The sequence below is a fragment of the Rutidosis leptorrhynchoides genome, chromosome 2, assembly GCF_046630445.1.
Source record: "Rutidosis leptorrhynchoides isolate AG116_Rl617_1_P2 chromosome 2, CSIRO_AGI_Rlap_v1, whole genome shotgun sequence".
In the NCBI taxonomy this organism is placed as follows: Eukaryota; Viridiplantae; Streptophyta; class Magnoliopsida; order Asterales; family Asteraceae; genus Rutidosis; species Rutidosis leptorrhynchoides.
Genome location: NC_092334.1, coordinates 17,107,616 through 17,179,704, shown reverse-complemented (window position 1 = coordinate 17,179,704; position 72,089 = coordinate 17,107,616). Strand labels below are relative to the sequence as shown.

The window sequence follows — 72,089 nt, the reverse complement described above, 5'->3', positions numbered from 1 at the left end:
GCTGTTGAATAAGATACCAGAAAAACTATCTGATCCAGGAAGTTTCACAATTCCATGTTTTCTGGGTAGTCTTAGTTCAATAGAAGCATTGGCAGACTTAGGTGCTAGTATAAATCTAATGCCGTATTCACTATACGCTAAACTAGACCTTGGAGAATTGAAACCAACAAGAATAAGCATACAACTAGCCGATAGATCAATAAAATATCCTAGAGGGATAATGGAGAACATGCTAGTTAAAGTTGGTACTTTAGTATTTCCAGTAGATTTTGTTGTTTTGGACATGGAAGAAGATTCTCAAGTTCCTCTCATATTAGGAAGACCATTCTTAAACACGGCTAAAGCAATGATAGACGTGTTCGGTAAGAAACTGACCCTAAGTATAGAGGATGAGAGTGTTACCTTTTCAGTTGATAGAGCAATGCAACAACCACAATCTGCAGATGATACATGTTATTATATTCAAACTATAGATGCACATGCAGAATTATTAGAAGAATTTCCAGAATTACAAGGAATGGGAGAATGTTCTTTAGGAGAAGGTAATGAACCAATTGATGAAGCTGAAATGTTAGCTACACTTATAGCCAATGGATATGAACCAACAACAGAAGAAATTCAAATGCTAAAAGAAGAAGACAGATATCGATATAAATCATCGATAGAAGAACCCCCGAAATTAGAGTTAAAGCCACTTCCAACCCATTTGGAATACGCTTATTTACATGGTGAATCTGAATTACCTGTAATAATATCGTCTTCTCTTACTGAAAATGAGAAATCACAACTCATTTCTGTGTTGAAAGCTCATAAACCAGCCATTGCATGGAAGATTCATGATATTAAAGGAATAAGTCCTTCGTATTGCACACATAAAATCCTTATGGAAGAAGGTCATAAAACGTATGTGCAACGCCAACGAAGACTAAATCCTAATATGCAAGATGTAGTTAAGAAAGAGATTATTAAACTGCTAGATGCAGGTTTGATATATCCAATTTCTGATAGTCCATGGGTAAGCCCAGTTCAATGCGTACCTAAGAAGGGTGGCATGACTGTCATTACAAATGAGAAAAATGAGCTTATTCCTACTAGGACTGTAACAGGATGGCGTGTATGTATTGATTATAGAAAATTAAATGACGCCACCAGAAAGGATCACTTTCCCTTACCTTTCATAGATCAAATGTTGGAAAGATTTGCCGGAAATAGCTACTATTGTTTTCTAGATGGATTTTCCGGATATTTTCAAATTCCAATAGCACCCGAGGATCAAGAGAAAACCACATTCACGTGCCCTTATGGTACTTTTGCTTACAAACGCATGCCATTTGGACTTTGTAACGCCCCTGCAACCTTTCAAAGGTGCATGATGGCGATTTTTCACGACATGATAGAAGAATGCATGGAAGTATTCATGGATGACTTTTCAGTCTTCGGTGATACATTTAAATCATGTCTAATTAATCTGGAACGAATGCTAATTAGATGCGAAAAATCAAATCTAGTACTTAATTGGGAGAAATGCCATTTCATGGTTAAAGAAGGCATCGTTCTTGGACATAAAATTTCAAAAGAAGGAATTGAAGTGGATAGAGCTAAAGTAGATGTAATTGCTAAACTTCCACATCCCACAAATGTTAGAGGAGTTAGGAGTTTTCTAGGGCATGCCGGTTTTTACCGACGTTTCATAAAAGATTTTTCTAAAATTGCCACTCCTATGAATAAACTCCTAGAAAAGGATGCGCCATTCATCTTTTCAGATGAGTGTATCAAATCTTTTAATATTCTTAAAGAGAAACTCACTAATGCACCGATCATGATAACACCAAATTGTAATCTACCATTTGAACTAATGTGCGATGCAAGTGATTTTGCAATGGGAGCCGTTTTAGGACAAAGGATTGAAAAACGATTTCAACCTATATATTATGCTAGTAAGACGTTACAAGGAGCACAAACGAACTATACAACTACTGAAAAAGAACTCCTTGCTATTGTCTTTGCTTTTGACAAATTTTGATCATATCTCGTTCTAGCAAAAACGGTGGTCTATACCGACCATTCTGCTCTTAGATACCTATTTTCAAAACAAGATGCTAAACCAAGATTAATCCGTTGGATCTTACTCTTACAAGAGTTTGATATTGAAATCCGAGATAAAAGAGGAGCAGAAAATCTCGCCGCTGATCATCTTTCTCGTCTTGAAAATCCCGAATTAGAAGTTCTAAATGAATCAGCCATACAAGACAACTTTCCTGATGAATATCTATTGAAGATAGATTATAAAGAAATCCCATGGTTTGCAGACTATGCAAATTACTTAGTTTGTGGATTCCTTGAAAAAGGATTATCGTACCAAAGACGAAAGAAATTCTTCAGTGATATAAAACACTATTTCTGAGAAGATCCACATCTGTTTAAAAGTTGTCCCGATGGAATAATACGTCGATGTGTATTTGGAGATGAAGCTAGTAAAATATTAAACCATTGTCACACAGGACCAACAGGAGGGCATTATGGGCCTCAACTAACAGCAAGAAAAGTTTATGAAGCTGGATTCTATTGGCCTACAATTTACAAAGACGCACACCTTCTTTGCAAATCCTGTGATGCATGTCAAAGGGCCGGAAAAATAAGTCAATGTGATGAAATGCCACAAAATGTCATCCAAGTATGTGAAGTATTTGACATTTGGGGTATTGACTTTATGGGTCCATTTCCAAAATCTCATAATAATCTATATATACTCGTAGCCATTGATTATGTATCTAAATGGGCGGAAGCACAAGCTCTCCCAACTAACGATGCACGAGTTGTAGTCAACTTTTTAAAACGTCTTTTTGCAAGGTTTGGAACACCGAAAGCTTTAATAAGTGATCGGGGTACTCATTTCTGTAATAATCAACTTGAGAAAGTTCTTAAAAGATATGGAGTAACTCATAAAATCTCCACCGCATATCATCCACAAACAAGTGGACAAGTTGAAAATACCAACCGAGCTTTAAAACGTATTCTAGAGAAAACCGTAGGATCAAATCCGAAGGAATGGTCCATTAAATTGGAGGATGCACTCTGGGCTTTTAGAACAGCCTACAAAAATCCAATTGGAACCACATCTTTTAGACTTGTTTATGGAAAAGCATGTCATCTTCCAGTAGAAATTGAACACAAAGCATTTTGGGCTTTGAAGACATGTAATCTTGATTTACATGAAGCCGGACGTCTACGATTAAGTCAACTAAATGAATTAGAAGAATTAAGACATGAAGCATACGAAAATTCGTTAATCTATAAAGAAAGAACGAAGAAATGGCATGATAAAAGAATCAGAAGTTCAAAAGAATTTAAAGAAGGAGACATAGTTCTTCTTTTCAATTCACGATTCAAGCTATTTCTTGGAAAATTGAAATCAAGATGGTCTGGACCATTCATAGTCAAAAGAGTTTTCCCATACGGAACGATAGAATTAATAAATTCAAATGGGATTGAATTTAAAGTTAATGGTCACAGAGTTAAACATTACATACATAGTCCGATGGAAGTCGACAACGAAGTTAATCACAATTTCGACACCACAGCTAACTAAGTGTGGGGAGAATCAAGTCTTTAAAGGATAATATGTATTTCTGTTAGAGTTAGATTGTCTGTTTTCGTATAGTTCTCGAAAATAGAACACGTATGGTCTTTCCCTAGCAGACCCTAAAGAACTAGTCTTCTCCCCCCATTCTGAATTTTTATTTTTTTAGGTTTTTACGAAATGAAGACTGCCTGTGAACTAAACCATGGTCTAATGCTACATGCTTTGATCACTAAAAGAAATAATGACATACTACCGAGTGAAATAGTATCAGTAATCAGAGAAAGAATGGACGGAGTTAGAAAAGAATCCAGATGCGGAGATAATAAGTTACAATTTGGTAAAGGAAAATCAAAATCCGCAGCGAAAAGAAGAGCACGACACCTAGAACGATGTCACAAATGCGGAAAATGGTCACATGGAGGTAAATGTTCAAATAATTAAACCTATTCAAATACCGAATTTGTTACTTTATGCAGAGACAGACCGTTCATATGTTTAGAAGAAAAGACACTGAATGCTCGAGGTTACGCCTATGTAGCCATGGAAAACCAATTAAACCGACTATCTTATGAATGGGATAGATCATATAACTAAGAAATCTATTTCACAGGTTTGTCTGTACAGTTTTTATTTTTAACCTTTTGATAATAAACGCTAATTTGTTCGCTAAAAAGTATTAAATTGGTATTAAATAAAATTAGGTTTGGCGACCGAAATTATTGATATCATTCAAAAATTTATTACATCACTGCGAAATTTACCGTTTATTCTTAAGGTATAAATATCTTTAATCAATCAACCCAAAATATTTCAAAAATTCGTCATGAGTTAAATTAGGTCTTGGAACCGAAATTACTTTACCGAAAAGAGGGGCGCATATTTTTGATAATATTTGATTGATTAAAGTGGGATAAAAAGACAAAAAGATTTTTAATTTTATTTTTACCATGTTTTTAAAATTAATATTTAAATCTTAAATTAATATTGTAAACTTTGTAAAAAACAATATATTTAAAATTGTAAATATTTGAAAAATTAATATAAGTTTGGTATGAATTTATAATATGAAATTTTAAATTAAGTTTGGTGTGAATTTTTAAAATATAAATTTTTAATTTTATGCATTTCAAATTTTAAGTTTGGTGTGAATTTTTAATAATAATTTTGAATTTTATATTTAAGTTGTGTGAATTTAAAAACAAAAATTTACTTTATCTCATTAAGTTAAGAATATGATTTTTAAAATTCGTCGTAAGTTGAAGACTAGGTCTTTGAACCGAAATTGCTTTACCCGAGGGAGGGACGAGAATTTTTATTATCATTATTTTTAACCTTATTGAATTAGAGTATGCCAAAAACATTGAAAAAACCCAAAAATCTTAGCTTTTAAAACAATCGCTACAAAAAGACAAATTTTAAAATTTTGTCGAGGGACGGACTAGGACATCGATCCGAAACGACCTCGTCCTAAATAACAAGGGAAACAAAATTTTAAAATTAAGTACTTAATTGTTTCAAAAGTTAATGATTATATAAAAAAAAAAAAAAAAAAAAAGCTCCGCGAGTCGCGGAGTTTGGAGAGTAAATCCCCGCGAGTCGCGGAGGAGCCGGATTACAGAAAAAAAAATATAAGAGCTGCAAACTGATCAGTTTCATACTCCTTAACCCAAAAATACAGCTCGAAAAACTGCACCCGAAAAACACGAAAAAAACCCCCAAAATCACAATTTTTAACCGTTAATCACCAAATCTTTTGCTAAAATCATGTTGAGAAGGATGCTATCTAAGAATTACTCAAGAAAAACGGTAAATTTCTACACCTAAACACCATTTAATTCGAAATTTGATGTTCTTGAGCTATTTTTTCCCCAATTTGATTTTGATGCTTTTTAGTGTAATTAGGCTTAAATTGTTTATGTATTATGCTTGTATAACCTAGATTGATGCTGTTTAACATGATTAGAAGCCTTAAACTTCAAATTTTGAATAATCTAGGGTTTGTGTTCTTGAGCAAATTTGGGGCTTTTTGATATAAACAGGTTATGGCCGATTTTTGTCATGAATTGTTGCTAAATTGAGTAGTGTAACATGTCTAGGTAGTTAAATGATCCAAACTTTGAGCCTAAACATGATTTTGAGAATTAAAGTGGACTTTTTCAAGTCTAAAATTCATGAACTTGATTTTTGAAAGATAATGCCATTTGAGACTTGTTTAATTGCTAGTAATGATTATTTTGACATGTTATTTGAGTTGAATGCTTATGAACTTGGCGAACATTTTCGTATATGCTTATTTGAAAAAGTGTAGATTTGATAAAAATGTGAAAATGAGCTTAAGTTTGATATAAATTGATAATGTCATTATAATTATTTTGATTGATGATTTTGCTGACGCTAATGCATATTTGGATGCACAAAAATTGTGTTTGATGTGTTTTGCAGAATGAAAGGGGTGAATCTTCATCCCAAGCCCGCAATGCTCCTGCTGAGAATTTGGAACAACAGGAGGTGGATAACTACTACAAGCAGGAGATACCTCATCCAGTCATGACCTTTTCCGATATGCACTTGGAAGAGTTGCACCCGAACCTGAGATTTGACAGACTTTGGATAGATTATCCAAAATATCAAAGGGGTTTGCATACTCTTCATTCTAAGGTTGTTGAGGTACCGAGGGTCATAGAATGGGGACCCTTAGAAGCTGTAGAATTGGCCGGGCCAATTAAGGAATTACTTGTACAGAGGTATGGTAATTCTTCTTTTAATGACTGGGTGCATTTATTCACCATACGTAGACCTGTATATAAAGTATGGTGTGAAGAATTGTTATGTAGTATAGAGTTGAATGATCGGGTAGCAAGTTTAACCGATCGTTCTTTTATTAGATTTTTGTTAGGCAGTTCGATGCGCCACATGTCTTTACTAGACATGGCTCAGGCTTTACGTATATATACGCCTGAGGAGTTAGCGTCTGCCGATTGTAGAGGATTGATACTAAACGGTAGAAAGATAGATGAAAATTTTGATACACACGGTGTGTGGAGTCAAATGACAAGCCATCACCGTTTCAAAGGGGTAAATTACTCTTATTTGGATATAGATAGAGCCGAATTAAGAGTATTACATAGGTTTTTAGCTAATTCGATTACACAAAGGGGTAAAAACAAAGAAAAGGTAAATGAACAAGATTTGTTTTACCATATGTGTATTCGAGACCCACAAAGCGCTGTAAGTATACCATATTGTGTGGGTTATTATTTATCAGCTATGGTTCGGGGGATGCGACCACATAGCATAATAGGAGGTGGTATTTTTATTACTTTGATTGGTGAATATCTCGGTGTGGATATAAGTCGGGGGGGATTATTACTAGAAGAGCCGGAACCCCGCGATACTATAGGTTTAAATGTATACCATGGTGCGAAAGTTTTGAAGAGGCGAAATAACGCCGCAGTACGATACCATGGTAGACATCCACAGGTGGAGAGAAACCAGCAGCAAGGTAATGTAGGAGGGGGGAATGAGATGCAAGAAATGCATAGGTTTATAGCTTCTCAGGAATACGAAAATGCTAGACAGAGAGCATTTGAAGATTGGCAAGTTCATCAGAACCAAATCATAGCTCATTGCCAACATATAGGTAGAAACTATATTCCTACACTGAAACCCATCTTCCCTCCTTGGTCTATAGAGATGCAGCCACCATATCCTACGTATGACCCTGCCGAAGCATTCTATAGCACTTATGGTTATGCCTGAAACCCCTATTGGTACCAATATCATCCTTAGTTTACTTATTTTTATTTTTATTTTGTAATTTGTAATTATTGATACGTTTAATACTTTTGTTAATATTGTAATCATTTTTATAATTATCTAACTTTTATTCTTAGATTTTAATAATTTTTGAATGTGGGGTAATATACCAAACTTCAAAAATATGTATATATGTTTGCAGTTTATCTTATGTACACAACAGGGTAAAACAACGCATTTTCAAAGACTGGCATTAAGTTCAGCAAAAGCAACTAATTTTGACGACAAGATGCAAAATATATGTGAAATAACAACAAGACGGAATGAACAAATGACGTGCACCATTTATCATTCAGCAAACAAACACCAATATATTTGGAAACTTTGGTAAAATTTAATCATTTTCACACAAATCACCCTCAATAATTTAAATTAGAGTCTGATTTCATGCAAATGAGGGCATTGCATGATCTCAAGTGTGGGGAAGGGTTATAAATTCTCTCGGGTGTATACTTGGTTTAGTTGCCAAATTTTATGAAAATTTGAAAAATTTTCAACTAAATGAATTTAAAATCATGTTTATATATATTTATGAACGATGAAAACTAGGTGTTAATACCGAAATTATCGTTACCTCGGAAAGGACATAAATTGAGAAACACCCTAAAACGATTGAATTCATTTAAAATGGAATAAAGGAGAATAAAAAGGCAAAGAAAGAAACTAAGTGTGGGGAGAATGTACCAAGTTATTCAATTAAAAACTATATATCACATGTTTCTGTAAAGTTATTGCAGGTGCTTTTGTTTTGGACTAAATTAACTGTTTTACCCGATTTACTGTAATATATTTGAAAGAAAAGATGGATCTACACGATGAATCAATTCCATCATTAAAATGAAGTAAAGTCTTCCGAAAAAGACACGCGCTTCTTGATTTAGGTCATGAAGTTGTCGTCCAGACCAGCTGTAGGTTGACGAAAAATCTAGAAAAGTCATCTCTAAAATCAGCAGGAAATCCACGGACCTCAGCATCAAACAGGGTCGCCAAGTGGTCAGATTTATCCTAACCATGAGAAGGATTTATCTTGTAAAATGGGGGGGCACCATGCAATTTAGCTGGATAAGACTAATGAATCAGATCCCCAGAAAGGATAATCTCCTTAAAGATTAAAAATCAGCTTTTAAGACTGATATTACTCAATCCTAGAGATTGACCTTAAAGATTGAGAATTACAAACTCATGGAATTCAATGATATCTAAACTCGAGCTTGAACGAGAAAATATTTTGATCAAAATTACAAACCAATTTGTTTTCTGAAAACCCTATTTTCAATGCGTTCATTACCATTGAACGTAAAATCCTAGGAATTCACCTGGAATTCATTAGGTCACCTGAACTAAATCAGATGTAAACCGTAAGAACGGTGGTTGCATAGCATGGTCGAAGACAGGACCTTGTGCCAGACCGAAAAATTATAAGGGTGAGCTTTACTATTGCTCCTACCAAGGATAGTAATTGCGTCCGACACGTTATAGACCATAATCAAAAGCATGTCACGGGACATTGCCTTAACAGTTGCTTGTTCAACGCTTTCCTTTACAACCGGACGGTAGTTTGCCGAAAGGTAATATACGGAACAAGTAAACTGGACGTGTTGCTTTCCTAATACAAGGTTAGCAAGTGGGTAACACAAAACCATAAGTGTTGAGCTAAAATTTTCAAATCTGAAACCCACCAAACCCACAAAATTATTTTGCAAACACCGGTAAAGGGTTATCCCGGAAAACTTATCTAGGGTAAAAACTAGATTTAATTTTCAAAAGATCAAATGTTTTCATAAAGATCCAATTTCCTTAATGGATCTAAATTTTTATAGTCATGTGGGACTGTAAACCATATCGTTACTACCATTGTTTATACCGCCGTATAGAAATCACTGATGTACAAAGTGTGAAGAATAAAGAAGTGATTCTAGTATTTCAAGACGATATTGCTTGAGGACAAGCAACGCTCAAGTGTGGGAATATTTGATAATGCTAAAAACGAACATATATTTCATAGCATTATTCCTCAAGAAAGACAAGCTTTTAGTTGCAATTGTTCTATTTACAAGTGATATTCGTTTAAATAATAAAAGGTGAAGACAAAAGACAGATTCGACGAATTGAAGACGCAAACGACCAAAAAGCTCAAAAGTACAAAAGACAATAAAAAAGGTTCCAATTATTGATAAGAAACGTCTCGAAATTACAAGAGTACAAGATTAAAAACGCAAAGTACAAGATATTAAATTGTACGCAAGGACGTTCGAAAATCCGGAACCGGGACCAGAGTCAACTCTCAACACTCGACGCAACGGACTAAAAATTACAAGTTAACTATGTATATAAATATAATATAATATATAATTAATTATATTAATTATATATATATTATATTTATAAATAAAAACCGTCGGCAGAGAAAGACTCCAAAGTGTGAGCTATATTTTCATTCTCCGCGACTCGCGGAGTTTGAAGGCCAAAAGGGCCGCGAGTCGCGGAGCCCCAATTTCAGAAACTTCCTATAAAAGCAAACGAATTCTGATCGAAAAAACAACCTAATATCTATCTCTCTCTCAATATATACGATATATATATATATATAATTTATATTTTAATTTTAATTTTAATTTTAATTCTAATAATAAGGGTATGTTAGCGAATGTTGTAAGGGTGTAAGTCGAAATTCTGTCCGTGTAACGCTACGCTATTTTTAATCATTGTAAGTTATGTTCAACCTTTTTATATTAATGTCTCGTAGCTAAGTTATTATTATGCTTATTTAAAACGAAGTAATCATGATGTTGGGCTAATTACTAAAATTGGGTAATTGGGCTTTGTACCATAATTGGGGTTTGGACAAAAGAACGACACTTGTGGAAATTAGACTATGGGCTATTAATGGGCTTTATATTTTTTTAACTAAATGATAGTTTGTTAATGTTAATATAAAGATTTACAATTGGGCGTCCCTATAAATTACCATATACACTCAATCGGACACGATGGGCGGGGTATTTATATGTACGAATAATCGTTCATTTAACCGGACACGGGAATGGATTAATAGCCACTAGAATAATTAAAACAGGGGTGAAATTACATTCAAGGGTAATTGGTGTAATTGTTAACAAAGTAGTAAAACCTTGGTTTACACGCAGTCGATAACCTGGTGTATTCATTAAACAAAGTATTAAAACCTTGTTACAATTCGAATCCCCAATTAGTTGGAATATTTAACTTCGGGTATAATAATAATTTGACGAGGACACTCGCACTTTATATTTATGACTGATGGACTGTTATGGACAAAAACCAGACGGACATATTAAATAATCCAGGACAAAGGACAATTAACCCATGGGCATAAAACTAAAATCAACACGTCGAACATCATGATTACGGAAGTTTAAATAAGCATAATTCTTTTATTTCATATTTAATTTCCTTTATTTTATATTTAATTGCACTTCTAATTATCGCATTTTTATTGTTATTGTTATTTAATCGCACTTTTAATTATCGTACTTTTTAATTATCGCAAGTTTATTTTATCGCACTTTTATTATTCGCAATTTCATTATCGTTATTTACTTTACGCTTTAATTTAAGTCTTTTATTTATTTAATATTTTACATTAGGTTTTAACTGCGACTAAAGTTTTAAAATCGACAAACCGGTCATTAAACGGTAAAAAACCCCCCTTTATAATAATAATATTACTTATATATATAATTGTATTTTTATAAAAGTAAACTAATATAGCGTTGAGCTTTGTTTAAAGATTTCCCTGTGGAACGAACCGGACTTACTAAAAACTACACTACTGTACGATTAGGTACACTGCCTATAAGTGTTGTAGCAAGGTTTAAGTATATCCATTCTATAAATAAATAAATATCTTGTGTAAAATTGTATCGTATTTAATAGTATTTCCTAGTAAAATATAAGCTATTTTATATACACCTCGCATAACATCAGTTTAGATCCCTAAACTCTAAACCGTTAATGTTAAACGCTAAATCTAAATTCTAAATCTAAACCCTCGAACCCTAAATTGGTTCAAAAAAAAAGAATGAATTAGAAAGAAAAAAAAGGTGAATTATAACATTGTTGTTTGTGTTAGAATAACATTATGTTGTAGAACGAAAATTGTTCTAATACAACCAAAATTGTGTGCTCCCCTTTTTTGTGCGAACGTAGAAAAAAGTTGAATTATAACAAAAAAGGTGAATTAGAAAAATTTTATATGTGTTAAAACAATTTTTGTTGTAGAACGAAAATTGTTCTAATACATCTAAAATTATGTGTCGTTGTGCATATTATTACCATATATACTAATAGACAAAAGTTATGCACAGTACTATACACCGCGCAACAATGACTATACACCGGCAGAGATGCACCTATATTGTACACCGCGCAACAATGACTATACACCGGTCACTATTCACATGTACAGTACTATTCACGTGAACAGTGCTGTTCACGGTACTGTAGCAATATTTTTTTTTGTTTTTTTTTTTTTGTAACAGTTTTTTTTCCCATTTTTTCCGTTTTTGATTTCCTTTATATTTTTCTTCACCCGCAGCAAATATCTACTAGACAAAAAATACGAATAGTACCGATGGTTTCTTTATAATTAGCAGCAGCAAATATCTACTAGGCAAAAAATATGAATAGTACCGATTGTTTCCTTTATATTTTTCTTTACCCGTTGTAACAAATTTTTTTTATTTTTTATTTTTTGGGTTCCTTTATATTTTTCTCCACCCGCAGAGATGCACCTATATTGTTAATTTAAAATAACATTTAAATCTTTGACGGGTTATACCTTTTAGTTCGACTCGAGTTGCGCTTCAACGACATCATCGTTAAACTAAATGCAATAAAATACATTGAAAACCGAACCCCCGGCGTGAAGCGGGGGTAAACAACTAGTTTATTCTAATACGTAGTTTTCATAGTTCTCATCATGAGTCTCATTAGATCACTTCAGTATATATACACACACCACAAATACACTATAAACGTATCCAGTATATGAAGCCCGCATTCAACCACTTTGAAATCACAACCACTCTTCTAAGTTGAATGCATTGGGTACTTGTACTAAATCATGAAACATGCATTAGATGATTGTACGTTATACCAACCTTTGCATTGGCAGTATATATACAGTGTAACTAAGTTTACCCTTATCCTCCTTGTCTAAGATAATCCCTTCTGATCGCCCATAACTGCTCTCCAACTGTCTTCATATCTGGGCGGTCCACTCGATTTGGGGCAGCACATTGAAAAGCTAAAGCAAGCATCTTTGTAAATATTTCACTGTCTACGGCTTCCTTCATTTGAGGGTCGACTAAATCCATAATGTCACCATCTTTGTACTTCCCAAATGCCTGAAATCAACCACCAACATAGTAACCAACGTTAGACCTTGTGTATATAGTCAAAAACTTTTGGATTAAGAATACAGTTTGTGCCTAATCAAACCAAACCATATTGACTTGCACAAAAAGCTAGATTAGCCATTTTGACCACTTATCGTCACCTAATATGCATGAGCTGCTCATTGTGCTCTACCGCTAGTTCATGGAGAGAAAATATGAGTATCATCTTTGTACGAGGTGTTGGACCAATCTTGACATAAAGTAATAGTTAGAGGTTTATTTTGTGAAATTATATCTCAAATAGATTTGAGGAGGTGGAACGCGTGAACGGATAACAAGTGGGCTAGCCGTCATAGTTTTCAATTTTGCTTCTTCCTTGATTATTCTAATAGATTCTAGACTTGACTATTCTAATACATTCTAGACTTTATTATCCTAGATTATTCTAGACTAGACTTGATTAACTTAATGAACAAGGTTAATCAACTATAAATAGAGATGTAATATGATGAATGTAATAAGAGTTTTTCAATAATTGGAGAAGGATTTCCAATAAGTTCTTGTTCTTAAATTTTACTATTCTGTCTTCATAATCTGGTACCAAATTTCTTCAATTGGTATCTGAGCTAAGTTACAAAAGGGATCGTGTTGTTGATAAAAAGGACTAGATCAATCACCAGATTCTAAGACAGAAAAATACGAGCGTCGATCGAAGGCCAGATTCATGGGGGATATTATCAATACCTCGGATGCAATCAAGGATATCGGCCATCTTACGTTCCAGTGCCCTATCCTAACTGCGACCAATTATCCCATCTGGTCGTTTAGGATCAAAGCGATTTTTAAGGCACATAGAATCTGGGAATCAATTGAACCTGGAACTGATGTCGATCAGAAAAAGGATAATGCTGCAATCGCTTATCTGTATCAGTCTTTACCTAAAGACTTGATTCTTCAAGTTGCAGGTTGCACCCATGCAAAGGAAATCTGGGATGCAATCAAGACCCGTCACCTTGGAGTTGAACGAGTAATGGAGGCTAGGCTTCAAACTCTTAAAGCTGAATTTGAAGCAGCAAGGATGAAAGATAGCGAAAAAATTGATGCTTTTGCAGCAAAACTTTCTGGAATTGCCTCAAAATCATCTGCACTTGGAACTGTCATTGAGGAAACCACGTTGGTGAGAAAAATATTAACTGCCATACCAAAAAAATTCTTAAATATGGCAGCCACTATCGAACAACTGGTTGATCTCAAAACGGTGAAATTCCAAGAAGTTGTGGGTAGGCTAAAAGCTTACGAAGAACGAACCAGTCTAAAGACTACAAATAACAGCCATGACCAACTTCTGTTGTCCTATGAAGGATGGGACTCAAGAAAGAAAAGGAAAAACAGCTTTAGTCGAGGTCGAGGTCGAGGTCGAGGGAATGGCCAAGACACCCGGGGTAGGGGCCGAGGTCGTGGACAGTTTGGTGGTCGAGGAAGGGGTTCAGGCCGCGAACAAAACTTTTTTGATGGTAGACAAACAACTAAAAACTTAACTAAAGATCGATCCAAGCTGCAGTGTTTTCGATGTGATGCATTTGGACACTTCTCATCGGATTGTCCAACACGAAAGAAAAGAGAACAAGCAAATTTGACTCAAGCTAGATCAACTGAACTACCAGTGGCTAATGATGACAGACCTGCACTATTGATATCCGTAGCCAATCAAAGAAGCGATAAGGAAGTAATTCATCTAAGTGAAAAGAAGATTTTTCCAGTAAAGTATGAGTCACATGATAGTAGAGAAAACATGTGGTACTTAGATACTGGAGCAACAAACCATATGACAGGAAACAAAGGGTTGTTTTCAAAACTTGATACAGATATTGGTGGTACAGTGAGGTTTGGGGACAACTCATGTGTAAATATAGAAGGAAGAGGATCTATTCTTTTAACATGTAAGAATGGTGAACAACGTTTGTTGACCGACATACTTTATATCCCATACTTAAAGACTAACATATTTAGTCTTGGGCAAGCTGAAGAAGGGGGTTGTGTATTCTAGATCAAACATGGTTTCTTGCATATGTTTGAGGTAGATGGATCGCTGCTAATGAAGCTTCAAAGGTTCCCTAATCGGTTGTATAAAATTAATCTCGAGGTTGGGACACCAATCTGTTTACATGCCAAGATTGATGATCCAACATGGTTGTGGCATGCCCGTCTAGGTCATGTGAACTTTGATACAATAAGGCGGCTAGGGACCAACAATCTAGTTGATGAAGTGCCGGTTATTGATCACCCTACACAGATGTGCGAAGCATGTTTAGCAGGGAAACATTCACGACAAAGTTTTCCTGTTCAGACAACTTTTAGAGCCCAAAATCCAATGGAACAGGTTTATGCAGATATGTGCGGACCCATATCCCCTGCCACCCAATCTGGAAACAGGTACGTTCTGCTGATTGTTGATGATCACAGCAGGTTTATGTGGTCTTTCATGTTAAAAACCAAAGGAGAGGCATTTGTGCAATTCAAGAAATTCAAGGCGATTGCTGAAAATCAATATGGAAGGAAAATAAAGGTCCTTAGAACTGATCGGGGAGGATAATTTACATCCAACGAGTTCAATCAATATTGTGATTATGCTGGAATCACAAGACAGTTTACTGCACCTTACATGCCACAACAGAATGGTATCGTTTGTAGTGACCCGAACTTTTCCATGTTTATATATATATATTAAATGAAATTGTTATTTTACATGATTAAGTGTTTCCAACATGTTAAGCAATCAAACTTGTTAAGACTTGATTAATTGAAATAGGTTTCATATAGACAATTGACCACCCAAGTTGACCGGTGATTCACGAACGTTAAAACTTGTAAAAACTATATGATGACATATATATGGTTATATATATAGTTAACATGATATTATGATAAGTAAATATATCATTAAGTATATTAACAATGAACTACATATGTAAAAACAAGACTACTAACTTAACGATTTTGAAACGAGACATATATGTAACGATTATCGTTGTAACGACATTTAATGTATATATATATCATATTAAGAGATATTCGTACATCATAATATCATGATAATTTAATAATTTAAAATCTCTTTTGATATTATAAATATTGGGTTAACAACATTTAACAAGATCGTTAACCTAAAGGTTTCAAAACAACACTTACATGTAACGATTAACGATGACTTAACGACTCAGTTAAAATGTATATACATGTAGTGTTTTAATATGTATTCATACACTTTTGAAAGACTTCAAGACACTTATCAAAATACTTCTACTTAACAAAAATGCTTACAATTACATCCTCGTTCAGTTTCATCAACAATTCTACTCGTATGCACCCGTATTTGTACTCGTACAATACACAGCTTTTAGATGTATGTACTATTGGTATATACACTCCAATGATCAGCTCTTAGCAGCCCATGTGAGTCACCTAACACATGTGGGAACCATCATTTGGCAACTAGCATGAAATATCTCATAAAATTACAAAAATATGAGTAATCATTCATGACTTATTTACATGAAAACAAAATTACATATCCTTTATATCTAATCCATACACCAACGACCAAAAACACCTACAAACACTTTCATTCTTCAATTTTCTTCATCTAATTGATCTCTCTCAAGTTCTATCTTCAAGTTCTAAGTGTTCTTCATAAATTCCAAAAGTTCTAGTTTCATAAAATCAAGAATACTTCCAAGATTGCAAGAATACTTTCATAAAATCAAGATATCTTACTGTTTTTAAATCAAAGTTTATCATAGTTTTTAATTAACTGACCCAAAACAGCCCGCGGTGTTACTACGACAGCGTATGTCCGATTTTACAGTGTTCTTCGTGTTTCCAGGTTTTAAATCATTAAGTTAGCATATCATATAGATATAGAACATGTGTTTATTTGATTTTAAAATTCAAGTTAGAAGGATTAACTTTTGTTTGCGAACAAGTTTAGAATTAACTAAACTATGTTCTAGTGATTACAAGTTCAAACCTTCGAATAAGATAGCTTTATATGTATGAATCGAATGATGTTATGAACATCATTACTACCTCAAGTTTTCTGGATAAAGCTACTGGAAATGAGAAAAATGGATCTAGCTTCAAAGGATCCTTGGATGGCTTGAAAGTTCTTGAAGCAGAATCATGACACGAAAACAAGTTCAAGTAAGATTTTCACTCGAAATAAGATTGTTATAGTTATAGAAATTGAATCAAAGTTTGAATATGAGTATTACCTTGTATTAGAAAGATATCTTACTGTAAATAAGAAAGATTTCTTGAGGTTGGATGATCACTCTACAAGATTGGAAGTAAGCTAGCAAACTTGGAAGTATTCTTAGAACTTGAAGATTTCTTGATTTTATGAAACTAGAACTTGTAAAATTTATGAAGAACACTTAGAACTTGAAGATAGAACTTGAGAGAGATCAATTAGATGAATAAAATTGAAGAATGAAAGTGTTTGTAGGTGTTTTTGGTCGTTGGTGTATGGATTAGATATATAGGATATGTAATTTTGTTTTCATGTAAATAAGTCATGAATGATTACTCATATTTTTGTAATTTTATGAGATATTTCATGCTAGTTGCCAAATGATGGTTCCCACATGTGTTAGGTGACTCACATGGGCTGCTACGAGCAGATCATTAGAGTGTATATACCAATAGTACATACATCTAAAAGCTGTGTATTGTACGAGTACGAATACGGGTGCATACGAGTAGAATTGTTGATGAAACTGAACGAGGATGTAATTGTAAGCATTTTTGTTAAGTAGAAGTATTTTGATAAGTGTCTTGAAGTCTTTCAAAAGTGTATAAATACATATTAAAACACTACATGTATATACATTTTAACTGAGTCGTTAAGTCATCGTTAGTCGTTACATGTAAGTGTTGTTTTGAAACCTTTAGGTTAACGATCTTGTTAAATGTTGTTAACCCATTATTTATTAAATCAAATGAGATGTTAAATTATTACATTATCATGATATCATGATGTATTAATATATCTTAATATGATATATATACATTAAATGTCGTTACAACGATAATCGTTACATATATGTCTCGTTTCAAAATCATTAAGTTAGTAGTCTTGTTTTTACATACATAGTTCATTGCTAATATACTTAATGATATGTTTACTTATCATAATATCATGTTATATATATATATATATATATATATATATATATATATATATATATATATATATATATATATATATATATATATATATCCATATATATGTCATCATATAGTTTTTACAAGTTTTTAACGTTCGTGAATCGCCGGTCAACTTGGGTGGTCAATTGTCTATATGAAACCTATTTCAATTAATCAAGTCTTAACAAGTTTGATTGTTTAACATGTTGGAAACACTTAATCATGTAAATAACAATTTCATTTAATATATATATAAACATGGAAAAGTTCGGGTCACTACAGTACCTACCCGTTAAATAAATTTCGTCCCGAAATTTTAAGCAGTTGGAGGTATTGACGTTGTTGGGATTTAACAAGTTCATATATCTTAAAACCATTTAAGATTATAAGAAAATGGAAGCGTGTAATTACCAATTTACTTGTTTAATCTTTAAACCAATTAAAGCTAAATCCCACAAGGATCAAGTTATGAAATTATGCTTACAAATTAACAAGAAAGGAAAGAGTTTATACCTCCTTAAAACAAGTTTAAGGGCTGTCCAAAATGGTAGTAAGATGATGAACAAATGTGTAGAACTTCAAGCCTTTGATCCTCCAACACCACCCTTAAGTTAGCTAGACTTTATAACCTTAACACCCTTGTTAATCTAGCTTGAAACCCACTTCCTTTGAACCTAAAAATCTGGACAGCAAACTCTTCAAGAGATGATGTTGAATGCAAGTTTCAAAAGCATGAAACCTCAAGAGATTATACCCCAAACTATGCACCAACACCCTAGCTATTGGTTAGGATTTATTACACTTGAATTTCACTTGTTAATGAGCTTGAACAACCCTTTGTTTCAGCCCTTAACCACGTTTTTGGACAGCCACATGGGGCTGGAAAAACTGAGCAGTTTGCAAGCTTATTGATGTGTTTTAATGCATGTGTGTGTGTAGAACACTATGTCTTGGTCTTGGTTAAGCATGGGTGGTCACTAATAAACAATTGCATGCTTATTACAACTCCCATGTCACTCACATTACCATGTTATTATATAAAGTAGTTGTTAAAAGACTGATTTGTGAAATCAGTTTTTATAAAACTTAATTTTATAAAACTCATTTTATAAGCTTGCATATTTGTTATGTATATTTTACAAAACCAATTTATAAAATGTAACATAACTTAATTAATTATTTAACCTATAAATAATTAAATCCTTATATAAATTATTCCATAATTTATATATACATATCAAGTGTTAATAATTTAGAAACCATTTTCTAAAATTCAAGTGTCGCGTATTTAATCAACGAACCAATCGCTAAGATCAAATACGAATAAGGTGTCGGTAAGTTTGTTATTGGGTATGACCCGACTTGGATCATAACCTATTAGCCACATTAATTTAATATGTCTCTCGGGCATATGAAATACCTTCAATCTCCCACTTGCACGAGAAACATAAGAAATTAATGCAAGTGATGGATACAGCCTAACACACCATCCACCACCCCCAATATGTTATGACTTTGTGCCATTCAATAACATCATCCTTTTTGAGTACCCAACTCGAATTGATATATAGGTGAATCTTTTCATTATATCCTTTAATCCTAGATGTCATGTCAAATCCAAGAGATACAGAGTGACCACTCTCTTTTAGATTTAACTTTATCAGGCCTTAGACATCTGACTCTCAACGAATAAGAGGGACAAATTCCATCTTGACTACATACGTCCTAGATACACACTTTGCATTATACCTGAGCTCTTCCTTATGTACTACCATATTTCAGAATAGCGAAGGAAAGAATCAAGGCATAATACTCGGTGAATATTAGGACCCAATATGTATCTCAGGTCAGAGGATACTATGATATTCGCCTTTACTCAAGATTACATGTGATCAACCACAAAGGCTCCATATAGTAAGTCTTGAGAGCGGGTCTTCCAATATTTGTATCCCACAAATATCTATGAACCTTGGTAGCAACCTAGCCCTACATTCATTCCGTGAATGTATACCAATCCAAGTTCATAATAGTCTAAACCTCACACTCATTCCCATAAATGTGATCGACTACGGAATTTAGAATAATGTCTTATTCATGGATAAAATATGCAAAATGGGAACATAACTCAAAATAAACTAACCAATAATTATATTAATGAGTTTGAACCAATTCGTTCCGTTACAATACTTAAAACAGATCATGACCAATCACTAGAATATGGAAGCCCTAATGCACTAACATGCCCTTCATGTTTTGCTCCATGTAAGAGCTTCGTGAGTGGATCCGCTATATTAAGATCTGTGTGAACCTTGCGAATACATATCTTTCCTTTTTCAACTTCATCCCTTATGTAGTTGAATCTCCGCTCAATGTGACGGGTCTTTTGGTGAGCACGAGGTTCCTTGATTTGAGCAATCACACCCTCGTTATCACAAAAGATCTCAAGAGGGTCCTGAATGGAAGGGACCACTCCTAAGTCGTCGATGAATTTCTTCATCCATGCAGCTTCCTCAGCTGCCAATGGGACGGCGATGTATTCTGATTCTGTAGTGAATAAAGCAACAACATTCTATTTTTAACTCTTTCAAGGGACCGCACCTTCAGTTTGGAAGCTCGCGTCCACGTAACCTTTTACAGCGAGTTCCTCCTCACCAGACCCGTATATATGAAACATATCCTTAGTCCTTCTAAGGTATTTCAATATACTTTTAACCGCAGTCCCATGACTAATTCCCGGGTTATTCTGGTATCTACTTGTCATTCTAAGAGCGCATGACACATCCGTTCTAGTGCATATCATCGCATACATGATTGACCCAATAGCAGACGCATATGGGACATTCTTATGCTTTCTTGTTCATCTTTCGTGGTGGGGCACTGAGATGAACTGAGAAACGCCCCTCTTTGAAAAGGTACCAAACCTTTCTTAGAGTTTACTTCTTGAACCTTTTCAAGCCTTTTTAATGTATGCACTTTGATTCAAACCTATCAATTTCTTGGATCTATCCCTGTAGATCCTAATCCCAAAATGTATTGTGCTTCTCCAGTATCCTTAATGGAGAAGCAGCTACTTAGCCAAGTCTTAACTCCTCGCATTTGCGGAATAACATTCCCAAATAATAATATATCATCCACATATAGTACAAGGAACATGACAGTACTCCCACTAGCTTTCTTGTATACACAAGCGTCATCACCGTTATTAATGAAGCCAAATTTCTTGACTTCCTCATTAAAACGATGATTCCACATTATCGATGCTTGTTTCAATCCGTAGATTGATTTCTTTAACTTGTATACTTTATTCGGATATTTCAGATCAACAAAACCTTTAGGCTGAACCATATAGACATCTTCCTTAAGATATCCATTTAGTAAAGCAGTTTTGACATCTATTTGCCATATCATAAAATCATAATGAGAAGCAATGGCAAATAATATCCTAATAGACTTTAGCATCACCACGGGTTTAAAAGGTTTCATCATAGTCAATTCCTTGAGTTTGAGTGAAACCTCTTGCTATAAGTCTAGCCTTGTATGTATCCAAGTTTCCATGTATGTTGGTTTTCTCCTTGAGAAGCCATTTACAATCAACAAGCCTAGAGCCAGGAGGTTGCGTAACAAGTTCCCAAACTTGGTTGTCATACATGGATTGCATCTCAGATTTCATGGCTTCCTGCCATTTATCTTTATCAATCCTTGATAAAGCATCTTGGTAGTTTGTTGGTTCATCCAAATCAACCGTATAGCAACCATCTATGAGAAACCCATATCTCTCAGGAGGATTGCTAATCCTACCAGATCTACGAATGTCTTGTGTATTTTGATCATCCATTTGATCACTATCAACATTTTCATGTTGTGTGCTAGTGTTAACCAATTGTGTATCATCTACTTGATCTTGAACCTCTTCAAGATCTATTTTCCTTTCACTATTTCCTTCCATTAGGAACTTAGTTTCAAGGAATTCCGCCTTCCAAGCAACAAATACATTCTGCTCGGATGGATCATAGAAATAGTATCCCATATCATCCTTGGGATATCCTATGAAGATACACTTCGTGGATCGAGTATTCAACTTATTAGGGACGTAACGCTTAGGATAAGCTTCACATCCCCATACCTTTAAGTATGATAGAGATGGAGGTTTTCCAAACCACATCTCATGAGGAGTTCGTTCCACTTTCTTGGTTGGGGCTATATTTAAAATACGAGCCGCGGAGCTTAGACAATAACCCCAAAATGATAAAGGTAACGAGCTTCTTGCCATCATAGATCGAACCATATCCATTAGGGTTCGGTTCCTCCTTTCGGACACTCCATTAAGTTGGGGTGTTCCTGGTGGAGTAAGTTGTGAGATAATCCCACAACTCCTAAGATGATCTTGGAAGTCATCGCTTAGGTATTCACCTCCTCTATCGGTACGAAGTACCTTGATTGTCTTATTGAGTTGATTTTGTACTTCGTTTTGATATTCTTTGAATACTTCAAAAGTTTCGTCCTTGTGTCTTAATAAGTAGACATATCCGAAATGACTGAAGTCATCAATGAAAGTAACGAAGTATCTTCCACCATTCCTAGCTATGGGCTTAAAGGGTCCACATACATCCGAATGTATTAATTCCAATAAGTCCTTAGCCCTTTCATAGGTCCCTTTGAAAGGTGCTTTAGTCATTTTGCCTTGTAAACAAGATTCACATACATCAAATGAGTCAAGTTCATTTGATTTCAAAAGTCCATTCTTTTGAAGTGTATGTATTCGATTCTTGTTTATGTGACCAAGGCGACAATGCCATAAGTAGGAATCACTCAAATCCCTTTTGAGTTTCTTGGTGCTTGTATGGTATAGTGAGCTACTAGATAATGTGTCATCATGAACCAATTCATAAATTCCATTTGAAGGCGTAGCCTTAAAATAGAATACATTATCCAAAGAAACATGGATATCATCATTAATGAAATTAAGATTAAAACCATATTGTTTCAAATGGGAAACAGAAATAATGTTTCGTGTTAAATCAGGTGCATACAAAACATTTTTCAATATAAGCTCCAAACCACTTGGTAGCTTTAAAACAAAGTCTCCTTGAGCTTTTACGTGCACCTTTGCACCATTTCCCATGTAGAGACTTGTTGTTCCCGCATTTAGTTTACTTCTTATGAACCCTTGCAATGAATTGCAAATATGAGTTCCACATCCTGTGTCTAATACCCATGTATTAGAAGAAGTAATACTAAGCTCAACGTATATCTTGTATACATTACCTGAGGTTTGCCCTGCATCCCTCTTTGCATTCAACTCCTTTAGGTAGACCGGGCAGTTGCGTTTCCAGTGACCTATCACACTGCAACCATAGCACGGATCTTCCTTGGGGTTTGCTTGTCTGGCAACCTTTTGCCATTTAGTGTTGTTGGTTGGGGAAACCATCTTACCTTTTCCTTTGCCCTTGTAGGTGGGTCCTTTTTCTTATCCACCTTTGGCTTAGAAGAGGATTCATCCTTGGATCCACCTTCTTTGATCATGAGCATGGGTGAAGCCTTTTTACCCATGCTTGATTCATCCGTCCTTAGTATGACATGTAATTCGCCAATGCTCTTATCCCAATCATTCATGCTGTAATTCAACACGCATGTGTCAAACCTTTTTGACAAAGAGTTGAGGATAAGGTCCGTGGTTAATTCATTTGACACGGGACTGTTGAGACGGTGCAATCAATCAATAAGGCTTTTCATCTTTAGTATATAAGATGAAATGGATTGGGAGTTATTTTCTTTTCCGAGGATGGACCTCAATGATAGGTTATTAAAGTTGATTGGTGTGTTTGGAATGTTGTTGTTTGTTATTGGCGGCCATCTACAAAATTTGACAAAGTTTGTTTAAGAATTGATTTATAATTTAACAATCAATACCCTTTTAGTTTAATTGATCCATGTTAAATTTTAGAATCCAACGGTAAACCAAATTTCGGTTAGGTGACCTTTATCCCGTTATTTGATTTAGCTAGGTAGTCATTCCATGACAATTGCAATCCTTTTGCAACTTCTAAGGTATGGGATCATGCAATCCTTTTGCATGGCATATTTATCCCATCAACGCCTATTTGTTCCTCATGCTTCGGTGACCCTAAGTTCATGATTCCCAAATCAAGTTGTCCTACTTGTATAAACGTGTAAACTTAACGTACAGGTGGTTAGGTGACCTTTATCCCACAAGCATGTCAAATTCACCTTAACCACATTAGTTTGTTCATGACGGTTAGGTGACCTTTATCCCATCATGAGTTGCCTAACATGCTTAAGTGTCACACAAAAGGATGGCGTTAAACTTGTTTTCCTTGTTTGTAAAAGGGATTTTAAGTTTTCATTAATTCTAGTTTGAGAAAACTTTTATGCCATACACCAACATGCATTTAGTGTATGGTACATTTGAAAATCCATTTTTCATGTCATGTAATAAATCCAATTTTATTACTTTGATATAAACCATTTTATATGTGTAATCCTTTCTTGTTCTTAATAACCATTTATTAAGGTCTTTAGTTGCTTTTAATTTAACCAATTAAATTGTCGTTTTGCATGTCATTAATACGTCTAATTTAACCAATTAAATTTTAGTTTTGTTTGTTGTTAACTTGTGTGATTAACTTGTAGCATACAAACATACAATCCACAATCATACAAGAAATTAAAACAACCACGCATGCAAAACAAATGTTCACAATCAAGCCTTTTGGTAGACATTTTGTTTAGCCGAAAACAAAATGCCACCGGTCAATGGGTAAAACACAAAGTAAGAGGTTTTAACCTCCCACTTAACCTTGCATCCACATGCTTCTTGTGTTCTTCCTTGTGATCTTCATGCATCTTCATCTTGTTACAAAATATATCCTAATACATTTTGTCTAGAAAATGAAAATACAACCTAATCTATTTTACATGCCAAATATAAAATAAATTACATAACCAAAATTAATATTACATACCAAATGAATAATTAATTTTACAAACCAAATTGAATGAATATTACAACCATATTAAAATAATAAATCAACCAAGCAAATATCCATTCAAACACACATGCAAACATCATAAGGTCAAGGCATTGATTGTGAACTTAAACATACAACAAAATTGACCAATTTGCAAGTTCCAAACCCATTTGGAACTCTTCCTAAAATCGACCAACTATACCAACCCTCCCAAACCCGAAAATTTTTGCATTCCATATTCATGCATGTACTTAGAATGCAAATTTAGTGGGTTTAAAGACTACAATTCGAAGCATATTTCAACAACTTCGGCTCTAGATACCATTGTTGGGATTTAACAAGTTCATATATCTTAAAACCATTTAAGATTATAAGAAAACGGAAGCGTGTAATTACCAATTTACTTGTTTAATCTTTAAACCAATTAAAGCTAAATCCCACAAGGATCAAGTTATGAAATTATGCTTACAAATTAACAAGAAAGGAAAGAGTTTATACCTCCTTAAAACAAGTTTAAGGGCTGTCCAAAATGGTAGTAAGATGATGAACAAATGTGTAGAACTTCAAGCCTTTGATCCTCCAACACCACCCTTAAGTTAGCTAGACTTTATAACCTTAACACCCTTGTTAATCTAGCTTGAAACCCACTTCCTTTGAACCTAAAAATCTGGACAGCAAACTCTTCAAGAGATGATGTTGAATGCAAGTTTCAAAAGCATGAAACCTCAAGAGATTATACCCCAAACTATGCACCAACACCCTAGCTATTGGTTAGGATTTATTACACTTGAATTTCACTTGTTAATGAGCTTGAACAACCCTTTGTTTCAGCCCTTAACCACGTTTTTGGACAGCCACATGGGGCTGGAAAAACTGAGCAGTTTGCAAGCTTATTGATGTGTTTTAATGCATGTGTGTGTGTAGAACACTATGTCTTGGTCTTGGTTAAGCATGGGTGGTCACTAATAAACAATTGCATGCTTATTACAACTCCCATGTCACTCACATTACCATGTTATTATATAAAGTAGTTGTTAAAAGACTGATTTGTGAAATCAGTTTTTATAAAACTTAATTTTATAAAACTCATTTTATAAGCTTGCATATTTGTTATGTATATTTTACAAAACCAATTTATAAAATGTAACATAACTTAATTAATTATTTAACCTATAAATAATTAAATCCTTATATAAATTATTCCATAATTTATATATACATATCAAGTGTTAATAATTTAGAAACCATTTTCTAAAATTCAAGTGTCGCGTATTTAATCAACGAACCAATCGCTAAGATCAAATACGAATAAGGTGTCGGTAAGTTTGTTATTGGGTATGACCCGACTTGGATCATAACCTATTAGCCACATTAATTTAATATGTCTCTCGGGCATATGAAATACCTTCAGACGTATCTTCTGAAAATAAATGCGGGTAGTTCTTCTTCATCTGATCTTCTCATTCCCAGGTGAACTTGGGCCCTCTACGAGCATTCCATCGAACCTTAATAATTGGTATCTTGTTTTGCTTAAGTCTTTTAACCTCACGATCCATTATTTCGACGGGTTCTTCGATGAATTGAAGTTTTTAGTTGATTTGGATTTTATCTAATGGAATAGTGAGATCTTCTTTAGCAAAACATTTCTTCAAATTCGAGACGTGGAAAGTGTTATGTACAGCCGCGAGTTGTTGAGGTAACTCAAGTCGGTAAGCTACTGGTCCGACACGATCAATAATCTTGAATGGTCCAATATACCTTGGATTTAATTTCCCTCGTTTACCAAATCGAACAACACCTTTCCAAGGTGCAACCTTAAACATGGCCATCTCTCCAATTTCAAATTCTATATCTTTTCTTTTAATGTCGGCGTAGCTCTTTTGTCGACTTTGGGCAGTTTTCAACCGTTGTTGAATTTGGATGATCTTCTCAGTAGTTTCTTGTATTATCTCCGGACCCGTAATCTTTCTATCCCCCACTTCACTCCAACAAATCGGAGACCTGCACTTTCTACCATAAAGTGCTTCAAATGGCGCCATCTCAATGCTTGAATGATAGCTGTTGTTGTAGGAAAATTCTGCTAACGGTAGATGTCGATCCCAACTGTTTCCGAAATCAATAACACATGCTCGTAGCATGTCTTCAAGCGTTTGTATCGTCCTTTCGCTCTGCCCATCAGTTTGTGGATGATAGGCAGTACTCATGTCTAGACGAGTTCCTAATGCTTGCTGTAATGTCTGCCAGAATCTTGAAATAAATCTGCCATCCCTATCAGAGATAATAGAGATTGGTATTCCATGTCTGGAGACGACTTCCTTCAAATACAGTCGTGCTAACTTCTCCATCTTGTCATCTTCTCTTATTGGCAGAAAGTGTGCTGATTTGGTGAGACGATCAACTATTACCCAAATAGTATCAAAACCACTTGCAGTCCTTGGCAATTTAGTGATGAAATCCATGGTAATGTTTTCCCATTTCCATTCCGGGATTTCAGGTTGTTGTAGTAGACCTGATGGTTTTTGATGTTCAGCTTTGACCTTAGAACACGTCAAACATTCTCCTACATATTTAGCAATATCGGCTTTAATACCTGGCCACCAAAAATGTTTCTTAAGATCCTTGTACATCTTCCCCGTTCCAGGATGTATTGAGTATCTGGTTTTATGAGCTTCTCTAAGTACCATTTCTCTCATATCTCCAAATTTTGGTACCCAGATTCTTTCAGCCCTATACCAGGTTCCGTCTTCCCGAATATTAAGATGCTTCTCCGATCCTTTGGGTATTTCATCCTTTAAATTTCCTTCTTTTAAAACTCCTTGTTGCGCCTCCTTTATTTGAGTAGTAAGGTTAGTGTGAATCATTATATTCATAGATTTTACTCGAATGGGTTCTCTGTCCTTTCTGCTCAAGGCGTCGGCTACCACATTTGCCTTCCCCGGGTGGTAACGAATCTCAAAGTCGTAATCATTCAACAATTCAATCCACCTACGCTGCCTCATATTCAGTTGTTTCTGATTAAATATGTGTTGACGACTTTTGTGGTCGGTATATATAATACTTTTGACCCCATATAAGTAGTGCCTCCAAGTCTTTAATGCAAAAACAACCGCGCCTAATTCCAAATCATGCGTCGTATAATTTTGTTCGTGAATCTTCAATTGTCTAGACGCATAAGCAATCACCTTCGTTCGTTGCATTAATACACAACCGAGACCTTGCTTTGATGCGTCACAATAAATCACAAAATCATCATTCCCTTCAGGCAATGACAATATAGGTGCCGTAGTTAGCTTTTTCTTCAATAATTGAAACGCTTTCTCTTGTTCATCCTTCCATTCAAATTTCTTCCCTTTATGCGTTAATGCAGTCAAGGGTTTTGCTATTTTGGAGAAATCTTGGATGAATCTTCTGTAGTAACCAGCCAATCCTAAAAATTGACGTATATGCTTCGGAGTTTTTGGGGTTTCCCACTTTTCAACGGTTTCGATCTTTGCCGGGTCCACCTGGATACCTTCTTTGTTCACTATGTGACCGAGGAATTGAACTTCTTCCAACCAAAATGCACACTTTGAAAACTTAGCATACAGTTTTTCTTTCCTCAATACTTCTAGCACTTTTCTCAAATGTTCTTCGTGCTCTTGATCATTCTTTGAGTAAATAAGTATGTCATCGATGAAAATAATGACAAACTTGTCAAGATATCGCCCACACACTCGGTTCATAAGGTCCATGAACACAGCTGGTGCGTTAGTCAATCCAAACGGCATAACCATAAACTCGTAATGACCATAACGCGTCCTAAAAGCAGTTTTTGGAATATCATCCTCCTTTACTCGCATTTGATGATATCCAGAACGTAAATCGATCTTCGAATAACCGACGAGCCTTGTAGTTGATCAAATAAGTCATCAATTCTCGGCAGTGGATAACGGTTTTTGATGGTAAGTTTGTTCAACTCTCTGTAGTCAATACACAACCTATATGTACCATCCTTCTTCTTGACAAACAAAACAGGAGCTCCCCATGGTGATGTGCTTGGTCGAATGAAACCACGTTCTAATAGTTCTTGTAGTTGGCTTTGCAGTTCTTTCATCTCGCTGGGTGCGAGTCTATAAGGAGCACGAGCTATTGGTGCAGCTCCTGGTACAAGATCTATTTGAAATTCAACAGATCGATGTGGAGGTAGTCCCGGTAATTCTTTCGGAAATACATCGGGAAATTCTTTTGCGACGGGAACATCATTGATGCTCTTTTCTTCAGTTTGTACTTTCTCAAAGTGTGCTAGAACAGCATAGCAACCTTTTCTTATCAGTTTTTGTGCCTTCAAATTACTAATAAGATGTAGCTTCGTGTTGCCCTTTTCTCCGTACACCATTAAGGGTTCTCCTTCTTCTCGTACAATGCGAATTGCATTTTTATAACATACGATCTCTGCTTTCACCTTCTTCAGCCAGTCCATGCCAACTATTACATCAAAACTCCTTAACTCTACTGGTATCAAATCAATCTTAAATATTTCGCTACCCAGTTTAATTTCTCGATTCCGGCATATATAATCTGCTGAAATTAATTTACCGTTTGCTAATTCGAGTAAAAATTTACTATCCAACGGCGTCAATGGACAACTTAATTTAGCACAAAAATCTCTACTCATATAGCTTCTATCCGCACCCGAATCAAATAAAACGTAAGCAGATTTATTGTCAATAAGAAACGTACCCGTAACAAGCTCCGGGTCTTCCTGTGCCTCTGCTGCATTAATATTGAAAACTCTTCCGCGGCTTTGTCCATTCGTGTTCTCCTGGTTCGGGCAATTTCTAATAATGTGGCCCAGTTTTCCACATTTATAACAAACTACATTGGCATAACTTGCTCCGACACTACTTGCTCCGCTATTATTCGTTCCGACACCATTTGTTCCTTTCGTTCTGTTAACCCCTGGTCCGTAGACCTCACACTTCGCCGCGCTATGACCATTTCTTTTACACTTGTTGCAAAATTTAGTGCAGAATCCCGAGTGATACTTTTCACACCTTTGGCATAGCTGCTTCTGATTGTTGTTGTTGCGGTTGTTATTATTGTTGGGATGATTGTTGTAGTAGTAGTTGTTGTTGTTGTTGTTGTTGTTGTTGGACCGTTTGTTGTAGTTGCGATTGATGTTGCGATTGTTGGTATAGTTGTTGCGATTATTGTTGTAATTGCTGTTGTTGTTGTATTGGTGATTCTTATCACCGTTTTCCTCCCACTTTCTTTTTGACTTGCTTCACATTAGCCTCTTCAGCCACCTGTTCTTTAATTCTTTCCTCAATCTGGTTCACTAGTTTGTGAGCCATTCTACATGCCTGTTGTATGGAGGCGGGCTCGTGTGAACTTATATCTTCTTGGATTCTTTCCGGTAATCCTTTCTCAAATGCGTCGATCTTCTCTTCCTCATCTTCGAACGCTCTCGGACACAACAGGCACAATTTTGTGAATCGTCTTTCGTACGTGGTAATATCAAATCCTTGGGTTCGTAACCCTCTAAGTTTTGTCTTGAGCTTATTGACCTCGGTTCTGGGACGGTACTTCTCATTCATCAAGTGCTTGAATGCTGACCACGGTAGTGCGTAAGCATCATCTTGTCCCACTTGCTCTAGATAGGTTTTCCACCATGTTAACGCAGTACCTGTGAAGGTATGCGTAGCGTACTTCACTTTGTCCTCTTCAGTACACTTACTTATGGCAAACACCGATTCGACCTTCTCGGTCCACCGTTTCAATCCGATCGGTCCTTCGGTTCCATCAAATTCCAAAGGTTTGCAGGCAGTGAATTCTTTGTAGGTGCATCCTACACGAATTCTTGCGCCGTTAGCTGCATTGCTAGATTCGGAGTTATTGTTGGTATGTAGCGCAGCCTGTACTGCGGCTATGTTTGCAGCAAGAAAGGTACGAAATTTCTCTTCGCTCATATTCATGGTATGTCTAGTAGTCGGTGCCATTTCCTTCAAATAGTCAAATGAAACAAGTTAATCATACAGAATATTAAGAGTAGTCAATAGTATCTCGTAGCATAATATGAACTCATTTATAAAAGCTTTTTCTTCATATTAGCATTTTATAAGTTTAAATTTGGGTAGTACCTACCCGTTAAGTTCATACTTAGTAGCTAATATACAATTCAACTACTACAATTCTATATGAAAAACTGATTATAATAATATTTCGCGTTCAAGCTTTTACACAATATTTTACAAACTTACAATACCGCTTATTTTACATACAGCATGAAATATAGCACACAATAACTTTGATACAAGATAGTTGTGAAGATAATTCTAGCTAGTACACAAGTTGTTCAGCAAAGGAAATAAAGACACGTAATTCATACGTCCAAAAACAAGTCATGCATTCGAGTTTTACTAGGACTACTTCCCATCCTTGGTCTTGTGGAACATAACCGTTAAGGCCGTTGATAAGACAGCGTGTTGTAACGTCGTCAAAGGGACGAGGGTTACGTAATGTCCAACAGTCTCGTAACAATCTAAAAACCTCATTTCTTACCCCAATTATCGACTCCGTCACTTGTGGGAAAGTTTTGTTTAATAGTTGTAGCCCGATGTTCTTGTTCTCACTTTGGTGAGAAGCGAACATTACTAACCCGTAAGCATAACATGCTTCTTTATGTTGCATGTTAGCCGCTTTTTCTAAATCACGAAGTCCTATATTCGGATATATTGAGTCAAAATAATTTCTTAACCCGTTGCGTAAAATAGCATTTGGGTTCCTCGCAATATATGCGTCAAAGTAAACACATCGTAACTTATGGATTTCCCAATGTGATATCCCCCATCTTTCGAACGAAAGCCTTTTATAAACCAAGGCATTCTTGGAACGTTCTTCGAATGTCTTACAAACTGATCTCGCCTTAAATAGTTGTGCCGAGGAATTCTGACCGACTCTAGAAAAGATATCATCAATCATTTCTCCGGGTAGGTCTCTTAAAATATTGGGTTGTCTATCCATTTTGTGTTTTTAAACTGTAAAATAGACAAGAGTTAGATTCATAAAAAAATACTTATTAATACAAGCAATTTTTACATATATCATAAAGCATAAGCACACTATATTACATATATTACACCACACGAATACAACTATCTTATTCCGACTCGCTCGTTTCTTCTTCTTCGGTTTTGGTTCGTTTTTCCAAGTTTCTAGGGATATATGATGTTCTCCTAATACGAGCCGTCATTTTCCACATTGGTTTAGAAAAACCTGGTGGTTTAGAGGTTCCCGGGTTATTGTCACAACTTAAGAAATACGGGTGTTGATGATACATATAAAGTTCATCGGGTTTGAAATCAAATTTCTCTATTTTTATGCCCTTTCCCTTATTGTTCTCTTTTGCCTTATTAAATTGTGTTGGGGTAATTTCTATAACATCATCGGAATCCTTGTCGGGATCCGATTCATCGGAGAATTGGTAATCCTCCCAATACTTTGCTTCCTTGGCGGAAACACCATTGACCATAATTAACTTTGGTCAGTTGGTTGAGGATTTTCTTCTACTTAACCATTTTATTATTTCCCCCACTGGTTCTATTTCTTCTTTCGGTTTCGATTCTTCTTCCGATTCCGATTCTTCTTCCAGTTCCGACTCTTCTTCCGGTTCCTCTTCGGGAACTTGTGAATTAGTCCACGAATCATTCCAATTTACATTTGACTCTTCATTATTATTAGGTGAGTCAATGAGACTTGTTCTAGAGGTAGACATCTATCACATAATATCAAACAAATTAAGAGATTAATATATCACATAATATTCACATGTTAAAAATATATAGTTTCCAACAAAATTTGTTAAGCAATCATTTTTCAAGTAAACACGGTCGAAGTCCAGGCTCACTAATGCATCCTAACAAACTCGATAAGACACACTAATGCAAAATTCTGGTTCTCTAAGACCAACGCTCGGATACCAACAGAAATGTCCCGTTCATATTGAATATAAACGTTCCATATTAATTGATTTCGTTGCGAGGTTTTGACCTCTATATGAGACGTTTTTCAAAGACTGCATTCATTTTTAAAAAAACCATAACCTTTATTTTTATCAATAAAGGTTTCAAAAGCATTACGTAGATTATCAAATAATGATAATCTAAAATATACTGTTTACACACGACCATTACATAATGGTTTACAATAGAAATATATTACATCGACATATGTTTCTTAAATGCAATTTTTACACAATATCATACAAACATGGACTCCAAATCTTGTCCTTATTTTAGTATGCAATAGCGGAAGCTCTTAGTATTCACCTGAGAATAAACATGCTTTAAACGTCAACAAAAATGTTGGTGAGTTATAGGTTTAACCTATATATATATATATATATATCAAATCGTAACAATAGACCACAAGATTTCATATTTCAATACACATCCCATACATAGAGAAAAAAATCATTCATATGGTGAACACCTGGTAACCAACATTAACAAGATGCATATATAAGAATATCCCCATCATTCCGGGACACCCTTCGGATATGATATAAATTTCGAAGTACTAAAGCATCCGGTACTTTGGATGGGGTTTGTTAGGCCCAATAGATCTATCTTTAGGATTCGCGTCAATTAGGGTGTCTGTTCCCTAATTCTTAGATTACCAGACTTAATAAAAAGGGTCATATTCGATTTCGATAATTCAACCATAGAATGTAGTTTCACGTACTTGTGTCTATTTTTTAAATCATTTATAAAACCTGCATGTATTCTCATCCCAAAAATATTAGATTTTAAAAGTGAGACTATAACTCACTTTCACAGATTTTTACTTCGTCGGGAAGTAAGACTTGGCCACTGGTCGATTCACGAACCTATAACAAATATGTACATATATATCAAAGTATATCCAAAATATATTTACAACACTTTTAATACATTTTGATGTTTTAAGTTTATTAAGTCAGCTGTCCTCGTTAGTAACCTACAACTAGTTGTCCAACGTTAGATGTATAGAAAAAAATTGATATATATTATCTTGAATCAATCCACGACCCAGTGTATACACGTCTCAGGCTAGATCACAACTCAAAGTATATATATATTTGGAATTTACCTTAACCCTGTATAGCTAACTCCCACATTACTGCATATAGAGTGTATATGGTTGTTCCAAATAATATATACACATGGTTCGATATGATATGTCATAACATTTGTATACGTGTCTATGGTATCCCAAGATTACATAATATATTAGAATACATGTATGATACAATATAAGTTAGCTAGGATATGATTAATATAGATTTGTTACCAATTTTCACGTTGCTACAACAAGAAAAATTATCCAATCTTGTTTTACCCATAACTTCTTCATTTTAAATCCGTTTTGAGTGAATCAAATTGCTATGGTTTCATATTGAACTCTATTTTATGAATCTAAACAGAAAAAGTATAGGTTTATATTCGGAAATATAAGTTACAAGTCATTTTTGTAAAGGTAGTCATTTCAGTCGAAAGAACGACGTCTAGATGACCATTTTAGAAAACATACTTCCACTTTGAGTTTAATCATGATTTTTGGATATAGTTTCATGTTCATAAGAAAAATCATTTTCCCAGAAGAACAACTTTTAAATCAAAGTTTATCAAAGTTTTTAATTAACTAACCCAAAACAGCCCGCGGTGTTACTACGACGGCGTATGTCCGGTTTTACAGTGTTCTTCGTGTTTTCAGGTTTTAAATCATTAAGTTAGCATATAATATAGATATAGAACATGTGTTTAGTTGATTTTAAAAGTCATGTTAGAAGGATTAACTTTTGTTTGCGAACAAGTTTAGAATTAACTAAACTATGTTCTAGTGATTACAAGTTTAAACCTTCGAATAAGATAGCTTTATATGTATGAATCGAATGATGTTATGAACATCATTACTACCTCAAGTTTTCTGGATAAAGCTAATGGAAATGAGAAAAATGGATCTAGCTTCAAAGGATCCTTGGATGGCTTGAAAGTTCTTGAAGCAGAATCATGACACGAAAACAAGTTCAAGTAAGATTTCCACTCGAAATAAGATTGTTATAGTTATAGAAAATGAATCAAAGTTTGAATATGAGTATTACCTTGTATTAGAAAGATATATTACTGTAAATAAGAAATATTTCTTGAGGTTGGATGATCACTCTACAAGATTGGAAGTAAGCTAGCAAACTTGGAAGTATTCTTGATTTTATGAAACTAGAACTTGTAGAATTTATGAAGAACACTTAGAACTTGAAGATAGAACTTGAGAGAGATCAATTAGATGAAGAAAATTGAAGAATGAAAGTGTTTGTAGGTGTTTTTGTTCGTTGGTGTATGGATTAGATATATAGGATATGTAATTTTGTTTTCATGTAAATAAGTCATGAATGATTACTCATATTTTTGTAATTTTATGAGATATTTCATGCTAGTTGCCAAATGATGGTTCCCACATGTATTAGGTGACTCACATTGTCATAGCCCATCCTAATCCATCCGGACGAAGTCCATATCGATTATAAACGATTCACAACAGTTGATTACATCGCGAGGTACTTGACCTCTATATGATACATTTTACAAACATTGCATTAGTTTTTGAAAAGACAATCTTTCGTTACATCGAAAGTTGATGACATGCATACCATTTTATAATATATCTAACTATAATTGACTTAATAATAATCTTGATGAACTCAACGACTTGAATGCAACGTCTTTTGAAATATGTCATGAATGACTCCAAGTAATATCTTTAAAATGAGCAATTGCACAACGGAAGATTTCTTTCGTACCTGAGAATAAACATGCTTTCAAGTGTCAACCAAAAGGTTGGTGAGTTCATTAGTTATACATAAATAATCATTTCCATCATTTTAATAGACCACAAGATTTTCATTTTTCAGTTCTCATAAATATACGTCCCATGCATAGAGACAAAATATCATTCATATGGATTGAACACCTGGTAACCGACATTCACAATATACATATAAGAATATCCCCATCATTCTGGGATCCTCCTTCGGACATGATATAAATTTCGAAGTACAAAAGCATCAGGTACTTTGGATGGGGCTTGTTGGGCCCGATAGATCTATCTTTAGGATTCGCGTCAATTAGTAGATCGGTTTACTAATTCTTAGGCTACCAAGCAAAAGGGGCATATTCGGCTTCGATCATTCACCCATATAATGTAGTTTTAATTACTTGTGTCTATTTCGTAAAACATTTATAAAAATTGCGCATGTATTCTCAGCCCAAAAATATAAAGGGTAAAAAGGCAAATGAAACTCACCATACTGTATTTTGTAGTAAAAATACATATGACAACATTGAACAACTGAACAATGCAGGGTTGGCCTTGGATTCACGAACCTATATTATTCATATATATATTAACACATATAATGGTAATCGAACAAATTCGTATATTATTAGTGATATACTTTTTATATTAATAAATTTTATGTTTCATTACTTAATTAACTATATTTAGTTTATGTACTTAAATAAATACTTAATATTTATCATAAAAATATTAATATAGTTATGTTATATGTATTAATTATATTTTTAGATAACTATTGTTTATTTGATAAAATATAAATAATAAAAAGTTGTATTATAGTAATGATAATAATAATATTAGTAATTCATTAAATTGTAACTTAATTGTAATCTTAATCAATTTCATAATAATATTTGTAGCTATAATATTTATATTTGTAATCATAATAATAATAATAATAATAATAATAATAATAATAATAATAATAATAATTTTAATAATAATAATAATAATGATAGTAATATTAATAATAATAAAATAATAATATTAATAATGATACCAAAATAATCATAATTATAGTATTTATCATGATTATATGTTATCTTATACTTATTTCCATTTTCATCATTTTTACCATTAGCATTTAAATTATGTCAACTTAATTAATCATCTTTTATCATTTAATCATAACCATGATATTAATAATTATATTAATAACAATAACTAATAATAAAAAAAAAAAAAAAATACTACCTTAAAGTAGCAAGTGTTTAAAAAAAACAAATGCCCCAGCCCAGATTCGATCCTGCGACCCTCCGCTAGCATGACATCACACCAAACCATTCTATCCAGCTCGTTTATCTGATTATAAGGCCATACCCATTTTATTTAACCCGTCACCCACTCTATTAACTGGCCCAAATTTACTTCAGCCCACAGTAGCTTCATAAGCCCAACTAGAAAAGAATATATATATTACTGTCCAATCTTGAAACCGAAGCCCAACATATCTAAATAGAACCCACGTAAGGTTTCCTGTCGATTGGGAAAGACAAACGCAAGAAAAGATCAAAAAGGAAAACGCGTTTGTTACTTTAATCATCACTTATCCATTATCATTATCATTTAACCATATATCACTGTTATCATCTATCGTCTCCCTCATTCTCATCATCATTCCCATCTTCATAAAAAAATAATAATGAAAAGATACTGCAGTAGTAGCGAAAGAAAATAGCAGTAGCAGGTTTTGAAGATTGGAAGAAGAAGAAGAAGCTGAAAAGTGCAATAGGTACTATTCTTCGTCAACATAAAATCATATTCTTCATTCAAACCCTAACAAAACCATTGATTAATAATTGTAGTTGAAAGAGGTCTACGGTGGTGGTGAGTATGCGGTGATCGAACCAGAAAAACAGAAATAAAAGAGTTAGGAGAGAGATATATATATATGTGGGTGGTTTGGTGGACGTCTTGTTTGGTGTTCGACAAAGACAGACCCAGAAACAGAAGCATATATTAAAGCTCCAAATGATGATTTTTGATGGTGTGATTACGGCGAGAATAAAGGTATAACATCAGTAGGGATCGAGCTGTTTTAAAGGATGGTTTTAGATTGTTGGTTTTAGAATTCTAAAGGTAACAATAGCAAGTTTTGGTGTTTGGTTTATTTTCATTCTTGCAGCCAGAATAGTAGTAGAATCAAGTGGAGGTTTGAGATGATAGTAGTCTCAAAGTGATGTTTGGTTTGGTCTTTGCTCGGTAGGAGATAGGAACAGAAGCACAACAAGGCTTCAATGTGGTGGTTCATTATGGTGTTTGAAAATGAAAGTGGTGTTCTTGTGTGGGTTTCAATGGGTGTAGGTGTTTATGGTGTTCGTGACCGAAGAAAGTAAACGTTCAGAGACATTGGATGGGTTTTATGTTGTAAGTGGGAATTGAATTTATGAGTTTGTATTTGGTTTGTCATTGTTATTGTCATTTTAGTGATGATGAATTGGATTGGTTTTCAAAGAATGGAGAAAAGAGAAGATGAAAGAAATTGAAAAGCATGATAAGGAAGATAGTTCACGTTGGCTAGTGACCATGAAGAGTGAAAGGAGTTGAAGGTCAAGTATCTAAAACAATTTGCTTAAACTCTCATCCATCGACCTCAAATTACAAGAAGGGAAAAAAAATAAAGTTGATATTGATTGCTAACGAATTTTGTTTTCATTGTGAATTGATCGACAGAGTTGCTATCAGGGAGAAAAAGAAAAAAAAAATAGATAGATATGGGTAACGAATTTTGTCATATGTCTGTGTAATCTTCTCCTTTAATTGAAAAAGAAAAAAGGTTGAAAGTGAAGTGTAGCAAAGCAATTTCAATTTTGTATCTGGTATCTATAATTCGTAATATTCATAATTACTAACTATAAATACATTAATAATATCAATAATACAACTTAGTAATAATATTACTGATAATAATAATATTATTGATAAAGATACTAAAAATAATATTAAGTTCAATAACATTTAATAATAATGATAACTATGATAATAAAGATGATTTTTAATGATAATAGTTATAATAATTATAAAGGTAATAATAATAACAATGTAACAATTTACATTTATCAAACTTTATATCTATATATTATAATCTTAATAGTATTAATAATACTGATATTATTATTTATTTTAATGAAAGTAATAATAATATTACTATAACAACTATATTCTTAACTTGTAATTACATTTAATCTATTAATATTACATATTATTAATTTTGTAATATTTAATAATTATACTATATAACATATTTTAATATTTATATATTTAATATATGTTACAATGTACCTATCAATTATGTTTAGGAAAATTTATATATTCATAATTATTTACAGCAATTGTTCGTGAATCGTCGGGAATAGTCAAAGGTCAAATGATTACATGAATATAGTTTTCAAAGTTTTTGAGACTTAACATTACATATTTTGCTTATCGTGTCGGGACATATAAAAATTAAAGTTTAAATTTGGTCGAAAATTTCCGGGTCATCACACACATGGGCTGCTAAGAGCTGATCATTGGAGTGTATATACCAATAGTACATACATCTAAAAGCTGTGTATTGTACGAGTATGAATACGGGTGCATACGAGTAGAATTATTGATGAAACTGAACGAGGATGTAATTGTAAGCATTTTTGTTAACTAGAAGTATTTTGATAAGTGTCTTGAAGTCTTTCAAAAGTGTTTGAATACATATTAAAACACTACATGTATATACATTTTAACTGAGTCGTTAAGTCATCGTTAGTCGTTACATGTAAGTGTTGTTTTGAAACCTTTAGGTTAACGATCTTGTTAAATATTGTTAACCCATTATTTATTAAATCAAATGAGATGTTAAATTATTACATTATCATGATATCATTATGTATTAATATATCTTAATATGATGTATTATATCTCAAATGGATTTGAGGAGGTGGAACGTGTGAATGGATAACAAGTGGGCTAGCCGTCATAGTTTTCAATTTTGCTTCTTCCTTGATTATTCTAATAGATTCTAGACTTGACTATTCTAATACATTCTAGACTTTATTATCCTAGATTATTCTAGACTAGAGTTGATTAACTTAATGGACAAGGTTAATCAACTATAAATAGGGATGTAATAGGATGAATGTAATAAGAGTTTTTCAATAATTGGAGAAGGATTTCCAATAAGTTTTTGTTCTTAAATTTTACTATTCTGTCTTCATAATCTGGTACCAAATTTCTTCACGAGGTACATCTATGAATGCACACTGTCAACGTACAGCATAATGGTGTGCTACTCCTATCCGGTCTGAGCAGTTAAAATACTCCATAGTATGTTTTAAACATAATACAAACTAAATGCACAAGGTACAACTTCTGAATTCATGGATGGAAAGTGGGTTGAGTGAGTTAAAACCAACTGGGTCACACCAACTGATCTGGCAATGCTTTTCCATATGGTAGAATTACCAACGCACAAGGTATAACATGCTGTTGACTCTTAATTCTATCTAGTATAACGAGAAAAACAACATGCTTTTGGACCAGGTGTCTTAATACAACTATCAATATCCACAGACACAAAATGGTGTAAGAAGGTGAAGAGCCCAATAGTGTACAACTAGAAAACATGACATATAGGCCTAAGTCTCTTGCAATATATATATATATATATATATATATATATATATATATATATATATATATATATATATATATATATATATATATATATATATATATATATATATATATATATATATATATATAGTGGTAGGATCAAGAGGGAAGTAACCAATCGGGGGGAAGCGGGGGGAAGCAAAAACTTTTTTTTTTCGTTTTTTGAAAAAACTTTGTTCACGAACATTATAGATGGGATGAAAATATGAACATTTAGTAGAGACACTTTGTGATAAATGTTTTTATTTTGGCGGAAAAACGCTCGAAGAAGTAATATATAACAATTATCGTGTTTTTCGAGCGTATATTGAGGTTTTAGATATTAGGGTTTGGATATTAGGGTTTAGATATTAGGGTTTATAGGGTTTAGATATTAGGGTTTAGAAATTTAGGGTTTAGGGTTTAGATGTAGGATTTAGATTGAGTTTTTAACACGAACGGTTTAGAGTTTAGGGTTTAGGGTTTAGGGTTTGGTGTTTTGGGTTTATGGAATAAAACCAAAACACCAAACCCTAAACCCTAAACTCTAAATCGGGCTAAATTTTACTTCACAAAACATGGAAAAAAAAACGTTAACATTCTTCACGAATAATATTATCTTGAATGTTATTTTTGTCGATCGTTTTCCCGCCAAAATAATAACATTCATGTGATGACCCGGAAATTTCTGACCAAATTTAAACTTAATCTTTGTATGATTAACATTTTCGACACGATAAGCAAAGTCTGTAAAACTGAATCTCAAAATTTTTGAACTACTTTTATATATTTAAATACCATTCGGTTGTTTTCGACGATTCGCGAACAATTATATGTAAATAGATACATATATACTATAACTTGAAAAGGTAACAATGTATTAATTGTTTGATTCCGTACATTAAACTTATTGGTTTAAATATCTATTTGAATATATATGATAAGTTGAAATATTTATTATTAAAATTTATTTATAAATAACTTCCAATGTGTATTTAAAAACTGATTTATGTATATTAAAAAGATATATACATATATATAATTTCAAGTTATTTAGTAAACGATAGTAACATTCGTTTATTGATTCGATTGATATTTAGATAAGTTAACTAAAGCGTTTAAGATGAACCAGTAAAACACTAATTTGCTACAGTATTTTCAAATTGCTACAGTACCCAAAATGCTACAGTGTTTTCGAAAATCACTATTTGCTATTTTAAAATGTATTTTAACAAATAGCGAGACGATGATTTATAGAAGTAAATGACCAAAACACTCAAATGTATAAGTTATATTTCGAGTGATATAATTTAGGGATAATTTAAGGCTATATTTTGACTAAGGTACGTGTCCCAAAATGTAATGTACAAGTTTTCTCAGCGTACAAAAGGACATTCGAAAAACCGGAACCGGGACATAAGTCGAGTGATGACGTACGACATATCGGAACAAAAATTACAAGTCAACTATGCACGTGAATTTAATATAATATATAATTAATTATATAAATTATATATATTATATATTAATATAAAAATTATGTCGACAAACGTTTGGACAAAAGCTTTGTGAGCTGGAAAAGGACCTCATGCGATCGCATGGGAATCCTTCTACCAAGCCATGCGATCGCATGGCAGTGGATTTCAGGCCAAGTGCTATAAATTCGATCGAATTCTGTTTTTTGTTTGCTCATTCACTTCTCTCTTATATTCCTCCGTATAAATATATTATTATTATTATTATTATTATTATTATTATTATTATTATTATTATTATTATTATTATTATTATTATTATTTATCTTAATATTATTATTAGTAATATTAGTATTAGACATAAAATACTACAACGAGGTCATGAGAGTGTCACTTTCAAAATGAGTTTTGAACGGGTTAGAGCTAAGGAAACTATGGGTTATTGCCAAGGAGGTTATGGGTAATGTTCAAGGGTATTGTTCTCAAGTCAAACCTAGTGTTTATCATCTCTGTTGCGTCTACGTACTTTTCTAAAATATTAAATCACAATATTGATACGTTGAGATCTACGGTTATTTGGTAATCCGAGTTTCGGTCACATTTTGGTGAACGACTTTATATGCTGCTAAGGTGAGTTTCATATGATCCCTTTTACTCCCTACATTTTTGGGCTGAGAATACATGCAAATGCTTTATTAACCGATATACAATATTTATATGCGTGAGTTTCATTTGCTTCCTTTTTAATTGCTTTTGCAATCTATATTTTTGGGCTGAGAATACATGCACTTTATTTTAAAAATGGATACAAGTACACACTAAATTCTACACCGAGTTTGAACCGAAAATCCCTTAGCTTTGGTAACTAGTAACTGCCAGTTATAAGAACTGGTGGGCGCGAGTAGTAGTATATGGATCCATAGGGCTTGATATCCCCGTCCGAGCTAGAGCACTAGCCTTTTAACGGACGTATGCTATTTGAGAAGCGTATACGTTGGTTTGCGTGTATTATTAAGATGATTATACAAAGGGTACAAATTATATATACGTTAAGTTTAGTTACCAGGGTGCTCAATTTCGTAGAATATTTTGATAAATGTTTCTGGATGAAACAACTGAAATCTTGTGATCCATCTTTATATACAGATTATGCGAAACATACAAACTATGAACTCACCAACCTTTGTGTTGACACTTGTTAGCATGTTTATTCTCAGGTTCCCTAGAAGTCTTCCACTGTTTGCTTATATGATAGACAAGCTATGTGCATGGAGTCTTATATGACATATTTTTCAAGAAAACGTTGCATTCACCAATTCATCGTCATGTACCTTATTTTGACTGCATTGTCAACGGAAGTACTATTGTAAACTATTATACACGGTGATTGTCTATATGTAGAAATCATCAGATGTCGAAAACCTTTGATTTAAATATTCATTTATGGTGTGCCTTTTCAAAAGAATGCAATGTTTACAAAACGTATCATATAGAGGTCAAATACCTCGCAATGAAATCAATGAATGACGTGTTCGTCCATATGGATTTGGAGCGATCGTCACAATTCATCACGAAGTGTCTTTTCTAAATGTTCTTATTTTCATCCAATCTATAATGTTCGTGAACAAAGTTTTTTCAAAAAACAAAAAAAAAAAAACTTTGCCTATATAGGGGCAGGATCAATGGGGAAGCGGGGGGAAGCAAATTTTTTTTTTTTTCGTTTTTTCAAAAAACTTTGTTCACGAACATTATATATTGGATAAAAATATGAACATTTAGAAAAGACACTTCGTGATGAATGTTATTATTTTGGCAGGAAAACGATCGACAAAAATAACATTCAAGATGATATTGTTCGTGAAGAATGTTAACGTTTTTTTTTTTCATGTTTTGTGAAGTAAAATTTAGCCCGATTTAGAGTTTAGGGTTTAGGGTTTAGGGTTTGGTGTTTTGGGTTTATGGAATAAACCCAAAACACCAAACCCTTAACCCTAAACCCTAAATCCTAAACTCTAAACCGTTCGTGTTAAAAACTCAATCTAAATCCTAAATCTAAACCCTAAACCCTAAATTTCTAAACCCTAATATCTAAACCCTATAAACCCTAATATCTAAACCCTAATAACTAAAACCTCAACATACGCTCGAAAAACACGATAATTGTTATATATTACTTATTCGAGCGTTTTCCCGCCAAAATAAAAACATTTATCCCAAAGTGTCTGTATCAAATGTTCATATTTTCATCCAATCTATAATGTTCGTGAACAAAATTTTTTTAAAAAACGAAAAAAAAAAAATTTGCTTCCCCCCGATTAGTTACTACCCTCTTGATCCTACCACTATATATATATATATATATATATATATATATATATATATATATATATATATATATATACTAAAAGTTTTTCAGGTCAGCGTTACTCGACCGGTCGACCCTAGTGAAACTACACGTTTTGAGTTTTGACTTGTTACCCAATGCGTATATCTACTAGCATATTAAGAAAAAGAAACTTACCCATCTTATTGTCACCTTTTCCTCCGGAGACCTCTTTGACTCAATGGGTCGACGACCTGTGAGAATTTCAATAAGTAGAACCCCAAAAGAGTAAACGTCACTCTTCGGTGTGAGTTGGTATGTTCTCATATACTCGGGGTCAAGGTAACCAACTGTTCCCCTTTGGTCGCAACATGTGTTTTATCAGTGGGCAAATAGCCCAAAAAGATAACGTAAGTTACCAAATTTCCCAATAAAGGTAACATCGATAATTTTGTGCTCAAAAAGGATTACAAACTCAAAATTGATGCAATTAAGGGATTGAGTTACCTTTTAAGAAGGTAACCGGTAAAGATGCTTAGGTGGACTGCTTAGGTGGAATTTGTTATAGTAAAATTAATAAAATTTATTTTTATATTTTAGAGGTGGACATATTATACCATTTAACTATACGTAAATACTTGTAATATTAATTCTTCATCCAAGAATGAAGAACAGAGAATCCAAAGTACGACTTACGTACCCATCGGCATAAAAAACAAATACCCCAACTTTGAAAGCTTCACTAACTGCCATTTAATTTCTAAATCAAAATACCCCAACTTTGAAAGCTTCACATATTTGTGCTGGTAGAAATATCCCAACTTTATAGTAATCGGAACTTTAACATCTGTCTCCTTTTCAAACTTTGATCAAACGAAGAGGACGAACTTCAGATCTGGAATTCAAACAACAGACGAACGTTCGCCGGAGAAGACGAACGTTCACCGGAGGTCATTCAGTCTCTTAATTCGTGCGATTTATGGGTTTCTTGCTTCTTGTCGTTCCGAAAAAAAAAGAAGACGACGAACATCAGATTTGGATATGAATTTGTTTTTTGCTTCTTTCCATTTCTAATTTATTTTTTGGTTCTTAAAATTGTTGCGATATGAATTTGTTTGTAGATTTTGTCTTGTAGAAAACCATGTGTTAGAAGATTAGATAAAAATAAATAAAATGAATTTCCGTAGTGATCGTAGTCTTATTGTAGTAATGCATCCCGTGAAATTAGATGAAGATGCGTCTTGTTATTTTTAATCTCTGAATTATAAAAATAAAATTAGTGTTTATAACTTTTGGGGATGAAGATGAAGAAGAAATAAAAAATTAATTAAATGAATTGTTTGGTATTACCACATTGGACTCAACCTGATGACTCATCAACAATTTAAGTTTATAGGTTAAAACTCTTTTAATAGCATCAATTTTAAGTTTATAGTCTTTTTTGGGCATAAAATTATTCATATTATCTTTATTGAAAAATTTTGTAACTTACATTACCTTTTTGGGCTATTTGCCCTTTATCAGTTTCTGCATCACCAAGTCTTGCAAATCCAAAATCGGCCACTTTTGCTCTCAGTCTCTCGGTTAGAAGAATATTCGATGACTTCACGTCGCGGTGGATTATTTGCTTTTCTGATTAAACTCAAAAAAATGAGAACTGAAAGTCTTTGAAAGTTTTTATTTGTTTAAAGTTATGATGTGATTTTTGGAAATGGAGAACATAAACATTATAACCAAGGTTATGCATTACCTGCATATAGATGGAGATACGTTAAGCCATGAGCAATATCGATGCATATTTCAAGTCGTTGACTGAAGTCAAGAAAACTTCCATGAACACCTGAAATAGGGAACAACTAAAATTGATACTTCTGCTAATTTAATGGGTTAAAATGGTAAATCGGGGGACTGGCAAACTTGTAATAAATCTTACCATCCAAATGTTCTCTAAGTGTACCATTAGGAACATATTCTGTAATAATAAGTTGCTCATTTCCTTCATCGACGTAGCCAAGAAGTTTCACAAGATTCACATGATCAATTTTCTTAAGTAGTTCAACCTCACTTTTAAATTCACTTCGTAAAGCATCAAAATGTTCCTATATGGTTGATATGACACATTTAAATCTGAGAAAACAATGGTACTTTGAAGGAAATATAACAAAGGTATGGCAGCCAAAACTAATTAATTTTATTCTATTCTTCATACTATCTAACAAAAGCGTCCCACATATTCATTTTATCTCGCATAATAACAGGGTTACATTTCGACTATGCGATTACCAGTCAGTTTCTTTGGCCGACAAAACTTGTACACTGATAAAGTTTGTAACAGGGTTATATATAGTTGCATAAACACGTGCATTCGTCCAAATCACAATTTAAATGGTTTTTTTACATGATGATGTACTTCCATAACGAACTTTATCAGTGTACACACTACCATAATAGTTTATCTTCTTACTTCGAATTTAACTAATTTTTGGGGGGCATGCACGTGTATATAGAACTTATATTTTAGATCCCCAACAAGTTCTGATTCCAGGAGATCATGATAAGTTCCAAATTGGGTTCTCTTTAAGAAGTCCAAAGGTAAATAGCTAAAAAGGTAACAAGTCTTGTGGTTTAAATGAGTCATGCAGCCTCCTAAATTGTGTTAATATAGCCAACGAGACTAAAACCATAACATTAACTGAATAATACAACTGTTTATAGAAAACTTGGACTAGAAGTGTGTTCAGGGTCAATCATACCCACCCTGTTTACCGGAACAAAAAACTACCATTTTCACCTGCCACCCGACCCGCAAGACACATCCATCTTACCACCTCTGACACTTATCAACTGGTGGAACTTTAACTACGATTATAAAAGAAGAGAAAATGCAGAAAGAAATCCCTTTTTACACTATAACTATCATATTACCTTCTTTGCTCGTTCTATGGCAACAACCTGACCGTCAGGTAGCTGACCTTTGTAGATGGTTCCAAACCCTCCTTCACCTAGCCTTAGTGACGGTCTAAAATACTGGGTAGCTCTTGCCACCTGGTTCATGGTCAAATGAACAGATCCGATTCTATCAAAAAGTGCGCTTGATGTGACCTGAACTGTTTTATTGCCATGAGATGATTTGGAGATCCGATTCTATCAAAAAGTGCGTCTACGTACTTTTCTGCAATATTGAATCACAATATTGATACGTGAGCATTCATATCTTATCTTTTATATATTAATAGTGTATCCCTTACTAGTGCTCGAGTATATATGATTATGCATGTTTGTATGCTTAGTTTCGTCGTTAAATAGTTTATGATAAATCACGAATTTGATACATATGCTACTGAGATAAGGTATATGATATGCATGTCGTTGAAAAGCTAAAGAAAAATTAATAACTTTTCATTTATAAATCGTGTGGGTTCGATGAACGGATTAAAAGATATGGTCAACTGAATTATTATTAATTTTAATATTATTATTAAAACGATTATTAAAATTGTTATCAGTTGATGTTATTACTAAAATTATCTTTATTACTAAAAATTAATATTTTTATTGAAACTATCATTTTATTATTTGTATCATTATTATTATTATCAATATTATTTTATCAAATAAATATGCGTACAAAGATATTTTTACCACACGTAATATAATTACATTAATAATACATACCACTATATTTTTATGATATTAAGTGAATTTTATAAATTTTATTACTTGAGATATATAAAAGTATATTTTTATCATATATGAATTTAAATATAAATTTTTATTTATTAATAAATGACTTGTATTATTTAGTATAATAAGATCTGATAAATATATTTAAATATATAAAACGACTATATATAAGTTATATAATAAACATGTATAGATTTTGGAAGTCAATTTTGGGTCAAGTTGACTTTTGTTGACTTTTGCATGTCGGTCTCGAGCATTAGGATTGTGATACACTACGACTTGACCCAGATTGTTAGACAGATATTGACCAACATATAAATATATATACTTAATATAGGTCCGTGAATCCGAGACAAACCCTGCACTTGTTCAGTGCCGTCATATACATAATTGCTACGAAATACAGTATTGTGAGTTTCATTACTCCCTTTTTATATATATTTTTGGGCTGAGAATACATGCACTGTTTTGTAACTGTTTTACGAAATGGACACAAGTACTAAAAACATATTCTACATTGAGTTGTACCACTTTGCATATTTTTCCCTAATAGCTTGGTAACTACCATTTACATGCGGTATTGTAAACGCGAATCCTATTGATAGATCTATCGGGCCTGACAACCCCAACCGGACTGGACGACCAGTATTCAACGGTTGCACAGTACTTCGTTTCAGTGACTACACTTGGTATAGTGTAGTGAGATTTCATAATAAAGGGAATATGCGACGTTGATTAAATGTTAAGTATGGTTACCAAGTGCTCAACCACTTAGAATATTTTTATTAAAACGTTTATGTATATGAAATCTTGTGGTCTATTACTATTACGAGAATGGTTGATTATGATAAACTAATGAACTCACCAACCTTTTGGTTGACACTTTAAAGCATGTTTATGCTCAGGTATTAAAGAAATCTTCCGCTGTGCACTAGCTCATTTTAAGGATATTACTTGGAGTCATTCATGACATACTTTGAAAGACGTTGCATTCGAGTCATTGAGTTCATCAAGATTAATATTAAGTCAATTATAGTTGGATGTAATATAAAATGGTATGCTTGCCGTCAATTTTAGATGTAAAGAAAGTTTGTCTTTTAAAAACGAATGCAATGTTTATAAAACGTATCATATAGAGGTCAAATACCTCGTGATGTAATCAACTATTGTGAATCATTTATAATGTATATGAACGGGTCCTTTCAGTTGGTATCAGAGCGGTGGTCTTAGCGAACCAGGTCTTGCATTAGTGTGTCTAACTGATAGTTGTTAAGATGCATTAGTGAGTCTGGACTTCGACCGTGTCTGCATGTCAAAAAGTTTCCTTATCAATTATAGTCGGAAATCATCTACTTATCATCGTTAGGAAATTACCTGCTTATCATCTTAAGTCTAGACGCATTTTCCTGCATTTATTGCATAATAGTGTATAGACGGATTCTTATCTTAGCACATCTATTACTGTGAACTTTGACTGACATCTTTTCAAGGATTCTCCGTAATTTACGGAATTTTTGTATTATATATACATATGCAAATTATGTAATTGAAGAATACCAAATCTAAATTCTACAATCTATTTCATACCAAAAATTCTTTCCCTGATCCTATGAGATGGATCCCTCAACCAGTTCGAATTCCTCAGATTTCGACAGCTATTCCGATATGGATATCTACCTGAGCTCTGAAAGTAGCATCACCGGAATGGATCAACCAATTTCCCATCATCTATTTTGGATGAATTGGGGATGGGTCCGTAGTCAACTCAACCATTGGAGACAAGAAGAAGGTGATCCCTTCCATCCACCACATTACCCTCTTGGCGATGAACCTGAAGCACTTACCGGCGAACCTGTTCGAGACACCATTTTCTCACTCATTGCTAGAGTATCTCGTCATGATTATATACTATCCCATATTGCGAATCTTATTCATCCGCTCATTCCAACCGCCAATCATCCCGGTGTACTAGCAGAAATTAACGAACTTCGCGCCCGAGTAGTGGCTTTGGAACACATGGTGCAAGGATTACAAACACCATCAGCAGCACCAGCAGCATAACCAATACCGCCAGTAACATCCACATCGCAAGCCTCAATACCACAAGCTTCAGCAGCATCACCAGCAGTTACTGGCAGTATCATCAGCATCAACAATATCGTCAGCACCACCATCACCGTCAGTACTGTCAGCATCATCAGCACTAGCAGCACATATAACATCACAAGTTCCGTCAGTTCAAGAATCGCTGTGGACGTCATTATTGATCAACAACGAGTATTTTGTATCAACGAGTTATGAAGTATTAACTCATTCTTCTGAAGAAATTATATATATATATATATTTTATATATATGAATGGTGAAACTATAAAAATCTTTCGTACTAAGCTATTGAATATGAATAGAAAAATGGTAGATACTACTCAGTTAAATTCATATTACTAATATGCTATGATGTACATCCTTCGTTAACAACCTAACCATTATAACTACAATCTTTGATTCAATTAAATGAATTCGGTTTCATAATAAACCAAGTGTATCATTCAATAACATGTTTGATTTTACACTTTCATCTTCAATGTACTCGAAACTTACTGGAAAACAACATTCGTATCTTGTGAAGTTAGCAAGAATTCTATGAGCATCAGCATAATTCACTAAGGAAATATCTATAAGAATAAATATTAAAGTATTGATTACATTAGCGAAATACTCCGCGAAGATTATGTAATCTCTAATGTTTTAGAGATTATTCTTTACTAATCCAAGCCGAAAATCAAATGAGCTTAATATGATATTAACTCATTAAATCTGTATTACATCTGAAGAAAATATACATACATATATTTTTATAAAGACTGTAATGAAAAATTCTTGTTCAAAATATTATTTGTGACATTTTTTTTAACGGGTAGGTAATACCCGAGAGATATATAAATGCACAATTAATATATTACATTCTTCGATTCTAATTCAGTGAATCATCAACTATACTCCCTATTTTCACAACAGTATACCTTCTTTTATAAGAAATTAAAACAACCATACTCATTCAAATTCAATCATCTATTCTGATTTTTGAAATCTCAGAATGCAACTCGAGATATAAGCAAAACCATCACTCTTAGATCCTTACATTTTTTCAAAGCTATACTTTGACTTCAAAACTATGATAGAACATCACTTTTAATTGTAACACTCAAAAGGATACGAGAATCAATCGAGATTTATGACGAATTTATTCTTTGGATATTGACAATGACAAGCTGCATTTAAAACGCTTCGAAATTTCGGAAGACACTTCAAATAAGGAACAATCGAGATGATGATCCAATCACACATTACCCGAAGTCTTGTACCTGAAAAACTCTTGAACTAAAAGTCATAGTTTAACACGTACCCGCGTTGAATTCTTTAGCATTTATTAGCAAAAACAACCATACGATTCTTTTCAAAGTAGCCAGTTTTGTCACAGCTCCAACAAGTCAACTTCGACTTTTCAGTAAAACTAATTTTATTATAACTTTGATAGATACGCTGCCCTTTCACCATTGTTACTGGAGAACCTTTCATATCTCACCACATTAGCAGTAAACTTATCAACAACTTCATTAACCTTCGACTTAAAACTCTCCGAAAAGTCACTATACTTATTCATTGAAACTCTATCTTTTACTCATCCGCATCTTGCAACAAGAATTGCCATACCAATTACTGAAAATCAGCAATCAGTATTTTGAAATCTCGCAGCGTTTCTACTTCAATAGTTATATATACATATAACGTATATCTCCTAAACTTACACACTTCAAATGTGAAGTTTCTGAAAAATATCTCAAACTGTGAATTAGTCCTCGAAATGCTAATGAAGCAGCAGAAACTGTAAACGACTTTAACAATCAAAAGTTTGATGACAAAGAATAATGTGTTGGTAAAGCCCAGAAAAAGAAAAGAGTTGGTACTGAACAATGAATTGAGCAGACCGTGAAGGAGACCAATGATAAATACAAGGACCAAAGTCTGTATTTAAAGAATCTTGACGATTCTGTTTCTGACAAAGTCATTAACGAATACCTTGCTCCTGACTCTAAACCTTTGCGGACCTTATTTTTCATCATCATCTTATCTTAAATATTATAAGATATCTTCGTATCTCTCATTATACATATTCTCCATATTTCTGGAGATATTTTCATAACTATTCTTATCTGAGATCATTTATCTCTCCATAATATCTGCATCATAAAAGAAACTGTGTTGGTTTCTAAATTCTGGAAAAAATTCAAATATGAATGTTTTGAAGTAGTGTTGGGAACTGAAGCATGAGTTAGTATAATATAATGACACTTGGTCAACGTGATTATATTACAGTAATTCATGCTGAGTTTCTAATGGAACGTGATGATTCACAGAACATACCGTCATCATGTGCCATTTACACGACTCTTACATTCTACCAAATCTCCAAACATATTAAGAACATATCTTCTTGATAGTTCTATCTTTCCGGATATTCTGGTAATTTGCCAAATCAAGATCGTACCATTACAATTTCCTTCTTAGAACATTAACTATGTTTATCTAAAACTTCATACCTACTAATTCTGGACCATTATTCGCTTGACTTAAAGCCGGGAAGAGACAACAAAAGTATGAAACTCTGAAATGTAAGGGAGAATATAAAGTCCAATAACAACACATAAATTACAAACCGTGTATATCAATGTTTATCGTAACATAAAGACACGGGAGAATTAAAAACACTATAACCCCAAGGGCGAAGTAGAAGAAAACAGATTCCTCCGGTGGAAGTTGGAAAAGGAGAATGATTGTTGCGATAGTAAGGATAAGGACAAGGATTAGAACTGGATTAAGCATTTTCGCAATCTTTTGAAATTGGAATTGAGTATAGAAGTGGTAAAACTAATGAAATGGAAAAGGTAAATATAAGGGAAATATCAGACGTAGTAATCGGGAAAGATCATCGCATTTAATTAAAGAGATCCTAATTTCCTTAAATCTCGAAGAAACAGATCTTATAGATTTCCAAGATTTTTTTTCTTTTTTTTTTGAATCCCTTGAATTCCGGAATTCAACCATGACTACGTCAAAAATTATGACGAAACTTCTTTTCCTCATTCCACTATTTTGTGATAACTTCACTCATACGCTTCGAGTAATCGGATCATTTTATCCATATTACTCTATGGTAATAAAATCCTATCTATCAACACATATCCCTCATGAAAACATTTTTATGGTTAGCCATGACCACCTCGATCAAATTTCGGGACGAAATTTCTTTAATGGGTAGGTACTGTGACGACCCGAAAATTTCCGACCAAATTTAAACCTAACCTTTATATGTTTTCGACACGATAAGTAGAATTTGTAATGTTGAATCTTAAAAAGTTTGGAACTACATTCATGTAATCAATTACCCTTTGACCGTGTTCGACGATTCACGAACAATTATGTGTATATAGATATGTATATATAATATATAATATTAACTGAAAACATTAACAAAGTATTAGATATATGATACTTTACATGAACGTATTTGTTTCGATATATTTATCGACAGAATTAAGAGATAATATCAAATGATTGAATTATCAGATACATTATGATATGATTACGGGCCAATGTTATGAGATCCACTGTGATTTAAGAAATCTATTCTTTTTGACAATATTCGAAAAATGGTAAAGTGATCTATAAGTAAGAACGTGGAGTGTAAATAACTTAGATGTTGGATATCGACAAGTTAAGTAACTCGACATTTTTCATTAAGATGATTTCTTACGTTTTTTAAACCTTTGGACTTTATCCCATGCTTCACCAACAGACTGTAATTTAAAAACTTGAAACCTATTATGAATATATATAATTCTACTTTTCTAAAATGTTTTATGATATAACGATTTAAATTAATATTAAATATATTTATACGCGTATTATACGTACATATTTTTATACTTTTACTATACTTTAACTTTACCTTTACTTTACTTTTACTTTACTTTCACTTTAATAATTCAATTTAATAATATACTTTAATAATTCAATTTAATAATTCATACTTTAATAATTCACTTTAATAATTCATACTTTAATAATTCACTTTAATAATTCATACTTTAATAATTCACTTTAATATTCATACTTTAATAATTCACTTTAATAATTCAAAAATCTATTATAAATAGAATTCAATAGGTTTCATTATTTCATAGAAACTTGAAAATATATTTCTCTAAACTCTCTCAATCAAATTACATATATATATATATATTTACTTAGTATTATTTCAAGATATTATTAGTATACATAAAATACTACGACGGAGTTATATTCAGACGATTTTAAAATAAGTTTTCAAACGGGATAGAGCTAAGGAAATTATGGGTTATAGATATGGAGGTTATGGGTATTGTTCGAGGGCATTGCTCGTGAGGTCAACCTAACATTTATCATTTTTGTTGCGTCTACGTACTTTCCTGCATTATTGAATTACAATATTGATACGTGAGCATTCATATCTTATCTTTTATATATTAATAGTGTATCCCTGACTAGTGCTCGAGTATATATGATTATGCATGTTTGTATGCTTAGTTTCGTCGTTAAATAGTTTATGATAAATCACGAATTTGATACATATGCTACTGAGATAAGGTATATGATATACATGTCGTTGAAAAGCTAAAGAAAAATTAATAACTTTTCATTTATAAATCGTGTGGGTTCGATGAATGGATTAAAAGATATGGTCAACTGAATTATTATTAATTTTAATATTATTATTAAAACGATTATTATAATTGTTATCAGTTGATGTTATTACTAAAATTATCTTTATTACTAAAAATTAATATTTTTATTGAAACTATCATTTTATTATTTTTATCATTATTATTATTATTATCAATATTATTTTATCAAATAAATATGCGTACAAAGATATTTTTACCACACGTAATATAATTACATTAATAATACATACCACTATATTTTTATGATATTAAATGAATTTTATAAATTTTATTACTTGAGATATATAAAAGTATATTTTTATCATATACGAATTTAAATATAAATTTTTATTTATTAATAAATGACTTGTATTATTTAGTAAAATAAGATCTGATAAATATATTTAAATATATAAAACGACTATATATAAGTTATATAATAAACATGTATAGATTTTGGAAGTCAATTTTGGGTCAAGTTGACTTTTGTTGACTTTTGCATGTCGGTCTCGAGCATTAGGATTGTGATACACTACGACTTGACCTAAATTGTTAGACAGATATTGACCAACATATAAATATATATACTTAATATAGGTCCGTGAATCCGAGACAAACCCTGCACTTGTTCAGTGCCGTCATATACATAATTGCTACGAAATACAGTATTGTGAGTTTCATTACTCCCTTTTTATATATATTTTTGGGCTGAGAATATATGCACTGTTTTATAACTGTTTTACGAAATGGACACAAGTACTAAAAACATATTCTACGTTGAGTTGTACCACTTTGCATATTTTTCCCTAATAGCTTGGTAACTACCATTTACATGCGGTATTGTAAACGCGAATCCTGTTGATAGATCTATCGGGCCTGACAACCCCAACCGGACTGGACGACCAGTATTCAACGGTTGCACAGTACTTCGTTTCAGTGACTACACTTGGTACAGTGCAGTGAGATTTCATAATAAAGGGAATATGCGACGTTGATTAAATGTTAAGTATGGTTACCAAGTGCTAAACCACTTAGAATATTTTTATTAAAACGTTTATGTATATGAAATCTTGTGGTCTATTACTATTACGGGAATGGTTGATTATGATAAAATAATGAACTCACCAACCTTTTGGTTGACACTTTAAAGCATGTTTATTCTCAGGTATTAAAGAAATCTTCCGCTGTACATTAGCTCATTTTAAGGATATTACTTGGAGTCATTCATGACATACTTTGAAAGACGTTGCATTCGAGTCGTTGAGTTCATCAAGATTAATATTAAGTCAATTATAGTTGGATGTAATATGAAATGGTATGCATGCCGTCAATTTTAGATGTAAAGAAAGTTTGTTTTTTAAAAACGAATGCAATGTTTGTAAAACGTATCATATAGAGGTCAAATACCTCGCGATGTAATCAACTATTATGAATCGTTTATAATGTATATGAACGGGTCCTTTCAGCTTTAAATGCGATCATTTGTTTTGATTGCTCTGTCAAATATTTTACTATAAATTCACCGTCTTCGTTTCCTTACAACTCACACCTTCTATTATTTCTCTTCAATTCATACTTTAAAGCATTCGTTAATATGCTCCATCCCATCCTGATCCTTGATATCCTCTTAATTTTCATATCTGTCATTCTTCTCTTTCATTTACCACCGGAGGATTTTATTTACTTCTACTATTATCTTGGGGTTATAGTGTTATTAATTTTCCCGTGTCTTTACGTTGCAATACATATTGATATACACGGTTTGTAAATTATGCGTTGTCGTCGAGATTTATATCCTTCCTTATTTTTCGAAGTCCATGCTCCTGTTTCCCTTAATCATTGTCATCCACAGTTAATGCTCTCTCCTATTTGCTGCGATTTATACCCCCAATTTACACTTTGAAACTTCATTCTTTCGTTTCCTCTTCTTGTCATTAAGCACCGCATGTAATGGTCCAGAATTCGTAGGTATGAAGTTTCGAAATGAACATAGTTAATGTTCTAAGAAGGGAATCGTAATGGTACGATCTTGCTTTGTCAAATTACCAGAATATCCGAAAGATAGAACTATCAAGAATATATGTTCTTGATATGTTTAGAGATTAGATAGAATGTAAGAGTCGTGTAACATGGCACATGATGATGGTACTGTGAATCATCACATTCCATTAGAAACTCAGCATGACCTACTGTAATATAATCACGTTGATCAAGTGTCATTATATTATACTAACTCATGCATCAGTTTCCAACATTACTTCAATAACATTCATATTTTAAGCTCGAAAGTTTACAGAATATAGAAACTAACAGTTTCTATATGATGTAACACTGATAGCACGAAGGGATTAATGATTTCAGATAAGAATAGTTATAAAAATATCTTCAGAAATATGGAGGATATTTATAATGAAAGATACGATAATATTTTTGAGTATCTAAGATCAGAGGATGATGGAGACTATTGTCCGCAAGGGTTTAGGGTAAGGAGCAAGATATTCGCTAAAGACTTAGCAGGCATTGAATCATTTAGATTCTTTGAAGTCAAACTTATTCTTTGTGATTTGTCCACGGCTTCCTTCATAGTTTCGCATAATCCGCTTTTTGGTACTAAATTTTCTATTGGGTGTTTCCAATACCCCATTCTTTATCATCAAATTTTTTGACGGTTAAGGTCATTTACGGTTGTCTATGGTTTCTGCTGCTTCATTCAACTTTTTCAATATTCAGAGTATTGATTTGTGACTGAGTGCTTTTCAGAATTTCAGAATGAGAGATCATAATTCTAAGAGATGAATGTTATACATATAACTGTTGATGTAGATATGCTGTGAGTTTTCAAAGTACTGATTGCTGATTCCTGATAATTGGTATGTCAGTTCTTATTACAAGATGCGGATGAGTACATGATGAGACTTCAATAGATAAATATGGTGATTTGTCGAAGAGATTTAAACTAAAGAGCGACAAGGTTGCTAGTACATTTGCTGGTAATATGGTGGAATATAAAAGAATTCTCCGGTATCAAAAGGGTAATTGTATATATCAGGATTATAGTAAGGCTACTTCGAATGAAAAGTCGAAGTTGACTTGCTGGAGCTGTGACAAAATTGACTACTTTGAAAAGGGATCGCAAAGTTGTTTTTGCTAATAAATGCCAAAGGATCTGACGCGGCTACGTGTTAAACTTTTACTCAGTTGCCGAGAGTTTCTCAAGTGCATAACTATATGCATAAATCTTTCCTTCCGTAGATGAAGTGTGGTTAATTCATACTATCGATTGAGGTGTTTTCAAGAATCATGAAAGGTTTGAACGCAGATTGTAATCGTCAAGATACAAATGAGGTTTAAGATGAAATCAAGTGGCAAACTTGAAGATTTGTTTAGTTTCATATGTTATAATCACTATTTTAATTCATTTTAATTGTCCAATGTTGGTAGTCCTCGTTTGATAGTCCACAGTTAGCAATTCAAAAATTCATATATAATTTAATATATAATATTCGAATTAATTAATACGTATCGTGACCCGTGTACATGTCTCAGACTCGATCACAACTCAAAGTATATATATTATTATAGAATCAACCTCAACCCTGTATAGAGAACTCGATCATTACTGCATATAGAGTGTCTATGGTGATTCCAAATAATATATATATAGATGCGTCGATATGATATGTCAAAACCTTGTATACGTGTCCTGATATTTAAAGTGTGTAAAATAAATAACAGAAATTAAATAACGATAAATAAAATTGCGAGTATATAAATTGCGATAATTAAACTGCGATAAATAAATTGCGATAATTAAATTGCAATAAATAAATTGCGATAGAATAAAATGTGAAACGAAATTAACAGTTAGCTAGGAACAGTTAGCTAGGATCTTGTTAGCGTGGTTTCTTAACAAAATTTCATATTGTTAATTAGTCTGTTTCTAATCAATTTTTATTGTATCCATTATTTCTTCGTTATGCCACTTGTTGAATTCTGATAAATCAAAATCCAAATATGAAAATTGAATGAAAATGATTATTCTGTGGTGAACGGTTACGTATATCTGTGGATGTAAGTAGGATAGTAAATGACTGTTGAATCAAATTTGAAGAATGTACAGTGTAACTTATTAATTCGAAATCTAAATATTCCTCGGGTATTACCTACCCGTTAAAATATTTTCACCACTAACAGTTTGTACAATAAAAAGTTTAATTACAATCTTTATGAAAACATATATACATATATATTTTCTTCAGACGTAATTATGGATTTAATGAGTCAATGTGATATTAAACTCATCAGATTTACGGCTAGAACTAGAGTACATAATCTCTAAAATATTAGAGATTACATAATTGCCATGAAGGACGAAGATAGTTTATGTAGAACGATTCGTAGAACGATGATTATGATTGAGGTATAGATTGCGAGGTTGAGACGTGTGATGTTGTTGTTGTTGTTGTTGTTGGTACTGGTTATGCTGCTGGTGCTGCTGATGGTGGTGCGGTGCTACAAGTGTTGTTGGTGCTGAGGTTGATGATGATGTTGGTGTAGTAAGTATAGCTTGTAATTCACGCACCATTCTTGTCAGGGTTTCTATCCTACCCTCTATCATTTCTATCCATCCACTCATCTGATTCGATAGATCTTGATTATCAATTCGAAGTTCCCTAACTTCTTCTAATATTCCCCTTCGATTGGTATTCGGAAGTAGAGGTTGAATATTTTCTGAGATTGCAGTAACGCGATCTTCGAGGTGGAAAACTTTAGCAAGAATGGTGAATACAGTGTTGCGCATAGGTTCACCGGTGAGTACATCGTTTTCTCCGATATTAGGAGGTAAGTTTGGTTCGTGGTAGGGCTCGCCTTCTTCATTTCTCCATCGAGTGAGTAAGTCTCAGACCCACCCCTATCTCCTCCAAAAATAAAAATAACTAAATGGTTGAGGCACTTCTGGTTCATTGAATTCGGAGTCTGCTTCAATATACATCTCGAAATCGCTTCCGAAACTAATGGAATCCAAGCTAGGTGTAGGATCCATCTCTCACGATCAGTTACAGGGTTTTGATATGAAATGATTTTTGAATATCGAATGATATTCTAATTATATATAGAATATCTATACATACTTCCAAAGATCCCTTGAATTACGGAGAAAATTAAGGAAACGTGTCAGATAAAGTCTACAGTGACAGATACGCTAAGATATAGATTAGTAGATATGCTAAGATACGAATTTTGTCTATACACTATTCATGTAATCATTGCAGTAAGATGTGTCTAGACTAAGAATGATAAGCAGGTAATTTCCTAAGGATGATAAACAGATGATTTCTGACAAAATTGATAAGCAAAACATTTGACATGCAGACACGGTCGAAGTCCAGACTTACTAATGCATCCTAACGACTATCAGTTAGACTCACTAATGCAAGACTTGGTTCGCTAAGACCACCACTCTGATACCAACTGTCATACAGTTGGGGACAACCACCGTCCCACCCAGTGCCTTCCCAGCTAACCGCCTGGTGACCACTGAGTGTACCTCAGATACTGATTTTAGGGCCTGCCTCTCGGCTACTGCCAACCCTCGTAAGGGATCGCAAGGAGTAAGAGTCAATGCTTCGTCACAGGTAACACTGTGAGAACCTCCTTTACGACTAACCCGCCACACATGGACGGCTTTATACCAGCTCTGATACCAACTGTCATAGCCCGTCCTAATCCATCCAGACGAAGTCCATATCGATTATAAATGATTCACAACAGTTGATTACATCGCGAGGTACTTGACCTCTATATGATACATTTTACAAACATTGCATTCGTTTTTGAAAAGACAATCTTTCGTTACATCGAAAGTTGACGACATGCATACCATTTTATAATATATCTAACTATAATTGACTTAATAATAATCTTGATGAACTCAACGACTTGAATGCAACGTCTTTTGAAATATGTCATGAATGACTCCAAGTAATATCTTTAAAATGAGCAATTGCACAGCGGAAGATTTCTTTCGTACCTGAGAATAAACATGCTTTCAAGTGTCAACCAAAAGGTTGGTGAGTTCATTAGTTATACATAAATAATCATTTTCATCATTTTAATAGACCACAAGATTTTCATTTTTCAGTTCTCATAAATATACGTCCCATGCATAGAGACAAAATATCATTCATATGGATTGAACACCTGGTAACCGACATTCATAATATACATATAAGAATATCCCCATCATTCCGGGATCCTCCTTCGGACATGATATAAATTTCGAAGTACTAAAGCATCCGGTACTTTGGATGGGGCTTGTTGGGCCCGATAGATCTATCTTTAGGATTCGCGTCAATTAGTAGATCGGTTTACTAATTCTTAGGCTACCAAGCAAAAGGGGCATATTCGGCTTCGATCATTCACCCATATAATGTAGTTTTAATTACTTGTGTCTATTTCGTAAAACATTTATAAAAATTGCGCATGTATTCTCAGCCCAAAAATATAAAGGGTAAAAAGGCAAATGAAACTCACCATACTGTATTTTGTAGTAAAGGGTAAAAATTGCGCATGTATTCTATCCAGCTCGTTTATCTAATTATAAGGCCATACCCATTTTATTTAACCCGTCACCCACTCTATTAACTGGCCCAAATTTACTTCAGCCCACAGTAGCTTCATAAGCCCAACTAGAAAAGAATATATATATATTACTGTCCAATCTTGAAACCGAAGCCCAACATATCTAAATAGAACCCACGTAGGGTTTCCTGTCGATTGGGAAAGACAAACGCAAGAAAAGATCAAAAAGGAAAACACGTTTGTTACTTTAATCATCACTTATCCATTATCTTTATCATTTAACCATATATCACTGTTATCATCTATCGTCTCCCTCATTCTCATCATCATTCCCTTCTTCATAAAAAAATAATAATGAAAAGATACTGAAGTAGCAGCGAAAGAAAATAGCAGTAGCAGGTTTTGAAGATTGGAAGAAGAAGAAGAAGCTGAAAAGTGCAATAGGTACTATTCTTCGTCAACATAAAATCATATTCTTCATTCAAACCCTAACAAAACCATTGATTAATAATTGTAGTTGAAAGAGGTCTACGGTGGTGGTGAGTATGCGGTGATCGAACCAGAAAAACAGAAATAAAAGAGTTAGGAGAGAGATATATATATGTGGGTGGTTTGGTGGACGTCTTGTTTGGTGTTCGACAAAGACAGACCCAGAAACAGAAGCATATATTAAAGCTCCAAATGATGATTTTTGATGGTGTGATTACGGCGAGAACAAACGTATAACATCAGTAGGGATCGAGCTGTTTTAAAGGATGGTTTTAGATTGTTGGTTTTCGAATACTAAAGGTAACAATAGCAAGTTTTGGTGTTTGGTTTATTTTCATTCTTGCAGCCAGAATAGTAGTAGAAGCAAGTGGAGGTTTGAGATGATAGTAGTCTCAAAGTGATGTTTGGTTTGGTCTTTGCTCGGTAGGAGATAGGAACAAAAGTACAACAAGGCTTCAATGTGGTGGTTCATTATGGTGTTTGAAAAATGAAAGTGGTGTTCTTGTGTGGGTTTCAATGGGTGTAGGTGTTTATGGTGTTCGTGACCGAAGACAGTAAACGTTCAGAAACATTGGATGGGTTTTATGTTGTAAGTGGGAATTGAATTTACGAGTTTGTATTTGGTTTGTCATTGTTATTGTCATTTTAGCGATGATGAATTGGATTGGTTTTCAAAGAATGGAGAAAAGAGAAGATGAAGGAAATAGAAAAGCATGATGAGGAAGAGAGTTCACGTTGGCTAGTGACCATGAAGAGTGAAAGGAGTTGAAGGTCAAGTATATAAAACAATTTGCTTAAACTCTCATCCATCGACCTCAAATCACAAGAAGGAAAAAAAATAGAAAATAAAGTTGATATTGATTGCTAACGAATTTTGTTTTCATTGTGAATTGATCGACAGAGTTGCTATCAGGGAGAAAAAGAAAAAAAAATAGATAGATATGGGTAACGAATTTTGTCATATGTCTGTGTAATCTTCTCCTTTAATTGAAAAAGAATAAAGGTTGAAAGTGAAGTGTAGCAAAGCAATTTCAATTTTGTATCTGGTATCTATAATTCGTAATATTCATAATTACTAACTGTAAATATATTAATAATATCAATAATACAACTTAGTAATAATATTACTGATAATAATAATATTATTGATAAAGATACTAAAAATAATATTAAGTTCAATAACATTTAATAATAATGATAACTATGATAATAAAGATGATTTTTAATGATAATAGTTATAATAATTATAAAGGTAATAATAATAACAATGTAACAATTTACATTTATCAAACTTTATATCTATATATTATAATCTTAATAGTATTAATAATACTGATATTATTATTTATTTTAATGAAAGTAATAATAATATTACTATAACAACTATATTCTTAACTTGTAATTACATTTAATCTATTAATATTACATATTATTAATTTTGTAATATTTAATAATTATACTATATAACATATTTTAATATTTATATATTTAATATATGTTACAATGTACCTATCAATTATGTTTAGGAAAATTTATATATTCATAATTATTTACAGCAATTGTTCGTGAATCGTCGGGAATAGTCAAAGGTCAAATGATTACATGAATATAGTTTTCAAAGTTTTTGAGACTTAACATTACATATTTTGCTTATCGTTTCGGGACATATAAAGATTAAAGTTCAAATTTGGTCAGAAATTTCCGGGTCATCACACACATTGGCTGCTAAGAGCTGATCATTGGAGTGTATATACCAATAGTACATACATCTAAAAGCTGTGTATTGTACGAGTACGAATACGGGTGCATACGAGTAGAATTATTGATGAAACTGAACGAGGATGTAATTGTAAGCATTTTTGTTAAGTAGAAGTATTTTGATAAGTGTCTTGAAGTCTTTCAAAAGTGTATGAATACATATTAAAATACTACATGTATATACATTTTAACTGAGTCGCTAAGTCATCGTTAGTCGTTACATGTAAGTGTTGTTTTGAAACCTTTAGGTTAACGATCTTGTTAAATGTTGTTAACCCATTGTTTATTAAATCAAATGAGATGTTAAATTATTACATTATCATAATATCATGATGTATTAATATATCTTAATATGATGTATTATATCTCAAATGGATTTGAGGAGGTGGAACGTGTGAACGGATAACAAGTGGGCTAGCCGTCATAGTTTTCAATTTTGCTTCTTCCTTGATTATTCTAATAGATTCTAGACTTGACTATTCTAATACATTCTAGACTTTATTATCCTAGATTATTCTAGACTAGACTTGATTAACTTAATGGACAAGGTTAATCAACTATAAATAGGGATGTAATAGGATGAATGTAATAAGAGTTTTTCAATAATTGGAGAAGGATTTTCAATAAGTTCTTGTTCTTAAATTTTACTATTCTGTCTTCATAATCTGGTACCAAATTTCTTCACGAGGTACAGCTATGAATGCACACTGTCAACGTACATCATAATGGTGTGCTACTCCTATCCGGTCTGAGCAGTTAAAATACTCCATAGTATGTTTTAAACATGATACAAACTAAATGCACAAGGTACAACTTCTGAATTCATGGATGGAAAGTGGGTTGAGTTAGTTAAAACCAACTGGGTCACGCCAACTGATCTGGCAATGCTTTTCCATATGGTAGAATTACCAACGCACAAGGCATAACATGCTGTTGACTCTTACTTCTATCTAGTATAACGAGAAAAACAACATGCTTTTGGACCAGGTGTCTTAATACAACTAGCAATATCCACAGACACAAAATGGTGTAAGAAGGTGAAGAGCCCAATATTGTACAACTAGAAAACATGACATATAGGTCTAAGTCTCTTGCAAAAAAAAAAAAAAAAAAAAAATATATATATATATATATATATATATATATATATATATATATATATATATATATATATATATATATATATATATATATAGTGGTAGGATCAAGAGGGAAGTAACCAATCGGGGGAAAGCGGGGGGAAGCAAAAACTTTTTTTTTTTTGTTTTTTGAAAAAACTTTGTTCACGAACATTATAGATGGGATGAAAATATGAACATTTAGTAGAGACACTTTGTGATAAATGTTTTTATTTTGGCGGGAAAACGCTCGAAGAAGTAATATATAACAATTATCGTGTTTTTCGAGCGTATGTTGAGGTTTTAGATATTAGGGTTTGGATATTAGGGTTTAGATATTAGGGTTTATAGGGTTTAGATATTAGGGTTTAGAAATTTAGGGTTTAGGGTTTAGATGTAGGATTTAGATTGAGTTTTTAACATGAACGGTTTAGAGTTTAGGGTTTAGGGTTTAGGGTTTGGTGTTTTGGGTTTATGGAATAAAAGCAAAACACCAAACCCTAAACCCTAAACTCTAAATCGGGCTAAATTTTACTTCACAAAACATGAAAAAAAACGTTAACATTCTTCACGAACAATATTATCTTGAATGTTATTTTTGTCGATCGTTTTTCCGCCAAAATAATAACATTCATCACGAAGTGTCTTTTCTAAATGTTCTTATTTTCATCCAATCTATACTGTTCGTGAACAAAGTTTTTTCAAAAAATGAAAAAAAAACTTTGCCTATATAGGGGCAGGATCAATGGGGAAGCGGTGGGAAGCAAATTTTTTTTTTTTTTTTTTCGTTTTTTCAAAAAACTTTGTTCACGAACATTATAGATTGGATAAAAATATGAACATTTAGAAAAGACACTTCGTGATGAATGTTATTATTTTGGCGGGAAAACGATCGACAAAAATAACATTCAAGATGATATTGTTCGTGAAGAATGTTAACGTTTTTTTTTCATGTTTTGTGAAGTAAAATTTAGCCCGATTTAGGGTTTAGGGTTTAGGGTTTGGTGTTTTCGGTTTATGGAATAAACCCAAAACACCAAACCCTTAACCCTTAACCCTAAACTCTAAATCCTAAACTCTAAACCGTTCGTGTTAAAAACTCAATCTAAATCCTAAATCTAAACCCTAAACCCTAAATTTCTAAACCCTAATATCTAAACCCTATAAACCCTAATATCTAAACCCTAATATCTAAAACCTCAACATACGCTCGAAAAACACGATAATTGTTATATATTACTTATTCGAGGGTTTTCCCGCCAAAATAAAAACATTTATCCCAAAGTGTCTGTATCAAATGTTCATATTTTCATCCAATCTATAATGTTCGTGAACAAAATTTTTTTAAAAAATGAAAAAAAAAAAAAATTTTGCTTCCCCCCGATTGGTTACTACCCTCTTGATCCTACCACTATATATATATATATATATATATATATATATATATATATATATATATATATATATATATATATAGACTAAAAGTTTTTCAGGTCAGCGTTACTCGACCGGTCGACCCTAGTAAAACTACACGTTTTGAGTTTTGACTTGTTACCCAATGCGTATATCTACTAGAATATTAAGAAAAAGAAACTTACCCATCTTATTGTCACCTTTTCCTCCGGAGACCTCTTTGACTCAATGGGTCGACGACCTGTGAGAATTTCAATAAGTAGAACCACAAAAGAGTAAACGTCACTCTTCGGTGTGAGTTGGTATGTTCTCATATACTCGGGGTCAAGGTAACCAACTGTTCCCCTTACTTTGGTCACAACATGTGTTTTATCAGTGGGCAAATAGCCCAAAAAGGTAACGTAAGTTACCAAATTTTCCAATAAAGGTAACATCGATAATTTTGTGCTCAAAAAGGATTACAAACTCAAAATTGATGCAATTAAGGGATTGAGTTACCTTTTAAGAAGGTAACCGGTAAAGATGCTTAGGTGGACTGCTTAGGTGGAATTTGTTATAGTAAAATTAATATAATTTATTTTTATATTTTAGAGGTGGACATATTATACCATTTAACTATACGTAAATACTTGTAATATTAATTCTTCATCCAAGAATGAAGAACAGAGAATCCAAAGTACGACTTACGTACCCATCGGCATAAAAAACAAATACCCCAACTTTGAAAGCTTCACTAACTGCCATTTAATTTCTAAATCAAAATACCCCAACTTTGAAAGCTTCACATATTTGTGCTGGTAGAAATATCCCAACTTTATAGTAATCGGAACTTTAACATCTGTCTCCTTTTCAAACTTTGATCAAACGAAGAGGACGAACTTCAGATCTGGAATTCAAACAACAGACGAACGTTCGCCGGAGAAGACGAACGTTCACCGGAGGTCATTCAGTCTCTTAATTCGTGCGATTTATGGGTTTCTTGCTTCTTGTCGTTCCGAAAAAAAAAGAAGACGACGAACATCAGATTTGGATATGAATTTGTTTTTTGCTTCTTTCCATTTCTAATTTATTTTTTGGTTCTTAAAATTGTTGCGATATGAATTTGTTTGTAGATTTTGTCTTGTAGAAAACCATGTGTTAGAAGATTAGATAAAAATAAATAAGATGAATTTCCGTAGTGATCCTAGTCTTATTGTAGTAATGCATCCCGTGAAATTAGATGAAGATGCGTCTTGTTATTTTTAATCTCTGAATTATAAAAATAAAATTAGTGTTTATAACTTTTGGGGATGAAGATGAAGAAGAAATAAAAAATTAATTAAATGAATTGTTTGGTATTACCACATTGGACTCAACCTATGACTCATCAACAATTTAAGTTTTTAGGTTAAAACTCTTTTAATAGCATCAATTTTAAGTTTATAGTCTTTTTTGGGCATAAAATTATTCATATTATCTTTATTGAAAAATTTTGTAACTTACATTACTTTTTTGGGCTATTTGCCCTTTATCAGTTTCTGCATCACCAAGTCTTGCAAATCCAAAATCGGGCACTTTTGCTCTCAGTCTCTCGGTTAGAAGAATATTCGATGACTTCACGTCGCGGTGGATTATTTGCTTTTCTGATTAAACTCAAAAAAATGAGAACTGAAAGTCTTTGAAAGTTTTTATTTGTTTAAAGTTATGATGTGATTTTTGGAAATGGAGAACATAAACATTATAACCAAGGTTATGCATTACCTGCATATAGATGGAGATACGTTAAGCCATGAGCAATATCGATGCATATTTCAAGTCGTTGACTGAAGTCAAGAAAACTTCCATGAACACCTGAAATAGGGAACAACTAAAATTGATACTTCTGCTAATTTAATGGGTTAAAATGGTAAATCAGGGGACTGGCAAACTTGTAATAAATCTTACCATCCAAATGTTCTCTAAGTGTACCATTAGGAACATATTCTGCAATAATAAGGCGCTCATTTCCTTCATCGACGTAGCCAAGAAGTTTCACAAGATTCACATGATCAATTTTCTTAAGTAGTTCAACCTCACTTTTAAATTCACTTCGTAAAGCATCAAAATGTTCCTATATGGTTGATATGACACATTTAAATCTGAGAAAACAATGGTACTTTGAAGGAAATATAACAAAGGTATGGCAGCCAAAACTAATTAATTTTATTCTATTCTTCATACTATCTAACAAAAGCGTGCCACATATTCATTTTATCTCGCATAATAACAGGGTTACATTTCGACTATGCGATTACCAGTCAGTTTCTTTGGCCGACAAAACTTGTACACTGACAAAGTTTGTAACAGGGTTATATATAGTTGCATAAACACGTGCATTCGTCCAAATCACAATTTAAATGGTTTTTTTACATGATGATGTACTTCCATAACGAACTTTATCAGTGTACACACTACCATAATAATTTATCTTCTTACTTCGAATTTAACTAATTTTTGGGGGGCATGCACGTGTATATAGAACTTATATTTTAGATCCCCAACAAGTTCTGATTCCAGGAGATCATGATAAGTTCCAAATTGGGTTCTCTTTAAGAAGTCCAAAGGTAAATAGCTAAAAAGGTAACAAGTCTTGTGGTTTAAATGAGTCATGCAGCCTCCTGAATTGTGTTAATATAGCCAATGAGACTAAAACCATAACATTAACTGAATACAACTGTTTATAGAAAACTTGGACTAGAAGTGTGTTCAGGGTCAATCATACCCACCCTGTTTACCGGAACAAAAAACTACCATTTTCACCTGCCACCCGACCCGCAAGACACATCCATCTTACCACCTCTGACACTTATCAACTGGTGGAACTTTAACTACGATTATAAAAGAAGAGAAAATGCAGAAAGAAATCCCTTTTTACACTATAACTATCATATTACCTTCTTTGCTCGTTCTATGGCAACAACCTGACCGTCAGGTAGCTGACCTTTGTAGATGGTTCCAAACCCTCCTTCACCTAGCCTTAGTGACGGTCTAAAATACTGGGAAGCTCTTGCCACCTGGTTCATGGTCAAATGAACAGATCCGATTCTATCAAAAAGTGCGCTTGATGTGACCTGAACTGTTTTATTGCCATGAGATGATTTGGAGATCCCATCTATGTTGTAAACCTCGTCCTGTTTTTTTTTTTTTTTTTTTTTTTTTTTTTGTCAAAAAAACAGTAGCCAAGTTAATACTAGGTACGTATATCCGTAACATAATATGCCTAGAGGCGATATAAAACCAATGACTAAAAAATAAATGAACCAACTAATTAAGGGAATACCCTCTGTTGAACTAAACAATTAACTAAACTAACCAACATGTAAGTATCAATCAAACATGAAATAAGAAAGCAACTCAAAGGACGTATTATGTTACACCAAATGTATTACTAGTAAGGTACAAAATGATTAGACTGACCCTCCATCTTATATGTCCATGTGACAAGAAACCAAATAATACAGAGCAAAACATACCAATTCAGGACCATCGACGATGCATCGAACAGTTTTCAACTCTGTAAACGATGGATTCACACCAGTCTTTCTCCATCCTCTCACCTCTGTAACAATGTGGGATTTGATGAACTTCATCAGATATATCAAGTTTAAAATTGAATACAAAACATGTATATGACCTAAAGGGGAAACCACGGTGTAACTGGGTTAGAGTACAGTGTGTGTGGGTGGCCTTAAAAAATTCAGTTTTAATCACGAACACCAAGAATTATTTTGACACGAGGGACATACCAGTGGAGTCAACAGTATCACCAACTAAAATCATAAACCAATCGGGAGTCAATCTGCCAACCTCCATTAACTCAAAGAAATCACGGCGACAAAGATAATATGCTCCTGTGTTGAGTTGAAATCTAGAAAAATCTTCTCCCAGATTATCTGTCCATCCCGTGTTATTTTCAATGGTCCCCTTACTGATTTCATCATCAGTGTAAACAAGGCTCACACCAAATTCATGTACCTGGAATCCACGCATCGCAGCTATACCAACATTAACTTTATCTCCAGCCCCCAACGAGTTACCAATTGGCCAGTAGCTTAACCATATACCAATGTCACCAAATTCAGGTTTACCAAATATTTTGGGGTTGTACATCACATCAAAATTGTTGGTTGTACTGATCTTAGCAAACCATGCCCAATCATCACCAGATAGGGTATATTTGAATGTTACAATTACTCCTTCAAGCTTCATATTCTTTGGACACGCAGGTACATCAAAGGACAAAGATGCCGAGTCTGATTCATAATCAGGTCTCAAGTTTGGATCCTTAATGAATGGCAGAGATGTGCTCATTATATCGAATTCATACAACATCTGTGCACCACAAGCAAAAGGTTTTGGTGATTCGTATAAGATTAGCTTGCAGATTATATATCAAATGTGATGATGCACAATGGCGAAAACAGAATTTTTTTCACCCAGGGCGAAAAATATTTTAAAAGTGTAGCAACTTTTTTGGGTAAAATATGGAGGTTTTTGGACAAAATTTGAAGGTATTTGGGCAAAATTTGAAGTTTTTTGGGTAAAATTTGGAGGTTCTAGGGTAAAATTTGAAGGTTTGGCGGCAAAACTTGAAGGTTTTGGGGCAAAAAAAAAATTTCACTGGAAAAAAATCGAAAAACTCAAAATTTTACACTGAAAATTGCAAATCCACTTAGGGTGACTGACCTCCTCTGTCCCTTAGTGGTTCCGCCACTGATGATGCATGTTCTGAGAGAAACAACAAACCTGGATTTTATGACTACTGCCAATAGCGAGCACATCACCAACAAGACACATAGTGTGGTTTTCATAAACTTTAAGCCACTTCAAGTGACCCAAAGCACTTTCATCTAGTTCAGCTATTGGTAACAATTTGATAAAGCCTTCAATTTCATACAAATTAATACAACCTTCGTAACCGATCTCTAGCAAAGTGAATTGATGTGATTCAAATGTTTTTCTCTCCAATGACTTGCAGTAGTATACATAAAGTTCTGCAAGTGTACCGGGGAGGTTTAGAAGCCATTTAAGTCTAGAGCATAGACTCAAGTCAAGGACCCGAAGATTTTTAAGATGACTATAGCAAGGCAAAAAGACAAAAAGACTATTGCTCATATTCAAGTACTGCAAATATGGTTGAGCATTGAAACTCAAAGGAAAAGAATCGGTACACTCAATATAGCAGCCTTTGAGGAATAACCGATTTAATGAATGTGGGAAGGAAAACTTAGGTATTGTAACGTCTTGTCGGGAAGTAGAAGCGTTTAGCCCTACTGACAGATTTGTCATGTCCCCCTTCCAGAGCTTGTAACACCCTGTCATGTTCAATAGTGCAAGACGTGTTAGGTCTCCAATAGTTTCACAAACATGAACCAGCTTGTTACAGTTCCAAAGAATCAAAGTCTCAAGATGAGGAATATTAAAAATGTTGCGGATTTCGAGTAGATTATGTGAGTTTCTAAGATTTAAAATCAGCAATGACCGAAGAACCTGTTGCATAAGTATTTTAGAGTTAGTCATCGTCAAATAGATCATTCAGATTAAGGAACTTAACTGGACAAACAACAAAAATAGAAAGAAAAAACTAATATTGGATTTCCTACCGTAGGGGGTTCAAATATTTCTAAGGTGCTATAGCTCATATCCATAGCCACCATGTTTCCCATGTATAAGCCAGAAGGTATGGCTCTTAAATGGAATGATTAGTGGAATGATCATGGCATAAATCATTTCTTTAAGCTGCAACTTTATGTGAATAAATAGTGTGACGACCCGGAAATTTCCGACCAAATTTAAACTTAACCTTTATATGTTTCCGACACGATAAGCAGAATTTGTAATGTTGAATCTCAAAAAGTTTGGAACTACATTCATGTAATCAATTATCCTTTGACCGTGTTCGACGATTCACGAACAATTATGTGTATATAGATATGTATATATAATATATAATATTAACTGAAAAACATTAACAAAGTATTAGATATATGATAC

The 72,089-nt window shown here is 33.4% G+C and overlaps 1 protein-coding gene across 1 annotated transcript; it reads right to left on the bottom strand.

The window, feature by feature from the left end:
- Nucleotides 1–12,582: 12,582 nt before the first annotated feature.
- LOC139887642 (uncharacterized) lies at nucleotides 12,583–71,761 on the bottom strand. Its single transcript, XM_071870713.1, has 16 exons — nucleotides 71,699–71,761; nucleotides 70,842–71,585; nucleotides 69,842–70,427; nucleotides 69,569–69,654; nucleotides 68,990–69,226; nucleotides 68,001–68,166; nucleotides 67,818–67,907; nucleotides 67,565–67,699; nucleotides 66,263–66,426; nucleotides 47,196–47,372; nucleotides 46,204–46,369; nucleotides 46,021–46,110; nucleotides 45,768–45,902; nucleotides 45,009–45,012; nucleotides 44,469–44,628; nucleotides 12,583–12,786 (listed from the first exon to the last, which is right to left on the bottom strand). Exons 1-16 carry the CDS (start codon nucleotides 71,759–71,761, stop codon nucleotides 12,583–12,585), a joined length of 3,207 nt encoding a protein of 1,068 aa, XP_071726814.1.
- Nucleotides 71,762–72,089: the final 328 nt, after the last annotated feature.

Coding starts and splice junctions, on each gene's coding strand:
- LOC139887642 (XM_071870713.1), bottom strand. CDS start 71,761: ATGGGAAACATGGTGGCTATGGATATGAGCTATAGCACCTTAGAAATA. Junction 69,227..69,568: donor TCGTCGATGGTCCTGAATTG/GTATGTTTTGCT, acceptor AAAAAAAAACAG/GACGAGGTTTACAACATAGA. Junction 67,908..68,000: donor ACTTAGAGAACATTTGGATG/GTAAGATTTATT, acceptor TCCCTATTTCAG/GTGTTCATGGAAGTTTTCTT.